General features: G+C 43.3%; 2 protein-coding genes across 2 annotated transcripts; one reads left to right on the top strand and one right to left on the bottom strand.

The window, feature by feature from the left end:
- Positions 1 to 17,874: 17,874 nt before the first annotated feature.
- LOC125518208 lies at positions 17,875 to 64,987 on the bottom strand. Its single transcript, XM_048683128.1, has 7 exons — positions 64,638 to 64,987; positions 28,949 to 29,402; positions 28,616 to 28,750; positions 28,416 to 28,532; positions 27,634 to 27,695; positions 27,321 to 27,393; positions 17,875 to 17,934 (listed from the first exon to the last, which is right to left on the bottom strand). The coding sequence occupies exons 1-7, from the start codon at positions 64,985 to 64,987 to the stop codon at positions 17,875 to 17,877; spliced, it is 1,251 nt and encodes a 416-aa protein (XP_048539085.1).
- Positions 64,988 to 65,075: 88 nt separating this feature from the next.
- Positions 65,076 to 67,099, top strand: LOC125518027 (chaperone protein ClpB1-like). The gene is made up of 6 exons (XM_048682989.1): positions 65,076 to 65,490; positions 65,589 to 65,689; positions 65,809 to 66,146; positions 66,225 to 66,495; positions 66,571 to 66,768; positions 66,899 to 67,099. Exons 1-6 carry the CDS (start codon positions 65,076 to 65,078, stop codon positions 67,097 to 67,099), a joined length of 1,524 nt encoding a protein of 507 aa, XP_048538946.1.
- The last annotated feature ends 4,990 nt before the right edge of the window (positions 67,100 to 72,089 follow it).

Genomic DNA, 72,089 nt, shown 5'->3' with positions numbered 1-72,089 from the left:
AGATTCTTTGTGCCCATAACCAAAGAAGCTGGAATTTGGCCTACTGGAGGCACGCTACGGCCATCAGGTGAAGCACATACACCAAGCATATGCCACCTCCCTGAATGTCTCATGCAATCATACCATGAACAAACTTTGAGCCTCTTTTATCTCAGCCTTATCTCTGAACATAGGTGTACCTCGGCTTTGTGTCTTACTGGTTAGCACAAAGAAATCACACTTTATTTCTCAGATCACTGCATGCAACGTCATATATAGGAATCAATCAAAAAGCACCATCTAAAAACCAAAGCAAAACATTGTAGATTGGTTAATAACTTTATTTCACCAGTCCTAGCTGGCACGTATACTCTTCTAAAGCCTGGAGAAGATTAGCAAGCTAAGAGTCAAAGCGACCGTGAGTAGGAGATGGGATTGAGGAGAGCGTGCAACTACACGCACGGAAAGGGCGCATTTCCAGCTTGAGAGTTGGGGCTCGGCACTTCCCGCAGATCAAGTCAACAATACATGCAACTAGTCGGCGCATCTCACTTGGGGATCCATTGGAAGCGGCAGAAGCACCATGCACATAGGAGGCTGAGGTGTTCGCTCCGGCGAAACCGACACCGACAATGTGATCCAATCAGCGCCAACAATGTGATCCGGTCGCCGGAGTTATAGGTATGAATTTGCCTTAGCTGGACATGAAAGATGGCTGATTTGTTTCCTTGAACCTCTGCTGCTCCGCCTCCACCTGATCCCTGCGCCTCCTCTGTCTACAGGTCTTTGCCACAAGACGAGCTTCATAAAATGTGGATTAGTCCTCTCTCTCCTCATTTAACTCCTCTCCTTTAACACATGCGAATTCTGGATTGGAGGGTTTGGAGGATAATAAATGCTTATTAACTTGATTTTAGTCTCTTTAGTATTTGGATCCAAGCATGGATGACGCTAGCAAGTTTTAGTCCAACTACTTTTAGTCATGAGACTAAAATGTATCCAAGCACCCTTTAGGAGTAGTGAATATGTATGCATGCATGCAAGCAATAAATTTGCGGCACAATACATACATTCGTCCAGCAACATTGTATATTTTTTCACACGAATCATCTTGTTTTGTCGTTTGCCGGCTTATTACTGGAGAATGACGTATCATCGAGCAACCTCGTTCGCTGGCAAGTTCCACCGATAAGGTCTCGAGCTGCTCTCCGTTCTCTTCCTTTCGCCTCTAATAAACTGGTTCGGTGGAACAAACGAAAGTTCTTTTTTAGCCTTGTATAGCATCAGAGGTAGAATGGTCTTTTCACCTTACACTTAACACCGTTTGTGGCCAAACTAGACATAAATGTCATATAGGGAGCAGACTTTACATTTGGGGTCAAATAGGGAAGAATGTTTTTTGAAACTAAATAGGGAAGCAAACTTTAAGAAAGGGCCAAACTTAGATCGCGCAAGAGCGACCAAGCGTTCCCCTCCAGCGCTCGATCCAGTATTTGGGCTGGCCCATTTATGGTGTATTCCACAACAGCTTTGGGAAGCTTCTAAAACCTTCACTGAACCATTTTTATTTTTTTTATTCTTCGGGTTTTGAATTATTTTTCTTTTAATTTATCTCTTTTTTTACATTTCATTTATTTATTAGTCTTTGCAAACATATTTCAAATATGTCATTATGTTTCGAATTCATGAACATATTTTAGAAATCATGATCGTTTTTGAAATTCATTAATATGTTCTACAAATTGGCGAACATTTTTTAGATCGTGAAAATTTTCTGAATGTGCGATCGTTTTTCCAAATTCAAGGTCATTTTTTCAAACTCGTGAAAAGTTTTTGACTAGATGTTTTTTTAAATCACAGACATTCTTTTGTTTTGATCAACATAGTTTTCGAAATGCTTGAACATTTTTTGAATTGATGACTTTCTTCTAAATCATCGAATATCTTAGCCGATAAAGTTTTTTCAAAATTTCGGAACAATTTTTGAAACATTTAAACATTTTTTAGTTTTCAGGAACGTTTTAAAGAAAATTCATGAACATTATTCGAATTCACGATTTTTTTAACTATTGATTTTTTAATACACTAATATTGTTCAAAACCATTATTATTTTCATATTCAAAAGTTTTGTTGAAAATCACGAATATTTTTGAATGTGTGAACATTTTATGATATCTCAAACGTTTTTCAAAATCATGAACAAATATTTTTTTAGAGCTTACTGAATTCATGATCATTTCGTAATTTCTTTAATATGCTTTTATTCGCAATTATTTAGATGCTTGGAACATTTTTGACATCCTAAATTAAAAAGAGTAGTGGCGTCCACCCACGAGTTCTTTCCGTGTCTTCCAGCGGGCGTTGAAATGTCTCGCTTCACACGAGTCTGGTCGATCTCTTGCCGAAGCGAACTTGCGAGTGGGTTCCATGGTTCGAACCCTGGTGGCTTCGTTAGGATATGCTGCTAGCCATCCCAACAAGCGCTTGGGATGTGTTGTAGTAACATATCAAGGAAACATGAACATCCTGTCAATCAAGCTTTACATACAATTTTTTTTAAAAACAATTAACCAAGCATTTGAAAAAAATGTTAAATGCGTACAGAGAAAATGTTTCTCATGTATCCACGAAATTTACACAGAAGAAATACAAATGTGTATGAAAAAGTTGATCATGTATTTAAAAAATGTTAATCAAGCATTTGAAAAAAATTGTTAATCTTGTATTTCAAAAATGTTGATGAAGTATTTAAAAATGTCAAATGTGTATAAAAATGTTGATCATGTATTAAAAGAATGTTAGCCTTGTAATTGAAAAATGTCAAACAAGCATTTAAAATGTTAAATGTGTAAAGAAAAGATGTTGACAATGTATTAAAAAATAATATTAATCTTGTATTTGAAAAATCTTAATGAAGCATTCGAAAAATGTTAAATGTGTATAAAAAAATGTTGTCCACATATTAAAAAGATGTTAATCTTGTATTGGAAAATATCAAATCATGCATTTGAAAATGTTAAATGTGTACCAAAAAAATGTTGACATATATTAAAAAATTAATCTTGTATTTGAAAAATGCTATATTACGCATTTTAAAATGTTAAATGTGTATAAAAAATGGTGACCATGTATTTAGAAAATATCAATCTTGTATTTCAAAAATGTTAACAGTGTATAGAAAAAATGTTGACCATGTATAAAAAAAAGCTACTCTTTTATTTTAGAAGTGTTAATAAATCATTTGAAAAATGCTAAATGTGTATAGAAAAAATGTTGACCATGTAATAAAAATATATTTAGTATTTGAAAATAAAAATGTGTATGAAGAAAATGTTGACCGTGTATTAGAAAATTGTTAATTTTTCTTCAAAAAATGTTAAATGTATATTACAAAAATGTATTAGATATATACCCAATACATACAATGTGTATGGAAAAACATAGACAATGAAATGTTAAATGTGTATTAAAAATGTTTAACATGTATATAAAAACTATTTCTTACATGAATGATGTTGATCGTGTACTGAACATATTAACATGTGTTGAAGAAAAAAGAAAAACAATGCAAAAAAAAAATGAGAAACCAAACGAAAAAAAAGAAAACAAGAACAAAGAAAAAGAAAACAAAACCAAAGAAATCAATGTAAAAGAATGTAAATTGTAAAAATCAAGAAAAAACCAAAGATGCCGAATATAAAGAAAGGAGAAAACGAGAAGGGGACAAATTAAACGAAAGAAAAACAAAGGCAAAATAAAGAAACAAAAAAACAGTGAAAATAGAGAGAGAAAAGAAAGAAAACCAATGAAAAAAATCATTTGCCTTAAGTAGATCGTGCCTTCTGTTTTAGCATGAAGCCGATCGTGCGCTGATGGTTGGCTGCACAAACTTTTTGCCAGGAGAATCGAGTTTGAACTCTATGAACTCCCTCTTTTTTTTTTCTGCTTTTATCTTGTTTTAGGTATATACGTAATGGGTCAACCAGTTGCAGGACGACGAGCTTATTCCCTTCAGGGAGCCAGCCTAGATATCGTTTAAAGTGAGATATAGCTCCCGTGCCTTCCAGGGCCCTGCTCGCCATGGAAAGTCCCCTATACGCCACCCGTTTGTGTCAAAAAGAGCTTCGTTGAAGCCAGGGCGGTTGGGTCGGCCCACTATTCCCCCAATCATTTTTTATATTTCGAAGGATAGAACCCACTTTGTAGCAAACTGGTACTGTAGCAGCTGGTACTCATTTTGAAAATACGGTTATATACGGTAGACTATTTTAAAATACACACTAACCATTTTTTTAATGTCTGTTGAAGATTTTGTGTAATATATGCAAAGAATATCAAATTCATAACGAATATTTGTAGTATTTCGTTCTAAAATTATTAATATATGATGAAAATTTTGTAATATCGCGAACATTTTCTTAATAGTAAATGAACATCTGTTTAATACAAAAAAGGTGAAAATAAAACAAAGGAAAAGGAAAAGTAAAAACAGAAAAAAGAACCAGAAAAGAAAAAAAGAAGAAACATAAACAGGAAAAAGAAAGAAACAGCAAAACCGAACCGTGGGCCGGTCCCAACTGATCCATAGCCGCTGAGGGCGGCAAATAGGTTTGACAATCGCCAAGGCATTTCTTAAATGGTGTGTGTGGCAATGTTATAGGTGGGACCTCCTATTTTGCGCAGTGCACGCTGGCAAAGGAGCCAACACACGGGAGCTCCTATACGAGCTTTATGCGCCGGTTCAGGCTCGCTAGCCGCACCTGATGGGCCGGCCCATGACATCGGGTGTAACGAAAATGAATATATAGCGGCAAAACACCCTAAGATCTTGCTCTGCGAGGAATCAACCTCGCCCAGTGTAGGTTGCCTAACCACTAGAACAACTAGCGCTAGTGAAAGATTCCAGCTCGAACTGTTTAAAATTAACTATAGTCGCGCTATTTATTGCTCATAGATTTTAGAATTTTTTTATTATTTGGAAAAAATGTGCTCAAAATTTGAGTTCAAAGATTTCAAAATAAAAATCACGAATTAAAAAAAATTAATGTAATAAAAAAGTTTCACAAATAAGAAAAATGGTCTTCAATTTTCAAATGTTCACAATTTTGAAATAAATTTATCGATTTTCAAAAAAGTTCATTCATTTTGAATGAGTTTATCAATTTTTGAAAAAAAGTTCAATGATTCTGAAAAATGTCATCAATTCTGCAAAACTTTCACAAATTTTATAAAAATATTCCTCAATTCTGAAAAAGGTTCGTCAAAATTGAAGAAAAGTTCATCTAAATTCAAAAATATGTTCATCAATTGGAAGAAAACTTCATGTATTTGAAAAAAATTCATCAAACCCGAATGAACAAAAATGAAAAAAGAAAAAAAATGAAACACAAAAACAAAATATGGAAAAATAAAAAATGAACGGTTGTAACTTACCAGATCCTGCCCCGCAGAGGGGTGGTTACACCCGCCTACCTCCATGAAGGGACCTTCAATTTTTTCCTTTTCACTTTTTTTTATTTTTAAAAATACATCAGGATTTGTCTCAAAAAATAATAATTCCGGATTTCAAAAAACCAGCAAATTGTGAAATGTTCGGGAATTCCAAAATTGTTCATGATTTTGAAAAATGTTCTGGAAATGATAAATGTTCAAGGATTCAAAAAAATGTTCAACGAATCAAAAAAGTTTATTCAATTATTCTCAGAATTTATTTAAATATTTTTTATTCCGATGAACAAATTTTATGAGCATTTTAATAATGACGAACATTTGTTTGTCTTTTGATGAACAAATTTTGAATTTGATGACTATTTTTTCAACTTTATGTACAAAATTTTATTGAAGAATAATTTTCGAAAATAGATGAATATATTTATAATTTATGAACAATTTGTAAATCTATGAACAATTTTCCAAATTGATGGACATTTTCAAAATTTTGATTAACAGATCTTGAATTTGATGATCATATTTTTTACATTGTTGATCAATTTTTGAAATCGATGAAAAACATTCGTTCTCTAATTTGAAAAACAAATTCACAATTTTGTTGGAAAGGAAAAAAGAAGAAATAAATAAAAATAAAAAGGTAAACATAAAAATGGAAGAATAAATACAAAAAATAAAATAAAAAACGTAAAAATAGTAAAAGTGAAATAAACGAAATAAGAAAACTGAGAAATGAGTAAGCTTTAGGTTGCTGGCCGGCGCTCTACGCACCATATAGGAGCCAACCCTGATGAGGAACGTTGCAGGATCATTTCACAACAACCGCACAGTATTTTGTCGGATTAAAAACACAGGAAAAAAGTTACATGTGCCAGGCCAGCGCGGGGGTTCAGGCGAAAAATGCATAGTAACGGGCGCCTGAGGCGTATCATTTTGGGCCTGCCCATGTGCAGGGCGGCACGCCACCTTTTTCTTAACTTTCTTTTTCCAGCATTCGAGATTTGAAAACGTTTCCAGATTTCCAACAAATGTGATTTTCCAATAATGTCTGCATATTAAAAAAAATGAGCAAATAGTTGTCATTTTTAAAATGGACTCATAAATTTGAAAATTGTTCCCAAATTCAAACAATATTTGTCAATTTAAAAAATGTTCATGAGTTTCAAAACATGTTCTTAATTTCAGATACATATATCGAATTTGTAAAATAAGTTGGGACACTATAGAAATGGTCACAATTTCGTAAAATTGTAGCGAATTAGAAAATTATTCATGATTTTAAAAAATGTTTAATAATTCTAATTCTGATTTCCAAAAAAAAGGTTGCGGTTTCCAAATATTATCACAAAATGAAAAAACAAATTGTGAAATAAAAAAGAAATAAAATTGAAAATAGAAAGGAAAGAAGAAATGAACATGAAAAAAGAAAAAGAAAAAGAAGAACCTTTCCAAAATCGATGGATAAAAACCAACATGGTAGGTCCATAGAGAGAACATGCTCACGAGAGGGGTATGCAAGAGGTCGCTATTCGGGGACCTGCACGTATTATAGGACTGACCGTTCTAGGCCTATACTTGGCGTACACCCTCCCTCTCTAGTAACGCACCGCCTTGTTGTCTTTTCTGCGTTGTCTATATTTTGTTTCTGTACTTTTTATTCTTCTTGAATGCCTGAACTTTTTACAAATCGACTTTTTTTTCGAAAATTGATGAACTGTTCAGATTTTTTATTCTTCTTTAAAATTGGGAAACTTTTTCCAAATTCGTTGAAGTTTTTTCAAAATAAACAGCTCCTATTCAAATTGGATGATTTTTTTAATAATTAATTAAGTTTTTTCAAATTTGACGAACTTTTTGCTAACTCGATTAATTTGTACAAATTGACAAACTATTTTTTTTCAAACACAAGAACATTTTGAAGTTTGATTTTTTTTCGAAATTCGTGAACATTTTTTAAGTTGAGGTCTTTTGAAGTTTTGTGAGTTTTTTTCATATTTATTTCAAAAGTCGATGGTTATAGTCAACCACAATCCGGTCAAAATGCAATCGAACGACCGGGCGCGAAACAGGTCAAGCGATCGAGCGCTCGCCTTTCTACATGGACGCGCCTGTTCCTGCAAGTGGCGCTTAAGGCGCCACATAGGAGGTCCTGGTTGCGAAATAGGAGCTCCCCACACACTCCCGATTGCTCTGGCGCTCGTGCGATCTCTTCAACTGAAGGCACTCGCGATCTATACGTGTGTATCAATCTATTTTTTTATTTTGGACATTTTTATTGAAAACAAATGTCAAAATTTTTAAAAATCATTCATTTGGAAAAATTTCATGAACTTGAGACATGTTGACAGGTTTGAAAAAAGTTCATGATTTTGAATTTTGTTTTGTGAACTCGAACGAAGTTAATGAATTTGAAAAATTCTTGAGTTTAAAAATGTTTTTGAATTTAAAAAAGTTCATTAATTTTCCAAATCTGTGTGAATTTTCAAAAAGCTCATGTTTAAAAAAAATCATGAACTTGATTTTTTAGTGAATTTGGAAAAGGCTTATGACCTCGAAATGTTTTATGAATTTGGGAAAAACACAAAATTAGAACAAGTGCACAAATTTGAAATAATTTTTGAAAATATTTCACCTCTCGGTACTCATGCTCAAACACCACTCTGGGATATTCTGAAGACAAGAAATAATAATCACTAAGCACTACTGCAGCAACACCCGCTGCGTGCAAGTCATTATTCATGGCTTCAATGACTTAACTGTCGTCCAAGCAAATAATCAATCTATTGAATCCAATTGAGTCGGCAAATAGCAGTTCGTACTTCAGAGCTATCGGTTATGCAAAATCGACATATGCTGCTGAAAATTTGGTGTTTCTAGCAGCAACAAATCTACCTTATTATCCCTGATTATGACACCTGTAGTCCCAGAGATTGCCCTCGTCGAAAGAAGCATCAACGTTGACTTTAACAAAATCTTTTGTTGGAGGAGCCCAACTACCTTTTCTCTCATTTGGCCGAGGACTGGCGGCTACCATGTAATTTGTTGCAACTGTTCGGATTGCCATTGCAGATCATTCCGGTGTCTGAACACGCTCATCATTAATTGCATACCCTTTGCTCATCCAACCTTACATATGTTCTCCTTCCACTTCTCCTTTCTCTTTTATTTTTTATTTTGTGCTATTGGTCTCTGATTTTTCCCACTATTTTTTTTCTGAAATCGTATCAACTGCCCCCCCCCCCCCCCCCCACACACACACAATGCACGCCTTGGTGCGTGCGGTGCCCATCCCCGCGCCGTGGCCCAGCATGTAAGACTTCAACCGATCTGCAAGCGCATGGCAAAGTAAAACAAAAATTGTTCCCAAAGCAAAGCACAGTGGTTGCCCAAGACAACATATTCACATCAAGTTCACTACAAAGCTCGTCCTTTCCCATACTATGAACATGACATAACTGCCATGCGCCACTGCTGCTACCAGACAATTAACATTTCAGTATTCTTGAGGTATCTATCTATATCCGCAGTAACAGTGTTTACTCAGCGCCAATAATATCAAAAGCGAAGACCATTATGCCGATTACAACTGCAACAAAGAACAGTGTTTTAATCAAATAAAGAATCACTTGTATACTATACCAAAGCCGTCAATATGAACAATTTCAGAATTGAGCGAGTGGACCGACGCCTTAGTTATTAATGTATAGAATCCTTATATGTGTTTGGGGTAAATTTATAACTGTCTGGCTGAATTAGTCTTGTTACAGAGCCATATATCCTCCCAAGTAGGATAAAGCATCAACAAAAAGAGAGAGAATTACCTACATGATTATCCATTCCTGACTGTCCAACCTGAACCTATTTGCTCCACTAAACAGATAGTGCAGTCATCTTTAGGACAGATTGTGAATGCTTTCATTTTTTGGTTTCATCCTGTGCGCAACTTCGTTCGGTACCGTCGTATGGGCATGGTTTTCCTACAAAAAACATAGCCATAAGAGAGATTATATAATCATGTAGATATGATAGTGTAGAGAAGGACCCAGCACCAGTTCAGACTTTTAGGGAACAGGACAAAAGGCAATGATAAAAAACAATTGCAAGGGCAAAATTCCTCCTATGGAAGGTACATGTGCCTAAGGTAGTTTCTACAATTTTCTAAAGCTGACAACATAGAAAAGGGTCAGCCACCACTTGTATGTTACCGCTGAATAAATCTAAAAGTTTATAATATAAAAGGATCAGGCACCTTTTCACACGTCAGTTTGGTCATATTAACCGGTATTAATGCAAAGAGTGTAGATATTGCAAACCAAATGGAAAATTAGATCGCGAGACCGAACCTGCTGCCGGACGGCGGCGAGGATACCGGCGTCCACCCAACCAATCTTGCTACGAATCTTCTCCATCAGTGGCGCTGGACCCCAACAACGACACCTCTACCAACGCGCTGAAAAACACAAACAATGCTAAATCCCTCAACAGCAACGCTTGAAAAGAGAGCATTTCAATTACATGAGACAAAAAACGAGTATTTAACCAAAAACTACCACATTTGCCGGAAACGTGACAGAAAACTACCACTCTACGTTTTTGTGCGAAAAACTACCAAATTTTTCCTAAGCCGTGGCAAAAAACTACCAACTCGCGAAATCGCTCGCTTCGCCCGCGCTAACCCCTATTCTGACCGGTTGGGCCCTCCAACAGTTGCCACGCGGGCTAACTGACGCCCGGCGCGCGCTGACGGCCGTTAACGGCGCGTCCCCTGTCGGAACGGCCGCTGTCGGTCGGGTGCGGGTCAAGATCTGACCCTTTCCCCTCTCGCTGCACTCTCTCCGTCCTCTCCCTCTCTCTGAACTAGGTGGCGGCGGCGGCAGCGACGATGGCGGCGGTGGTTCCGGAGGGGAGCGTCGGCGATATGGGTGGTGGCGGCGGCGGCGGCACAAGTTTGGACGCTGCGGGCTCAGTCGACAATTGGTTGGGGAGCACCAGCTTCTCGACGCAGGCCGGCTCGCAGCAGCAGGAGGCACAGCTCGCCCAGTCATCGCCAATGGGTTGCAGGTATGGAAATATCATCTGCTAGGTTAGCTGCTTCAATCTGCCAAATAGGTTAGCTGCTCATGAATTAGTTAGCTGCTTCAATCTGGCAAATTAGTAAGATGTGTTTGTTAGAGCTTGTTGGACATGTGTAGTAAACTGTATTGCACTTGTAGCTCTGTCATTTTCAATTGAATTCATGAGCACCTATTTCTGCAGTTTTGCTGACAAGAAGTGGGAGATATGGTTTCATTTAGAAGGAAGAAACCCTGTGAAAAGGGTTATATATGAGTCAGATATATCTTTTGTTACTCTACAATCACTCATTGCTAGTGAAGGGTATGGGCAGAGTGATTACATGTACTATGTGAAGGAGGAGGAAATTGGATCTGAAAGAGTAAAGTATTTAAGTAATGAATCTAGTGTTCATGAAATGTTGGAGTTTTTTTTAATCATGTCAATGTTGTGAACATAAGGGTTGTGAGAGATGTTGAACCTGCAATAAGCACACAGGCTATTCAGAATTACATGAACACTCAAGAGAGTTGCTGTGTGCAAAAGGTTGTGGAGCAATCTGAGCTTCAGAATAAGATAGATGATACAAAGGCTTAGCTTGAGAGGAGCAGGATTCAAAGAGAGGCAGATTTGAACCACTTTGAAGGAGACACTGAAGTGTCTGAATTTTGTTCTGATGATTCAGTTCATTCGGATGGTAGTGCTGAAGTTGTTCAACAAATGGAAATAGAGTGTGCCTCTGAAAAGGAAACAACATTGCAAAGTACTGCTATTGTGAAACATGTGAAGAACCCTGGGCCAACTAGCAGATGTCACAATGAGGTAGAGAAAAAACGTTTTGAAGATTGGTTTCCTGAAGCAGATGAGTTTTGTTTTGCTGGTGATCCAGGCATAAGTGATGAGGAAGAAGAAGATGAAGTTGAACTACCACACATCATGAAGAAGGCAAAGACAAAGAGTAGTAAGAAAAAGATGAAGGAAAGAGTATATTCTGACCCTTCAATTCCCAATTCACATTTACTCTTGTGCAAGAGCTTATGTTTTGATTCTGTTTACCAGTTTAGAGAAGCATTAAGAGATTTTCATATAAGGACTTTGAGGTCTTTTCACTACCACAGGAACACTCCAACAAGAATTATTGTTTGGTGTTCACAGAGAGAGCATGGATGTGAATTTTACATGTGTGCCTCCAGGATAGCTCATGAAAGAACATTTTGCATTAAGAAGTGTAACATGGAGCACACTTGTCCAGCATCAGCAGAGAACACAAAAGTTACTACTAAGTGGCTTTCCAAAGCAGTTGAGCCTTCTCTTAGAGCAGATCCTAGAGCACCTGTGGATTCACTTATTAAAAACAGCAAAGTCAAGTTTTCAGTTGATGTATCAAAGAGTGTGGCCTATAGGGCAAGGAGGAAGGCTATTAAGGTTGTACAAGGTGACCAGAAGGAGCAGTACTATAGACTGAGGGACTATCTACAAGCAGTTCTTGACACAAACCTTGGTAGCAGGTGTGTAGTTACAACATTTGAGGACCCAGAAAACCCTGCCCCAACTCCTAGATTTAAGTACATGTTCTACTGCTTGCATGCATCAAAGCAAGGATTTCTTAATGGTTGCAGGCCCTTTATAGGTAAATATATAACTGCATTTTGTTGAAAATATCTTGTTGTAATTTTTTGGTAGCTAATTTGGGTATGGATGCAGGGCTTGATGCTTGCTTCATCAAGCTAACCACTGGACAACAAATTCTTGCAGCCACAGGAAGAGATGGCAATAACAACATCTACCCCATAGCCTTTGGTGTGGTTGATAAGGAAGATTCAGAAAGTTGGACATGGTTCTTAACCCAGCTAAGATGTTGCATTGGAAGTGGAAGCAAATTTGGAACCTACACCATTATTTCTGACAGGCAAAAGGTATGCAACCTATCTTAGCCAGTAGTTCAGATAAATATAGTTATTACTGGCTTTATTTGTTTTTGTTCATGACCATGGTTATTAATTTACAATCAGGGTCTTCTTAAGGCTATAAATGAGGTGTTCCCTGATTCCCCTCAGAGATACTGCCTCAGGCACATCTATGCAAATTTTCAGTCAGCTGGTTTCAGAGGAGCAGAACTAAAAAAGCTAGTAGATAAGGCTAGCTACTCATTCACCAAACATGGCCATGAATTAGCAATGGCAGAGCTTAAAGCAGAGTGTGAGGATGCCTGGAAGTGGCTTTCAAAAATTCCAAAGGAGACTTGGTGTAGGTCTTCAATGGATTACAATTGCAAAACTGATCTTGTTGTGAACAACCTGAGTGAGGTTTTCAACAAAATGATCCTTGATGTTAGGGCCAAACCAATTAGAACTATGTTTGAAGGAATAAGGACTAAGCAAATGATCAAAAGGCAGAAGACCAGGGAAAAAACAGAGAACAGCAGGTGGATGATCACACCCAACTATTCAGAGAAACTAGAGGAGAATAAGAAGTATGCCAAATTTTGTGAGGCACATAAGGCTGGTCCTGACATTTGGCAAGTGTCTAGTAAGGAAAATCAGTACTGTGTCAACCTAGCTACTAACTCATGTGACTGCAGGAGGTGGGACATGACAGGTGTGACATGCAGTCATGCAATAGCAGCAATGAGCAAGATTCACATGCACCCAGAGGACTATGTGCATGAATTTTTCAAAAAACCATTATATATTGAAGCATACAAAGACATAGTGTACCCTGTCCCTGGTCCTGGATTCTGGCCTGACACCCATACTCAGGATATTGAGCCACCAGTGTTCAAAGAAAAAGCAGGGAAGAAACAAACAGCTAGGAGAAAGGGCCAGTTTGAGGTGCCTGCACCAAAAGACACAAGCAGGATGGGAACAATTACATGCAGCAATTGTGGTCTACAGGGCCATAGATTTACTTACTGTGGGAAAGCTCTAAACCCAAGTCTTCAGATGAGAAAGAACTTACACCAGGTCATTTAAAAATGTTGCATTCTTTGTTTAGTTAATAGTTGTTTAATTATGTACTAACTATCTTAATTCTGTCATGCAGGAGAATAGAGAAATTTTTAGGGGTTCCTCTAGTGCTAGTCACCCACCTCCAGAACCACCACATCAACACCAAACTTCACAGAGGCCAGCCTCATCTGCTCCACCTCCTAAAGCAGTGAGGAACAAAAAAAAACAGCAGCAGATAAGAGAGCTTCAGCATCAACTGTTTCTGCAGGAGCAGCCAGGTCTTCACCAGCACCTCCAACAGGATCAGCATCAACAAGAGCTCCAAGAGGATCAACATCAACAAGAACATTCAATGCACCAAGAGCATCCACTGCAGAACCAGGGATATTAGCAGGCAAGAGGAAGAGGAAACCCCCTAGCAAGTTTGCATTATATTTTAGTGCTAGTTGAAACCATTGAAACTCTGCTACTAGACTGCTTAAATTTGTGGCAATGTGTTCTGCTACTTAGTTTGATTGTATGGTACTAAGTTTGTGCTCTTTTACTAGACTGCTTAAATTCAGACATGTGAACTTGTGTGCAATGTGCAATGTTGAATGTATGGGTTAAGTTTGTTTTATTTGTTTTACTTTGACATTTGTGCAGTTTAGGTGCATGTTTTAATTTGTTTTTTTGTTTTACTTTGCCCTTTCTACAGTTCAGAAGTGACTGCCAAATTCATTTTAGAAAAAAAATATGCACAAAAAATGTCTGGCCTGGGCTCGAACCCAGGACCAGTTGGTTGTAACCATGCGTTCAATACCAATGGGCTAGTGCTAGTGATTTGTTTGCATAGCATCGGCCAAACTTATTATATGTTGCCCACCACGTCGTCTGTTCAGCGTGCGCTGCAGCCGCCATCGTGGTGAGCGTGCGTTGAGTAAACCCAGCCGTTTTGGATTCTACGACTTTATTACGTGTCCACCCACCACGCTCTCTGCTCACTCGCCCACTCGCCGCTCGCACCGCCCACTCCGCTTCCCCCTCTCTCCTGTCGAAATCGCCGCCGACAACCACCGCCACCGCCGTCGCCATGGACTGGCAGCTGGCCATCGAAGCTCTCGCCAGCAACAACCAGGAGATGTGCGCGCAGTACAGGGAGATCGCGCGCTGGTTCCCCAGTCTAGCGATGATGAGGAACCACGCCCGCGGCCTCGTGAAGGTGATGACAGCTGCTGAAAAGCAGCGCGCCTTCCCTGCCGGCCGCACCATCCCGCCGCCGTCCCTTCTGCTGTGGGCGATGCGCGAGGTGCAGCGCTCCCCCGACCCCAGGCAACGCGCCCGATGGTGGATGTACCGCTCATCCACCACGCCACCGGCCGCCGCGGACCACGTCACCGACGCCGTCTTCGCGCTCCCAGCCCCAATCAACAACGCCTACTGGGAGAGGCGCAATCCATGGGTCCTTGGGCCCTCTGACAACTCCGACGGCGAGTCTTCAGACGACGAGTTCTCTGACGACGAGTCCAGTGAATATGATGATGAGGAGTCATCTGACGAATCTGACGACGAGGTGGATGAGGTCGTCGTCCTCTCCGACGACGAGCCTGAAGTGCAGCTGCTGGCTCCCGTCCTCAACGCCGTGGAGGGGGACAGGAACCTCCCAATCCACGTGGATGCGCTGCCGGAGGTCGATCTCCCAGACGGCGTCGTGGTGAAGCAAGAACAAGATGGCGGCGAGGAAGATGTGGTGGAGCCGGCGCCGGGAAAGAAGAAGAGGGTGGCCGTGACTGCAGTGCGCCGCTCCCAGTGCCTGAAGATGCTGAAGAAGGAGGAGTGAAGTGCTGCCTTCAGTTAGTTCAGTGCAAAAAAATTCAGTTTCGTCAGTCCTGAACTTTCATAAGTTCAGTAAGTTCCTAGGTTCAGTTTCGTCAGCACTATCTACTTGCTATCTATGTTAGGCACTATCTACTACTAGTTGCTATCTATGTCAGACTATGAATGGTAGTACTATCTATCTATGTCAGATTATCTATATATGTTAGTTGCTACTTGCTACATATGTTACTTGCTGCTTTCTACTTCCAACTATGTCACTACTGTCAGTTATCCACACATGATATATGCAGAGTAAAACAGACTCATCATAGATAAAACATTCTTACTTAATTAACTTAGCATGAGTACTCACTTAGCATAGTAGGTCTTAACATAAAAGTCATTACATCATAGATAAAACCAACTAGTTCTTAAACCATAAGAGTACCTCCCTCCCTCATACCATTCTGAAAGCACATAAAACTTTCCCAAAATACACACCTAACATGCATGACATTCCAAGGCCAGCTATATATATAGGCCTACTAATTACTTAACCCACACACCAAGCACTTCACTCATTCATAATTGCCTTGATCCTCTCCAGCTTATCTTTGCTGGCATGCCCAACATTGACCAGATCAGCAATCAGATACTCCAGCTTCTTCTTCTCTTTCTTAAGTAGGTCCCTGTCCCCCTCCACTTCCTTCATGGCCTTCCTAATGTTCTGAATGATATCTTCTTGGCTTTGAAGAATGCACCTTTGCTCCTTGGCAAGCTTCATCTTTTCCATACTTATCTCAATCTTTGCTTGATCCTCAAATTGTTTCTTCTTTGCATTTAGATCATTGATTGCCTGACTGGTATAGTCCATGTCATGAGACATCTTGCCATCTTGATAGTCAAAAAGCTTGGATACATCTTCCACCAACTGGCTGTAGTTGTTTGACAGGAAATCAATTTCCTTCTGTAGCTTGGCCACCTCTTTCTCATGGGCTTGTTTGTCCTTCACCCTCCCCAAGTTCTGCTCATGGTACATGTCCCAAATCCTTGTTAGGCACCTTTGTAGAATCTCTGGCCAAGGACCATCCACCCACTCCACAACCCCACAGTTCACACCTACATCCTACAGAAGCAATTATTTATAATTAAGCACAAATCACTTAGTAACAAACTAAGTACAGATAACCAAAGTTCACACCTACATCAATATGCTCTCTGAATTATGCAAACATAATTCTTTCATAGTAAGCACACAACACCTGACTTGGCATCAGAGATAAATTCAGTTAACAACTATATTAAGCAGTAAATATAAATTCACTTAACTCTGTTCTTTTTCAGTTAACAGCTATATTCAGTAAACACCTAACTAATACATTTAGTTCACAATACACTAAAGATCTCTGCAATGTTGATCATCTCAGTCATGTATTGAATTCAGTTAACTAAAGATCTACTTTCACATATAGCTTCCATATGTATGGCACTTTCAAGTTTCAGTTCTAAACTACAACACACATCTCTGCACATCACACATCTCTGCACTACATGCTGCACCACACATCTCCAGCAGCAAAACACATCACACATCTCCACCAGCAAAACAAGTTAGCGTTCAAGATTTAATACCTGCTGCATAGGACAACCCAGGAATCGCCTCCCAGTCAAAGCACCTTCAAAAGCCACCATCTTGTTCGGCCTCTGATGATGCATCATGCACGTCGGCTCAGATTCAGTGTAAGAACCACAAAAAAATGGTTCCACCACAGTGTCAGGGGTTTCCTGCAAAAGAAACTTCGAATCAAACCAAAAGCAACTTGGAATCTCCAACTTGGATGAACTAACCCTAACCCTAACTCTGTTCCACCATTATGCACTTACAAAGAGCTGAGGATCCATTGAAACCATGTTGATGTCCTCGTCCGAGCTCTCCTCGTCATTCCAGGATGGCATCCTCAACTTCTACCGGCAGCAATGGCCGCGGCGGCGACAGCGATAGGCTAACCTAGCTCACAGCACCAGGGAGAGGGGAGAGGATGATGATGAGGATGAGTGAGAGCGAGCGAGGAGGAAGAGAATGAGCGAGTGGCTGAGCTCGCTCGCTCTCACTTATCAGCCGACCGACAGTCGCCGTTCCGACAGCAGACGCGCCGTTAACGGCCGTCAACGCGCGCCGGCCGCCCGTTAGCCCGCGTGGCAACTGTTCGCGGGCCCAACCGGTCAGAAACGGGGTTAGCGCGGGCGAAGCGAGCGTTTTCGCGAGTTGGTAGTTTTTTGCCACGGTTTAGGAAAAATTTGGTAGTTTTTCGCACAAAAACGTAGAGTGGTAGTTTTTCGTCACGTTTCCGGCAAATGTGGTAGTTTTTGGTTAAATACTCACAAAAAACAGATGGAGCTAGTTTAAATTTCAGAAATAGTTTTGCAGCAACGTGGAGTCATGCACAACACTGTCAATTCTAAGATGCCTTATGGTTTCGAGAGATTAATGCACTTTGATCAAACATAGACAATATTGCAAGTCAGAACATGAGGTGATGATTGCTCAAAACATAACCAGAAGGTTTACTGTGGAAGGAGGAGCAAGACAGACATATGCTGAATAAATGAATCTGGCATGTCATACATTACACAACAATATGTAATAACTCATGCTGCCTGGTTAATCACACTGTCAATGTAAGGTACAGAATAAAAGCCAACACCACACTGAAAATCAGTCAAAGCAAAGCACACTGAAGTACCACAAATAGTCAGCTCATATGCATCTGCTAAATAGCTTACTACCACATGAAATCTATACAACACATCATGCATTCTTCAGTTAATGCACCACTTCACTTCATAGGTGCAAATAATGCAATGCCAAGCCTTTTTTCTAAGGCCTAGGTGATGATGAGTAAGGTCAAGCATGACACATCGAGTAGATCCTTTCTAAGGCCATCGCTGTGTCCTTCACTTAAACCATACTAAGATCTATATTACATTAGAAATCAAAACCTCAACCTTCGCTAGCTTAACAAACCACACAAAGTTCAACTGAGGAGCAGAGCAATTTAGGAAACCAAATGACACAGGCTAGGAAGGACCAATAAGGAGCTACATGATGGATTTCCTCTTCTCTTTTTTTTTTCTGCAATCTCATCCCTCGATTTCCTCTGCATTGAACAACAATGTCCTAACCTACTGGTACGCAGTGCCGGGTCCCAACGTGTGTGTTGTGGGCCAACCTTAGCATGTTTAACCGCATCTTTTTTTTCCCTTTGTGATATATGATTCCAAACTGTCTTTGATTAGGACTATGCTTGACTATATCAGTGAAGAAGGTTCACCTTACAGAAAATCTCATGGCATAAAAAACACATAACTGACCTTAGTGTCAAGCAGAAGAAGCAGAATAGCTACATAACACTGGATCCAACACTTAACTGGTACATGATGTGAAGGAACTTTTAGTGCACTGTCATAGGAGAAATACCGCAAGAGAAACACAGAACCGACTTTACTGCCCACTGCACTAATTCGGAACACCCTCATAGAGGCATCCAAGCTAAGTACAATACTTAAGAAAAGCTTCTGATAAACCAAAAGGGCCTCAATTTCTTCTTGTGGCTGAAGGATCAAGCATTCTGGTCATAGAGAAAGTCTTCAGCATCGAAGCGGCTTGCACTGTAGTTGTCCTCCATATAATTAGATGATCAATAACCAGGGAACTCGTCACACTCAGAGCAGTCAGATACCACATCATATGGATAGATACCTATGGTCTGGATCGCATCAGTTGCCATCAAAGAAATGTGGGTGAGGTTCTCAGCTTCTTGACTGACACCGTAGAAACGCAGGCCACATCACTCACAATAGGAGAAGAACTTGAAGGCAGACAGTTGAGTACAACTTTGCCGATACGATTTCCAGAACCGTGTATATGATCAGCGGATAAACCCCATCCTTTGTGGGCCGTTTCATCTCGTTATTCATATTTTTACTTGCAGGCAATAAAAGGATAGAAGAATGAGCACAATAAACTGTTTGCGGTGACTTAACCATGCACATGACTACTCTATGATTTAGCGGTGACTTAATCATGGAAAAAAGTATGGTGCGATAACCCGGGTGGCTCTGTGACACAAATTAGACAGTATAAAAAATATATCCATATGACTGCGACAGGGAAAACATACTGGCACAACACAATGGTGTAATTGAAGTGGCGATAGGCAACCCATAAGGCACTGCATATCAGACAGGCTAATCTATTTTCCACTGGTATGATAGAGCATTTAGATGATGGCTGATAACAGTATGGTATTGTAGACATGTTTTTTAGTCAGATCAAATGTGTTATGTAGAAAAGAGTGCTCTAGCTAGAAATAAAGTGTCAAGCCACCTTCTCTTCAGCATAAACAAAATAGAAACCCTAGTTCTGTGTATTCTACATGATCACGGTACTTAGATAGATTCAGAGCAGCAAGCTATACATGATCTACCTTGCTTGCCGGGGATACGGTCGAACGGAGATTAATAGACCTTCTAGCAGATACATATTATCATGTCGAATTAACTTCTTGCTTCACAAACCAGTCTAATCTTGTAATTCTCACAATCAAATCTGCAACCATAATAGAGCAAACCTGCCTCTGAATCTCACCTGGGAGTAAAGCTCAGGGATGACATGTCCGTGCCGACTGCCACCTGGACTTTGTTGCAGGAATTGATTTGCGCAGATTTATTGACTAACCTGATGCAAACAAAGTAAGAAACAATGCAATACTCCTGCACAGTAAGTGCAGCAATGCATCATTGGGTCGCTGAGTACGGTTGTGCAAGTAATACGTACACTACAGAATTGATTGTACACCATATGGAGTGCCTGTCAAGCTGGCCACCCGCACACGTCGCTGCCATCTCAAGTGCACGCTGATGTCTAACTCCAGTAGATGTCACTCTCGCTGGCTGCAAGGGTGCCGCACCAGCATGGCCACAACCATGGAGCTGCCCAGGAAATGCGCGGAAGGCGATGGTGGAGGCAAGCAGAGGCGCGGGAGTCTGCATTGGCCAACAACTCCATGGTCGTTGAGGCTTCTACAGCAGCCACCGTCTGAAGGAAATATGCCCTAGAGGCAATAATAAAGTTGTTATTTATATTTCCTTATATCATGATAAATGTTTATTATTCATGCTAGAATTGTATTAATCGGAAACTTAGTACATGTGTGAATACATAGACAAACAGAGTGTCACTAGTATGCCTCTACTTGACTAGCTCGTTGATCAAAGATGGTTATGTTTCCTAACCATAGACATGAGTTGTCATTTGATTAACAGGATCACATCATTAGGAGAGTGATGTGATTGACTTGACCCATTCCGTTAGCTTAGCATTTGATCGTTTAGTATGTTGCTATTGCTTTCTTCATGACCTATACATATTTCTATGACTATGAGATTATGTAACTCCCGTTTACCGGAGGAACACTTTGTGTGCTACCAAACATCACAACGTAACTAGGTGATTATAAAAGTGCTCTACAGGTGTCTCCGAAGGTACTTGTTGGGTTGGCATATTTCGAGATTAGGATTTGTCACTCCGATTGTCGGAGAGGTATCTCTGGGCCCACTCGGTAATGCACATCACTATAAGCCTTGCAAACATTGTAAGTAATGAGTTAGTTGCGGGATGATGTATTACAGAACGAGTAAAGAGACTTGCCGGTAACGCGATTAAACTAGGTATTAAGATACTGACGATCGAATATCGGGCAAGTAACATACCGATGACAAAGGGAACAACGTATGTTGTTATGCGGTTCGACCGATAAAGATCTTCGTAGAATATGTAGGAGCCAATATGGGCATCCAGGTTCCGCTATTGGTTATTGACCAGAGAAGTGTCTCGGTCATGTCTACATAGTTCTCGAACCCGTAGGGTCCGCACGCTTAACGTTCGTTGACGATATAGTATTTATGAGTTATGTATGTTGGTAACCGATTGTTGTTCGGAGTCCCGGATGAGATCACGGACATAAGGAGGAGCTCCGGAATGTTCCAGAGGTAAAGATTCATATATTGGATGATTTGGTTAGGCCAAGGGGTCAGGCCCACGAGGCTATAAGTCGGTGCAAAAGGAGTTTTGCAGAGGCCATGGGGCCAAACGCCGGAGACCCTGGCGTCTAGCCCATGGTGTCTGGGCCAAACGCCAAGGATTGTGGCGTTTGGTCCTGGAGTCCGAGTGGGACTCTTGCGTTTCGGGCAAAACCGACTTTGAGGAGGCTTTTGCTCCAAGTTTCGACCCCAGGGCTCAACATATAAATAGAGGGGCAATGCTAGCACCAAAGACACATCAAGAAACACCAAGCCGTGTGCCGGCTACCCCGTCCCCTCTAGTTTATCCTCCGTCATAGTTTTCATAGTGCTTAGGCGAACAGGGCCGGTCCTGAGATTTTGGGGGCCCGGGGCGAACATAAAACTCAAGGCCCTTTCATATAAAATAGCATAGCAGTAATAATTGATATATATGTATGAAATGTAACCAATAAACCTGTACATTCATCTAAAAAATAATTTTTATGTCAAATTTTTTTTGCTACCCGACACATATACTTTTTAAACTTCATATGAAAGCTTGAACAATGCAAAGCTATATATGCATGAATGCATATACAAAGATAAATTACTTAATTATCGTAGATTCTCGTTTCTAAAGTCCTCGCAGTACACTTAAAATGCTAATATAGGACAATTGACCGGCGCTACATGCATGGAACAGGGGGAAATGCCAGGGCAAGAATTATGGGGTTCTTCTAGACCTGTGTTTGTGAATCTTACGAGATGCATCATGATCAAGTGGCGGAGCAAATTAAATCGAGCCACGCAGTGCAATAGACCAGCAACCGTGAACTCATTATAAATCTAGTTAGTACAAGGAGAGTGATAAACTGTAGATATCACAAACCTTGGATCGGTCAGATCTCGGTGATAACACAATATGGATTTTTATCTGGGTCCGGCAGGAGGAGCTCCGCGACGTGCGTGTGCGTCCAGCGCTTGGAGACCAGAGAGCGAAGCGGAGTTGGTCGGCCTGCTGCACCCCGGCGGCGGTTCGTCAGACGGCAGCACCTCGCCTCGCGTCCGGGGGCCTGGGACAGGGATCGTGAGGACTCGCCATCAGAAGGAAACTCACGGCTGCAGAAATTTCTCGCGATCTCATGGACTCCCTGCGTGGCTGCTAGGCCGTTGCGGCTAATACAAGTCCTAATAGATCATGTCTAATACGATATGTTCTACCTGACGGGGGCCCCTGGAGCTTGGGGGCCCGGGGCTGTCGCCCCCCTGCCCCCCCAGGGCCGGCCCTGTAGGCGAAGCCCTGCGGAGATTGTTATTCACCAACACCGTCACCACGCCGTCGTGCTACCGAAACTCATCTACTACTTCACGCCTCTTGCTGGATCGAGAAGGCGAGGACGTCATCGAGCTGAACGTGTGCTGAACGCGGAGGTGCCGTACGCTCGGTAGTTGATCGGGACGGATTGTGAAGGTGTACGACTACATCAACCGCGTTGATAAACGCTTCCTCTTACGGTCTACGAGGGTACGTAGACAACACTCTCCCCTCTCGTTGCTATGCATCACCATGATCCTGCGTGTGCGTAGGAATTTTTTTGAAATTACCACGTTCCCAACAGTGGCATCCGAGCCAGGTTTATGCGTAGATGTTATATGCATGAGTTGAACACAAATGAGTTGTGGGCGATACAAGTCATACTGCTTATCAGCATGTCATACTTTGGTTCGGCGGTATTGTTGGATGAAGCGGCCCGGACCAACATTACGCGTACGCTTACGCGAGACTAGTTCTACCGACATGCTTTGCACATAGGTGGCTGGCGAGTGTCAGTTTCTCCAACTTTAGTTGAACCGAGTGTGGCTACGCCCGGTCCTTGAGAAGGTTAAAACAACACTAACTTGACGAACTATCGTTGTGGTTTTGATGCGTAGGTAAGAACGGTTCTTGCTCAGCCCATAGCTGCCATGTAAAACTTGCAACAACAAAGTAGAGGACGTCTAACTTGTTTTTGCAGGGCATGTTGTGATGTGATATGGTCAAGACATGATGCTATATTTTATTGTATGAGATGATCATGTTTTGTAACCGAGTTATCGGCAACTGGCAGGAGCCATATGGTTGTCGCTTTATTGTATGCAATGCAATTGCCCTGTAATGCTTTACTTTATCACTAAGCAGTAGTGATAGTCGTAGAAGCATAAGTTGGCGAGACGACAATGATGCTACGATGGAGATCAAAGTGTCGCGCCGGTGACGATGGTGATCATGACGGTGCTTCGGAGATGGAGATCACAAGCACAAGATGATGATGGCCATATCATATCACTTATATTGATTGCATGCGATGTTCATTTTTTATGCATCTTATCTTGCTTTGTTTGACGGTAGCATTATAAGATGATCTCTCACTAAATTTCAAGGTATAAGTGTTCTCCCTGAGTATACACTGTTGCGAAAGTTCTTCATGCTGAGACACCACGTGATGATCAGGTGTGATAGGCTCTACGTTCAAATACAATGGGTGCAAAACAGTTGCACACGCGGAATACTCAGGTTAAACTTGACGAGCCTAGCATATGCAGATATGGCCTCGGAACACCGAGACCGAAAGGTCGAGCGTGAATCATATAGTAGATATGATCAACATAGTGATGTTCACTATTGAAAACTACTCCATCCCACGTGATGATCGGACATGGTTTAGTTGATATGGATCAGGTGATCACTTAGATGATTAGAGGGATGTCTATCTAAGTGGGAGTTCTTAAGTAATATGATTAATTGAACTTTAATTTATCATGAATTTAGTCCTGGTAGTATTAGCATATCTATGTTGTAGATCAATAGCTCGCGTTTAGCTCCCATGTTTTTATTTCTGATATGTTCCTAGAGAAAACTAAGTTGAAAGATGTTAGTAGAAATTATGCGAACTGGGTTCGTGATCTGAGGTTTATCCTCATTGCTGCACAGAAGAATTATGTCGTTGATGCACCGCTAGGTGACAGACCTATTACAAGAGCAAATGCAGACGTTATGAACGTTTGGCAAGCTCGATATGATGACTACTTGATAGTTTAGTGCACCATGCTTAACGGCTTAGAATCAGGACTTCAAAGATGTTTTGAACGTCATGGACCATATGAGATGTTCCAGGAGTTGAAGTTAATATTTCAAGCAAATACCCGAGTTGAGAGATATGAAGTCTCCAACAAGTTCTATAGCTAAAAGATGGAGGAGAATAGCTCAAGCAGTGAGCATGTGCTCAGATTGTCTGAGTACTACAATCGCTTGAATCAAGTGGGAGTTAATCTTCCAGATAAGATAGTGATTACAGAATTCTCTAGTCACCATCACCAACACTACAAGAAATATGTCAACTTATGACCACCACTATTGGTCACTGAATGGTCACAAATTTCCATTTATGACCTTTTTGTGACCAAAAACAGAAGGTCAAAGGCTGGGCGTCGTAAACTGACTATAGCGACCTTTCTTCTAGAATGGTCGCAAACGTTTATGACCAAAATATGTCCACTATGGCGTTTTGGTCACTAGCAACCTCTCCAGGCCACGTAGGCATCCAGCGTGGCAAGCTGATGTGGCACAAGATTCAGCCCGGTCCGATTAGGTGTTTTACATGGGCCTAGCCCAACAATTCGGCCTTTTTAATATTTATTTTTTTGTTAATTTTCGCTAGCTACATGGGCCTGGCCCAACACTTCGATTCTCTAGACTGATGTCTTTTGTTGTACATTTCTTTTTTGGGCCTGGACCATATTTTCTAGGCCCCGGCCTTTCAACGGTCCATTTCTTATCAAATTTCAGCCTTTGTTCCAACCAATATATTTTAGGCCTTTTTTCAAAGCCCGAATAGATTTGGTCCACTAGGCATTTTGGCCATTTTTCTTTTGGGCTATCTATTTCTTTTTCTGGCCACTTTTAGTCAAGAAATGAATTTCAAGTGAATAAAAAGTAATATTCTGAGTTCAGCAAGCAAGTATACATCAAGTTTAGCGAGCAAATATACATCAAATTCCCAGCATGTTCAGCAGTACATCAAATTTCTCAAGAATATTAGCATTACAAATTCAGTAATATATAAAGCAAGTTGTTGATTGGGGCTTCGGGCTTCTTCGAATGTCTTCAGCCCAGAACTCCTATAAATGAGAGGAATAGTCACATGTTTATAGTCTTAATATAAGCAATATTTGCTAACAACAAAACAGAACAATTAATCTAAGAACCATGCAAGAACCTAGGTGTCCAAATCAGATTATGCAACATCGATTGACACTAAAGACATAAATAGTCACCAGATGGGCATCAAATCATCACAATAGTTTCTCGACAGATGATAAAAAAAGAACATAATGTAGATGGCAGTGAGTTAAGCAAGAACCACAATAACAGAAACATGTTGTCAGTGGACTGGATGGTAACACAAACATCTACTCTGCCCTGCTATAACAAACATGTACTTGACTCCTTACATACACCAGTGCAAGTGTTTTTCACATGTTACTACTTGATTCGACTTTATACATATAAATATACATGACAATAAACTTGCATAAAGAGGCGTCTAGTCTAGCATCAGACTAACTTACTGGTGTGCACTACTGTTGTCATCATGATAAATTGATATGCAGGGGAGAAGCAACAAATCAGTTCCAAATTGGTGTGCACTACTGTTGTCATCATGATAAATTGATATGCACTACTGTCGTTGCTGCTGTTAAACAAATCACTACTGCTACTCCTGAGAGCAATTCCTACTCCAGCACAGAAAGTTTACTCCTAGGAGTATACTGGAAAAGTTTACTCCAGCAGACAAAGAGAAGAGAAGAGAGAAGAGAAAGAAAAACTTAACAGCAGTAACCAAGTCCTATACTACTGCAACCAGTACTGATGCAAGCTTAACAGCAGCAGCAAGTGCTATACTACTGCTGTCTAGAGTACACTTAAATGAAATAATTCATTTATTTTTAAAAGTACTGATGCAAGCAATAGACTACACAAAACCTTCATTAAAGGAGTACTCCAATTCATCTTTAAAACAGTTTATGCAAGCATTAAAGGAATAGTTTCAGTTATTTTTAATTAACTAGGAAAGTTTTAGCTAATTTTATTAAAGGATTAGTTAATTTTAATTAAAAGAAGAGAAGAGAATAGCAGAGCAAGCAATGCTACTGCTCCAAGCTAATCTGACTGCAAATCAGAAATTACTGCAAGCAGCTCCATGAAAAGAAGTACTCCAAGCAGGCTACTCCAAGCAGTACAAATTTAATTAATGGAAAAGATTCACCTAGCAAGGTTTATTTGACATGGAGTAGTTTAATCGCTGCTCCAAAACAAGCAAACATGCTACTTATGCATGACAATATGTGTCAAAGATTTTCTGCAAGAAGTTACTCCTAATGCTACTGATGCAAAACTACTCCTAATGGACTGCTACAGCTATACTGCAAGAAGTTACAACTATACTCCATGTACTTCTGTCCAGAAGTTTTCCAATTCATCTTTAAAAAAATGTTCAAGCACTGACTGAAAAAGGAATGCAAAAAGAGATGCAGTACCCAGCTCTACTCCAGTGGAGAGCATCCGCCCAAAAGAAAACAAAGATAATGGCTGAAAAAATTACTCCAGTTTACACTCCTCTTTTAGCAGTACAAATTATAGCTAATGCAACATGATGGGAGCTGATGTCCAGGAGTATTTGCAAATGATATAGCATCATGGAGTAGGATAACATGTTTTAGCAGTACAGGTTATAGAGTAAGCAAGCAAGCAAGCAATCATGGGAGATAATGCTGCCAGTTAATATCAACACATGACAAGACAAAAAGCATGGCATCAACACAAGCATCAACAGCATACTAACACCTAAACTGATACTAAATTGATGGAGTCCCATCCATCCATGAGAGAAGAAAGTGCCTTTGGTTGATAAAGAGAAGAGAACACTTCCACTTGCTGGGATCAAGGTCATGGTGCCCTTGCAAAGCTGGTACACCATGATCTACATGCATACCAGCAAGTTCACCAACAATGAATCAGTCAAAATATGCGTGAGGTGCGCGTTGGCGCTCCCGGCCTTCATGTACCTGCCAAAAGACCCATTCAGAATTCAGATCACACCTACACACGGCGAACCATTCAAATTCGAACCAACTCAAAGCAGAGCATGCCTTGTGAAATATTTGTTTCCTAGAGGAGATATTAGTTTTGAACCTCACAATGTACAAAGATCACACCTACACTCATTGATTTCAAATGTACAAAGATCAGTTTAGAACATGAAGAGTCACATCATGGGCATGACTACAGAAACACACATCGCATACATCAAACTGTGAGTCCAGGCAAACAATTCAGGGAATGAAGATGTAACCACGATCAGGCCAACCTTTAAATTACTGGGCAACTATCATAATCATCTATCAACTACGGTAGGAGCCGGCATAAGCAAAACTATAGCAACGATTCTGGATAAAATATGCAGTGATTCTCTGTATTTTCAATCATAAGGTGGCATCCTAACTTAAATTGACAAGCCATCCTAACTTAATTGACAAGCCATCCATTCCTAAGGATCTAATTTGAGAATCTGACATAGAACAATCTCAGAAACAGGGGACTACAGGTGTTTATGTCCCTTGCCATAGTTCATTTGGGTAGCAGTTGTACATGTGGTATGTGCTTATGATTTGGGTAGCACATTTCTCTCATGCACAAAGTTGTACCAGTGTTGTTATTAATCTATAAGGTTATTACTGTTCTGAACACGCCACATTGCAGTGCTAGGGTATTTTGCTATGTTTTTGGTATGCCTATCACTACTGCATAAATAAACAAATAAATAGTAAGGTGTCTTGCATGCATAGAAAATGAGGATCCTAGTTTTACTTTTACCAATGGAGAAGATTCAGAGGTACCACAGCTTGGAGTTCAGCTCCGCAAACTTCTCACGGCTGCGTGCAATAAGAAAAAATCAAGAAGATTATCTATCTGTAGTTGCAGTGCAAGAAAAGAATCATATCATCTTCAGTAGCTGCAGTGATGCAGGAGATTGATCATCTGAGAATTTGTGATTAGATTCAGAAAAAGGAAGTTCATGAAGATGGACCTGAAGCGGAGATGCCGGCACAGACCCGTAGCGGGCCTCCGTGTACGGCGGCTGCAGCCTCAGGTTGTCCACGAACATGGAGCTGACCCTCATCAGGGATCTTCCCAGCGTGAGGTCCTGTCATATGATTCCAACAGCATGCAAACTTAGAAAAGTTCACGTGCAGGTAATGAACAAAGCGACGGGTGGGCGGAGTGTACCTCCGGCGAGCACAGCTGGAAGAACTTTGCTCGAGTGACCAGCGGCCCGAACAGCATGGAAGTAGGTCGCTTGCCCTCGGGATCTTGAGGCTTGAACTCCTTGTCCATCCAGTCCAGCGTTCTCCCCTCCATGAACTGTTTTAGAGGAAAACATATTAGATCGCCAGCAAACATTCAGTAGTAAGAAAAGTACTCCTACAAAGTTCAGCAATAAGCTGGTGGCGGTCAGGGGTTTTCTATTTCCGCGTCCGAATCTAGACTTCAAGACAAGAAAAGGACGCCAGCACGCTCCCGGTAGTCAAGAAATACTACCATTCCATGCTCATGGTGTACCTTTTCAAGCACGTACGACGGCGGCGACCTATGGTCCAGCATGAAGGCGGCAACGAACACCGCAGCGGCGATCTTCTCCGGGAACAGCTCGCAGGCGAGGGCGACGTTCACGCCGCCGAGGCTGTGGCCGACGAGCACCACCTTCTCGCCGGGCGGGAGGGACTCCAGGAGGTCCAACAGCGGCTTGGTGTAGTCGCGGAACGTCGGCACCTCGCGTAGCGGCCTGGGGTCGACGCCCGACGCCGCCAGGTCAGGCGTGCTGACGCGGTGCCCGGCCAACCTGAGCCGCGTCGCCACCTTGAACGAGGACCAGCCGCCGAGGCATGCGCCGCTACGGACCTGAGGGTTTCGGGCTCCTCCCCTCCTGCCATGGCCGCGGCGCGGGAGTCGCCGGAGAGGAGCGGCGCCATGGGAGATGCTGGAGTGGATCCTCCCCTCGGCGGCATGCCCGCTGCTGGGTGATGGAGGGAAAGAAGGAGAGGGTGAGGGTGGTGGTCGCCAGCGGCGGGGTGATGGAGGGAGGGCGGATCTGTCTGCTGCTGGAGTGGATCCGCGACCATGGAGGGCAGGTCACCGGGGCTGAACGGCGGCGGGGGCGGTGTGTGTGGAATCGATGGAGGGAGATGGTTTAGGTTGGGGCGGCGGCAGTTGTGGGGAAGGAGGGGGCGGCGACGGGGGGGGCATCATCGTCGATCTGGATCGGGCAGAGAGGGAGAGGCAGGCGGCGGCGGGTGAGGAGGAAGGGTTGCCGTGTGGGAGAGGACTGGATCGGGAGGGGGCGGCGGCAGCGCGGAGATGGGAGGACGGGTGCGACGGGGGGATCGATCTGAGCTAGGGTTTGGGCTGCGGGTGGGGGATCTCTTTTTGTTTTCTTTTTTCTTTTTTCTGTAGAAAGATGGATGGATGGATGTGGGATGCAGAGATGGATGGATGGATGGATCGACGCCATGTCATCAATCCGTGGGAAGTGTTCTGATTGGTTCGGAAAATCAATGGTTTAAAATAATTTTGAAGTACTAAAAATAGAGGGATTTTGTAAAGTAGCTATCAAAAATAATTTTCAAAAGGGCACCACACAAATTTTCACTAGATTTAGACCACATTTTATGGATAAGGACCAATTTGTATGCATTTCTGATCTTTCTAGCTATTTTTAATCATTTTCCGAGTGGCAAAAATGGTTTTTTTTGTGAAGAACCTATCAAATATTTGTTGCAAAATTGGACTCCATCAATTTTATAAAATACTACTGCATATTTAATATACAATTTACCAAATGATTTGGTGTCAAAAGATTTGATCCACCTCTCGTGAAAAAAACAAATTTCCGCCGGTTCAGCTGGAAACGGGTCAAATTTGAACTGCAGCTGCCTCATAGTTTAATATTTATTTTTTCCAAAAATCATTTCTAGTTACATAAGTATCTTTTTAATCAGAGAAACACCAAAAAAATTCCAATATTCAACCACTAGCTAGGAACGGTCATTCTTGCCGTTTTGACCGCATTTTGAAACGGGCATAAAAAATTCAAAAAAAATCAAAAAATTGGGAAACCTTCGCATTGTGTCATCATATGTGGCCAAGTTCCTAGGAAAAATAACAAACTTGTAATACGGCAATTATTTTAAAAAAGTGTTCTCAGAAACGAGCTATCATGTGTGGAGATCAATGGCTTTCAAGCCAAATGATCAATCTTATGGCCACATTCATGGCATAGTTTGTTCAAATGATCTCATATTGTGCACAAGAGTGCATATTGGAATGGCAAACAATGTTGCCTAATGAAGCTTTCATTTTCGTTGGACGAAAAAACCATTTTCCATTTTCCGAGTGCCCGAAAGAAGGGTTTTTTGTGAAGGAACTACCAAATAATTGTTGCAAAATTGGACCAAATCATTTTTATAAAATACTAGGCCATATTTATTGCACAATTGACAAAATGGTTGGGTGTAAAATTTTTTGATCCACCTCTCGTGAAAAAGACAAATTTCCGCCGATTCAGTTGGAAGCGGGTCAAATTTGAACTGCAGCTGCCTCATAGTTTAATATTTATTTTTTCCAAAAATCATTTCTAGTTACATAAGTATCTTTTTAATCAGAGAAACACCAAAAAAATTCCAATATTCAACCACTAGCTAGGAACGGTCATTCTTGCCGTTTTGACCGCATTTTGAAACGGGCATAAAAAATTCAAAAAAAATCAAAAAATTGGGAAACCTTCGCATTGTGTCATCATATGTGGCCAAGTTCCTAGGAAAAATAACAAACTTGTAATACGGCAATTATTTTAAAAAAGTGTTCTCAGAAACGAGCTATCATGTGTGGAGATCAATGGCTTTCAAGCCAAATGATCAATCTTATGGCCACATTCATGGCATAGTTTGTTCAAATAATCTCATATTGTGCACAAGGGTGCATATTGGAATGGCAAACAATGTTGCCTAAGGAAGTTTTCATTTTCGTTGGACGAAAAAACCATTTTCCATTTTTTGAGTGCCCGAAAGGAGGTTTTTTTGTGAAGGAACTACCAAATAATTTTTGCAAAATTGGACTGAATCATTTTTATAAAATACTAGGCCATATTTAATGCACAATTGACAAAATGGTTGGGTGTAAAATTTTTTGATTCACCTCTCGTGAAAAAGACAAATTTCCGCCGATTCAGTTGGAAGCGGGTCAAATTTGAACTGCAGCTGCCTCATAGTTTGCTATTTATTTTTTCCAAAAATCATTTCTAGTTACATAAGGACCTATTTAATCATAAATACATGGTTTGGTGGCGATACGTCGAGGTTTGGGCGGTGGCCGAGGGCCCCAACTCTAGAGCGCGTAAACTCGCATGCCGTCGCGTGGTCACCGCGTGACCGTAATGTTGCCATGTGTTCTGGGCGTCTTAGGCATGTCTAGTGGGTTGGTCACTCCCCAGGTTGGTGCTAGGAAGAAAATTACAACATAAGATTCTCACGAGAAGACCGATCGATGCTCAAACATGAATTAGCAGCCAAGTGTTTGATTAGCGGTACGGGAAATGCACATGGCCAATGGGCGTGAGTTTTGGCTGAGGATGATCATCTACTAAGGAGAATGTCTTCACAAATTTTTAGCTCAAAAGGAGGATCCTAGGTGGTACTTGCTTTGCAAAATACCACGCTGGACAAAAATATGAATGTTGAAGCTGGGCTCAAAATAATGAATTGATTGAGCTGAAATTTTATGGAGGATGGTTATTTGGTCATAGGAAAGCATTGTAGAAAATTGATACCATTTGGACATGCCAAAGTAGTACTTCCTTCACAATGCTCTTCTATGGACAGAAACTTGGGAAAACTAGTGAGAGAGATTGGATGAATGAAATGAGCTCAAAATTGGTGTAGGTAAGTTACTTAGGTATGGTCATGCGCTGGTCAATTTTCAGATCATTTGGGTAAGCCTAGCTAGTACTTACTTCACAAAGCTTCTCTCGAGGTAGAAACTTTGGAAATTTCCCAAGAAAGACTTACTAGGAAAATTGACCTGAATATTATCATGTGGCAATGATTTGGGTATGGAAGAGTGCCCGAAAAGTTTGAGGGTAATAGGAGGGGTCTATATAATACTTGCTTTGCAACGTGCCAATTTGGCCATAAAATATAAATTGAACCTGGGCTCACATAGATTATTTTACTGAGCTGAAATTTGGAGGAGGGTGATAATTTGGACATATGAAGGAACTGTATAAATTTCATGTCATTTAGAGATATAAAAAAGGTACTTCCTTCACAATGCTTCTAGGTGGACAAAAACTTTGGAAATTTGCCGAAGAAGATTTGCTAGGAAAATGGAGCTGAATTTTGTCATGCGGTAATGATTTGGATAGGAAAGAGTGCCCAAAAATTCCGAGGGCAATCAAGAATATATAAATAGCACTTCCTTCATAAAGTGTTGTTGTGAACAGAATAGGAAAATGAATATTGTTGAATTAGTTTTGAACTAGGCAAGGAAGGATTTTTACATATTTGATGAAGATATGCCCCAAAGAATTTATGAGATTTTTTTGGGAATTTTGGGAATGATAGAAATATAGGTTGCTTCACAACCTAGGGCAAAAACTGCCACATGGACATGACACATAGGCAAAACTGATGAGATGGCGCCTAGTCATCACAACCAACCACAATCTACAAGGCTATGACCATCTATATTGGTCATTAACAAATAGAAATAAGGTAGCGGACTAGCACTGTTTGCTTTGTGACCATTTCGTGTAAGGAAATTACGACCTTTCTGACCAAAATGGTCGCAATGGTTTAGGGTTTGGAGCCCCCTGAACAGCTTTTGACCATTTGGTCTAAAATGGTCATAAATTTATGACCAATTCTTCAAGGGTCACTGACAGAAGGTCATAAGTTGACATATTTCTTGTAGTGCAAGTTAGTAGAACTTCGTGATGAACTATAGTATACAAGGGATGACGAAAACGATTCCCGAGCTTTTCATGATGATGAAATCGATGAAGGTAGAAATAAAGAAAGAGCATCAAGTGTTGATGGTTGTCAAAACCACTAGTTTCAAGTAAAAGGGCAAAGGGAAAAGGGGAACTTCAAGAAGAACGACAAGCATGTTGCTGCTCAAGTGAAGAAGCCCAAGTCTGGACCTAAGCCTGAGACTAAGTGCTTCTATTGTAAAGGGACTGGTCACTGGAAGCGGAACTGCCCCAAGTATTTGGCGGATAAGAAGGATGGCAAAGTGAACAAAGGTATATTTGATATACATGTTATTGATGTGTACCTTACTAATGTTTATAGCAACCCCTCAGTATTTGATACTAGTTCAGTTGCTAAGATTAGTAACTCGAAACGGGAGTTGCAGAATGAACAGAAACTAGTTAAGGGCAAGGTGACGATGTGTGTTGGAAGTAGTTCCAAGATTGATAAGATCATCATCGCACACTCCCTATACTTTCGGGATTAGTGTTGAACCTAAATAAGTGTTATTTAGTGTTTGCGTTGAGCATGAATATGATTTGATCATGTTTATTGCAATACAGTTATTCATTTAAGTTAGAGAATAATTGTTGTTCTGTTTACATGAATAAAACCTTATATGATTACACACCCAATGAAAATGGTTCTTTGGATCTCGATCATAGTGATACACATATTCATAATATTGAAACCAAAAGATGCAAAGTTAATAATGATAGTGCAACTTATTTGTGGCACTGCCGTTTATGTCATATTGGTGTAAAGCGCATGAAGAAACTCCATGATGATGGGCTTTTGGAATCACTTGATTATGAATCACTTGATGCTTGTGAACCATGACTCATGGGCAAGATGACTAAGACTCCGTTCTCCGAAACAATGGAGCGAGCAACTGACTTGTTGGAAATAATACATACTGATGTATGCGGTCCGATGAGTGTTGAGGCTCGCGGCGGGTATCGTTATTTTCTGACCTTCACAGATGATTTGAGCAGATATGGGTATATCTACTTGATGAAACATAAGTCTGAAACATTTGAAAAGTTCAAAGAATTTCAGAGTGAAGTGGAAAATCATCGTGACAAGAAAATAAAGTTTCTATGATCTGATCGCAGAGACAAATATTTGAGTTACGAGTTTGGTCTTCAATTAAAACAATGTGGAATAAGTTTCACAAATTTGTGCCACCTGGAACACCACAGCATAATGGTGTGTCTGAACGTCATAACCGTACTTTATTGGATATAGTGCAATCTATGATGTTTCTTACCGATTTACCACTATAGTTTTGGGGTTATGCATTAGAGACAACTGCATTCATGTTAAAAAGGGCATCATCTAAATCCGTTGAGACGACACCGTATGAACTGTGGTTTGGCAAGAAACCAAAGTTGCCGTTTCTTAAAATTTGGGGTTGCGATGCTTATAAGAAAAAGTTTCATCCTGATAAGCTCAAACCCAAATCGGATAAATGTGTCTTCATAGAATACCCAAAGGAGACAGTTGGATACACCTTCTATCACAGATCCAAAGGCAAGATATTCGTTGCTAAGAATGGATCATTTCTAGAGAAGGAGTTTCTCTCGAAATAAGTGAGTGGGGGGAAAGTAGAACTTGATGAGGTAACTGTACCTGCTCCCTTATTGGAAAGTAGTTTATCACAGAAATCTGTTCATGTGACTACTACACCAATTAGTGAGGAAGCTAATGATGATGATCATGTAACTTCAGATCAAGTTACTACCGAACCTCGTAGGTAAACCAGAGTGAGATCCGCACCAGAGTGGTACGGTAATCCTATTCTGGAAGTCATGTTACTAGACCATGACGAACCTGCGAACTATGAGGAAGCGATGATGAGCCCAGATTCCGCGAAATGGCTTGAGGCCATGAAATCTGAGATGGGATCCATGTATGAGAACAAAGTGTGGACTTTGGTTGACTTGCCCGATGATCGGCAAGCCATAGAAAAAAATGGATCTTCAAGAGGAAGACATACGCTGATAGTAGTGTTACTATCTACAAAGCTAGACTTGTCGAAAAAAGGTTTTTGACAAAGTTCAAGGTGTTGACTACGATGAGATTTTCTCACTCGTAGCGATGCTTAAGTCTGTCCGAATCATGTTAGCAAATTGCCACATTTTATGAAATATGGCAAATGGATGTTAAAAATACATTCCTTAATGGATTTCTTAAAGAAGAGTTGTATATGATGCAACCAGAAGGTTTTGTCGATCCTAAAGGTGCTAACAAAACGTGCAAGCTCTAGCAATCCATTTATGGACTGGTGCAAGCATCTCGGAGTTGGAATATACGCTTTGATGAGTTGATCAAAGCATATAGTTTTATACAGACTTGCGGTGAATCTTGTATTTACAAGAAAGTGAGTGGGAGCACTACAACATTTTCTGATAAATATATGTGAATGACATATTGTTGATTAGAAATAATGTAGAATTTTCTAGAAAGCATAAAGGAGTATTTGAAAAGAGTTTTTCAAACAAAGACCTCGGTGAAGCTGCTTACATATTGAGCATTAAGATCTATAGAGATAGATCAAGACGCTTGATAAGTTTTTTGAATGAGTACATACCTTGACAAGATTTTGAAATAGTTCAAAATGGAATAGTCAAAGAAAGAGTTCTTGCCTGTGTTACAAGGTGTGAAATTGAGTAAGACTCAAAGCCCAACCACGGCAGAAGATAGAAAGAGAATGAAAGTCATTCCCTATGCCTCAGCCATAGGTTCTATAAAGTATGCCATGCTGTGTACCAGATCTATTGTATACCCTACACTGAGTTTGGCAAGGGAGTACAATAGTGATCTAGGAGTAGATCACTGGACAACGGTCAGAATTATCCTTAGTGGAATAAGGATATGTTTCTTGATTATGGAGGTGACAAAAGGTTCATCGTAAAAGGGTTACTTTGATGCAAGTTTGGACACTGATCCAGATGACTCTAAGTCTCAATCTGGATACATATTGAAAGTGGAAGCTATTAGCTAGAGTATCTCCGTGCAGAGCATTGTAGACATAGAAATTTGCAAAATACTTACGGATCTGAATGTGACAGACCCATTGACTAAAATTATCTCACAAGCAAAACATGATCACACCTTAGTACTCTTTGGGTGTTAATCACATTGCGATGTGAACTAGATTACTGACTCTAGTAAACCCTTTGGGTGTTGGTCACATATCGATGTGAACTATGGGTGTTAACCACATAAAGATGTGAACTATTGATGTTAAATCACATGGCGATGTGAACTAGATTATTGACTCTAGTGCAAGTGGGAGACTGAAGGAAATATGCCCTAGAGGCAATAATAAAGTTGTTATTTATATTTCCTTATATCATGATAAATGTTTATTATTCATGCTAGAATTGTATTAACAGGAAACTTAGTACATGTGTGAATACATAGACAGACAGAGTGTCACTAGTATGCCTCTACTTGACTAGCTCGTTGATCAAAGATGGTTATGTTTCCTAACCATAGACATGAGTTGTCATTTGATTAATGGGATCACATAATTAGGAGAATGATGTGATTGACTTGAACCATTCCGTTAGCTTAGCATTTCCAACAGTCTCCCACTTGCACTAGAGTCAATAATCTAGTTCACATCACTATGTGATTGCAATGAATCCAACACCCATGGGGTTTGTTCATATCTTGCTTGTGAGAGAGGTTTATTAGTCAATGAGTCTGAACCTTTCAGATCCATGTGTGCTTTACAAATCTCTATGTCATCTTGTAGATGCAGCTACCACGCGCTACTTGGAGCTATTCCAAATAACTGTTCTACTATACGAATCCAGTTTACTACTCAGAGTCATCCGGATTAGTGTCAAAGTTTGCATCGACGTAACCCTTTACGACGAACTCTTTTACCACCTCCATAATCGAGAAAATTCCTTAGTCCACTAGTTACTAAGGATAAGTTCGACCGCTATCGTGTGATCCATCCCTGGATCACTCTTGTACCCCTTGACTGACTCATGGAAAGGCACACTTCAGGTGCGGTACACAGCATAGCATACTGTAGAGCCTACGTCTAAAGCATAGGGGATGACCTTCATCCTTTCTCTCTCTTCTGCCGTGGTTAGGTCTTGAGTCTTACTCAATATTCACACCTTGTAACACAACTAAGAACTCCTTCTTTGCTGATCTATTTTGAACTCCTTCAAAATCTTGTCACGGTATGTATTCATTCGAAAGTACTATTAAGCGTTTTTATCTATCCTTATAGATCTTGATGCTCAATGTTCAAGTAGCTTAATCCAGATTTTCCATTGAAAAACACTTTCAAATAACCCTGCATGCTTTCCAGAAATTCTACATCATTTCTGATCAACAATATGTTAACAACATATACTCATCAAAAATTCTATAGTGCTCCCACTCACTTCTTTGGAAATACAAGTTTCTCATAAACTTTGTATAAACCCAAAATCTTTGATTATCTCATCAAAGCGTACATTCCAACTCCGAGATGCCTACTCCAGTCCTTAGAAGGATTGCTGGAGCTTTGCATACTTGTCAGCATCTTTCAGGATTGACAAAACCTTCTGGTTGTATCACATACAACCTTTCCTCAAGAAAAATGTTGAGGAAACAATGTTTTTTCATCCTATCTACAAGATTTCATAAATAATGCAGTAACTGCTAACATAATTCCAACAGACTCTTAACATCGCTACGAATGAGAAAGTCTCATCGTAGTCAACTCCTTGAACTTGTCGGGAAACATCTTAACGACAAGTTGAGCTTTCTTAATGGTGACACTTACCATCATTGTATGTCTTCCTTTTAAAATCCATCTGCACCCAACAGCCTTACGACCATCAATTGGTTCTTTCAAAGTCTATACTTTCTTTTATACATGGATCCTCTCTCGGATTTTATGGCCTCGAGCCATTCCTCGGAATCTGGGCCCACCATCACTTCTCCATAGCTCGTAGGTTCATTGTTGTCTAGCAACATGACTTCCAAGACAGGATTATGTACCACTCTGAAGTAGTATGCATCCTTGTCGACCTATGAGGTTTGGTAGTGACTTGATCTGAAGTTTCATGATCACTATCATAAGCTTCCACTTCAATTGGTGTAGGTGCCACAGGAACAACTTCCTGTGCCCTGCTACACACTAGTTGAAGTGACGGTTCAATAACCTCATCAAGTCTCCACCATCCTCCCACTCAATTCTTTCAAGAGAAACTTTTCCTCGAGAAAGGACCCGTTTCTAGAAACAATCACTTTTGCTTCCGGATCTGAAATAGGAGGTATACTCAACTATTTTTGGGTATTCTATGAAGATGCATTTATCCGCTTTGGGTTCGAGCTTATCAGCCTGAAACTTTTTCACATAAGCATCGCAGCCCCAAACTTTTAAGAAATGTCAGCTTAGGTTTCTCTAAACCATAGTTCATACGGTGTCGTCTCAACGGAATTGTGTGGTGCCCTATTTAAAGTGAGTGCGGTTGTCTCTAATGCCTAACCCATAAACGATAGTGGTAATTCGATAAGAGACATCATGGTATGCACCATATCCAATAGGGTGCAGTTGTGATGTTTGGACACACCATCACACTATGGTGGTCTAGGCGGTATTAGTTGTGAAACAATTTCCACAATGTCTTAATTGTGTGTGAAACTCGTAACTCAGATATTCATCTCTATGATCATATCATAGACATTTTATCATCTTGTCACGACGATCTTCAACTTCACTCTGAAATTACTTAAACCTTTCAATAATTAAGACTTGTGTTTCATCAATTAGATATACTCAGCATCTACTCAAATCATCTGTGAAGTAAGAACATAATGATATCCACTGCGTGCCTCAGCACTCATTGGACTGCACACATCAAAATGTATTACTTCCAACAAGTTGCTTTCTTGTTCCATCTTACTGAAAACAAGGCCTTTCAGTCATCTTGCCCATGTGGTATCATTTGCATGTCTTGAGTGATTCAAAATCAAGTGAGTCCAAACGATCCATCTACATGGAGTTTCTTCATGCATATCTACCAATAGACATGGTTCGCATGTCTCAATCTTTTCAAAAACGAGTGAGTCCAAAGATCCATCAACATGGAGCTTCTTCATGCGTTTTATACCAACATGACTCAAATGGCAGTGCCACAAGTACGTGGTACTATCATTACTATCTTATATCTTTTGGCATGAACATGTGTATCACTACGATCGAGATTCAATAAACCATTCATTTTAGGTGCAAGACCATTGAAGGTATTATTCAAATAAACAGAGTAACCATTATTCTCCTTAAATGAATAACCGTGTGGCGATAAACATAATCCAATCATGTCTATGCTCAACGCAAACACCAAATAACAATTATTTTGGTTTAACATCAATCCCGATGGTAGAGGGAGCGTGCGATGTTTGATCACATCAACCTTGGAAACACTTCCAACACATATCGTCATCTCACCTTTAGCTAGTCTCTGCACCCTTTTATTTCGAGTTACTAACGCTTAGCAACCGAACCGGTATTTATTACCCTGGTGCTACTAGGAGTACTAGGAAAGTACACAATAATATGACGTATATACAAAATACTTCTGTCGACCTTGCCAGCCTTCTCATCTACCAAGTATCTAGGGTAGTTCTGCTTCAGTGACCGTTCCCCTCATTATAGAAGCACTTAGTCTCGGGTTTGGTTCAACCTTGGGTTTCTTCACTAGAGCAGCAACTGATTTGCCGTCTCATGAAGTATCCCTTCTTTCCCTTGCCCTTCTTGAAACTAGTGGTTTAACCATCAACAATTGATGCTCCTACTTGATTTCTACTTTCGCGGTGTCAAACATCGCGAGTTGCTCAAGGATCATCATGTCTATCCCTGATATGTTATAGTTCATCACGAAGCTCCAATAGCTTGGTGGTAGTGACTATGGAGAACCATCACTATCTCATCTGGAAGATTAACTCCCACTCGATTCAAGCGATTGCAGTACTCAGACAATCTGAGCACATGCTCAACGATTGAGTTTTTTTCTCCCTTAGTTTACAGGCTTAAGAAACTTGTCAGAGGTCTCATACCTCTTGACGTGGGCACTAGTCTGAAATTCCAATTTCAGTCTTTGCAACATCTCATATGTTCTGCGACGTTTCAAAAACGTCTTTGGTGCCACAATTCTAAACCGTTAGTATTACGTACTGAACTATCACGTAGTCATCAAAACGTGTATGTCAGATGTCTCCCAACATCTACAGACGATGCTCGAGGTTCAACACACTGAGTGGTGCATTAAGAACATAACCCTTCTATGCAGCAATGAGGACAATCCTCAGTTCACGGACCCAGTCCGCATAATTGCTACTGTCAACTCTCAACTAAATTTTCTCTAGGAACATATCTAAAATAGTAGAACCAAAGCGTGAGCTACGACATAATTTGCAAAGACCTTTTGACTATGTTCATGATAATTAAGTTCATCTAATCAAATTATTCAATGAACTCCCACTTAGATAGACATCCCTCTAGTCATCTAAGTGATACATGATCCGAGTCAACTAGGCCGTGTCCGATCATCACGTGAGACGGACTAGTCATCATCGGTGAACATCTTCATGTTGATCGTATCCACTATACGACTCATGTTCGACTTTTCGGTCTTCCGTGTTCCGAGGCCATGTTTGTACATGCTAGGCTCGTCAAGTTAACCTAAGTGTATTGCATGTGTAAATCTGGCTTACACCCGTTGTATGCGAACGTTAGAACCTATCACACCCGATCATCACGTGGTGCTTCGGAACAACAGACCTTAGCAACGGTGCACAGTTAGGGGGAACACTTTCTTGAAATTATTGCGAGGGATCATCTTATTTATGCTACCGTCGTTCTAAGCAAATAAGATGTAAACATGACAAACATCACATGCAAATCATAAAGTGACATGATATGGCCAATATCATCTTGCGCCTTTGATCTCCATCTTCGAGGCGTGGCATGAACACCATCGTCACCGGCATGACACCATGATCTCCATCATCGTGTCTTCATGAAGTTGCCTCGCCAACTATTACTTCTACTACTATGGCTAACGGTTAGCAATAAAGTAAAGTAATTACATGGCGTTTTCATTGACACGCAGGTCATAAATAAATTAAGACAACTCCTATGGCTCCTGCCGGTTGTCATACTCATCGACATGCAAGTCGTGATTCCTATTACAAGAACATGATCAATCTCATACATCACATATATAATTCATCACATCCTTTTGGCCATATCACATCACATAGCATACCCTGCAAAAACAAGTTAGACGTCCTTTAATTGTTGTTGCATGTTTTACGTGGCTATGGGTTTCTAGCAAGAATGTTTCTTACCTACACAAAACCACAATGGTGATATGCCAATTACTATTTACCCTTCATAAGGACCCTTTTCATCGAATCCGATCCGACTAAAGTGGGAGAGACAGACACCCGCCAGCCACCTTATGCATCAAGTGCATGTCAGTCGGTGGAACCTGTCTCACGTAAGTGTACGTGTAAGGTCGGTCCGGGCCGGTTCATCCCATAATGCCGCCGAATCAAGATAAGACTAGTAATGGTAAGCAAATTGAACAAATCATCGCCCACAACTACTTTGTGTTCTACTCGTGCATAGAATCTACGCATAGACCTAGCTCATGATGCCACTGTTGGGGATCGTAGCAGAAATTTAAAATTTTCTACGCATCACCAAGATCAATCTATGGAGTAATCTAGCAACGAGGGGAAGGGGAGTGTATCTACCACTACTAGGGAAAAGCCTATACACAGAATTTTACCAGTAGCGCTGTACAAAATCAAGCGCTGCTGCTACTTAGTAGCAGCGCGCGTAAATAAACCGAGCTACTGCTATGACTTTAGCAGTAGCGTGTACTAGCGAAAAGCGCTGCTGCTACGTTTGAACTGGGCGCACATGGCTAGCCCAACCTAGCAGTAGCGCGTATAATGGCCCAGCGCTACTACTAATCTCCTTAGCTGCAGCGTGTATTCCAAAACGCGCTCTAGCTAATGTAGCAGTAGCGCCCTTTCTGGAATGCGCTACTGGTACTTCTGACTTAACCACGTGGTTCGTCCTTCCCCACGACCACTTCATCCCCCAAATCAACTCCACTCTCGCCGCCGCCGTCGCCCCTCGGCCGCCGCGCGCTCCCCCCACGCCGCCCCGACCCCAGATTCAACGCCGGCCCCGCCCCCGACCTCAACGCCGCCCGGGACGCCGCCCCCGACCCCGGCCTCAACGCCGCCCCGGACGCCGCCCCCGCCCCCCGACCTCAACGCCGCCCCGGAGCCCCGACCACGACCTCGACGCCGCCTGCCCCTCCCTCGTCGCAGGCACCCGAGGTGAGCACGCCTGCTCCTCCCTCTCCCCTACCTCTGCCTAGGGTTTCTACCTCCATCAAAATAGTTAGGGTCGAAACGAATCGGATGTGGATGCGGCTCAAATGAGTTAGGGTTCATGTAAGGGTGGAAACGAATCAAATTTCTAAGATAAATCATAAAACGAGTAAAATTTGACCACTCATTTCACTTTATAGTTGGATAATTGGAATATCCGCTACCACTTTCCACCCCTATAGGTTCATCAAATTAGATGGTAATTAGGGCAGTAGTTCTTAGGTACTAATTAGTTAGTAAGAACTAGGTACTAATTAGGTACTAGAATATTTTTATTTATAGTAAGTTTATTTTTAGTAAGAACTAGTTGAATTAATAGAACTAGTTAGTAAGAACTTGTTGCTATTATTTTAGTTAAAGCAATTTTCCCGCATCGACGTGGACGATGCCTATCCCGCATCCTCGTCGTTGAGTCGGCGGAGGACGACACCTGCTTGACCAGATGGGCCATGTTGTAACACCCTCGATGCGACTATATCTCCCACGTGTCGAGGCACGACTTAGAGGCATAATCGCATTGAAGGCATATGTCACAAGTGAGGTAATCTTCACACAACCCATGTAATATCATAAGGGAAAGAGATACATAGTTGGCTTACAATCGCCACTTCACACAATTACATGAATAAGGCATTACATCAATCAGATACAATCACGGCCCGACTACGGAGCCAAAATGAAAGAAGAACCCCAAAAGCGACAAAGGTCCCCGATCGACCCCAACTGGGCCCCACTACTGATCAACTAGAACGAAACAACATAAAGGACAAGATCTTCATCGAGCTCCTCCTGAGCTTGGTTGCGTCATCTGCACGGACTCATCGGCACCTGCAAACTGGTTTTGGAAGTATTTGTGAGCCACGGGGACTCAGCAATCTCGCACCCTCGCGATCAAGACTATTTAAGCTTATGGGTAAGGTAAAGGTATGAGGTGGAGCTGCATCAAGCGACTAGCATATATGGTGGCTAACATACGCAAATGAGAGCGAGAAGAGAAGGCAAAGCACGGTCGATAAAAGTATGATCAAGAAGTGATCCTGGACTACCTACGTCAAGCATAACTCCAACAACCGTGTTCACTTCCCGGACTCCGCCGGAAAGAGACCATCACGGTTACACACGCGGTTGATTCATTTTAATTAAGGTCAAGTTCAGGTTTTCTACAACTGGACGTTAACAAATTCCCATCTGCCCATAACCGCGGGCACGGTTTTCGAAAGTTCAATCCCTGCAGGGGGGTCCCAACTTAGCCCATCACAAGCTCTCACGGTCAACGAAGGAATAGACCTCCACCCGAGACATTCCGATCAGGCTCGGTATCCCGGTACAACAAGACATTTCGACAGGGTAAAACTAAACCAGCAATACCGCCCGATGTGCCGACATCCTGATGGGAGCTGCACATATCTCGTTCTCAGGGCAACACCGGATGAGACATCCTACGAGTAAAACCAGCCCTCAAGTTTCCCCGAGGTGGCCCCGCAGTCTACTCAGTTCGGACCAACACTTAGACAAGCACTGGCCCGGAGGGGGGGGGTTAAAATAAAGATGACCCTCGGGATGCGCGACTCCCAAGGGAAAAAGGCTAGGTGGCAAATGGTAAAACCAATGTTGGGCATTGCTGGAAAAGCTTTACTCAAGGCGAACTGTCAAGGGGTTCCCATTATAGCCCAACCGCGTAAGGGACGCAAAATCCGGGAACATAACACCGATATGACGGAAACTAGGGCGGCAAGAGTGGAACAAAACACCAGGCATAAGGCCGATCCTTCCACCCTTTACCAAGTATATAGATGCATTAATTAAATAAGATATATAGTGATATCCCAACAAGTAAACATGTTCCAACAAGGAACAACATCTCCATGTTCCAACATGGAACAAACTTCAATCTTCACCTGCAACTAACAACGCTATAAGAGGGGCTTGAGCAAAGCGGTAACATAGCCAATCAACGGTTTGCTAGGACATGGTGGGTTAGAGGTTTGACATGGCAATTGGGAGGCTGACAAGCAAAAGGTAGGCATCAAAGCATTGGCATAGCAAGAGCGAGCAAACTAGCATAGCAAAGATAGTAGTGATTTCAAGGGTATGATCATCTTGCCTGAAATCCCGCAAGGAAGAAGAACAAGTCCATGAAGAAGACAAACGGACGTGGACGAACGGGTCCTCACAAACTCGACGTTAACGGAACCAACCCGAAGAAGCAACACCGGAAAGAAGCAAACAATCACGGTAAACAACCATCACATAATCATGGCATGATGCACAACAAGTATGATGCATGTCCGGTTTAAGTATGCATGTCATGGCAAAGTGCACAAGCAATCCTACAAATTAAGTGGAGCTCAATATGCATCGGGATGCATATTGACAAAACACCACATCAATTATTTAGTTCTCTCTTGTTTATGTACCCAACAATATTAAATGTTATTAAACAGGGCAAGAGGGTGAAGCAAATGAAAACTACCTATCTAGTCAAGGTTAAATGAGGCCGGAAGCAACGAACAACAATTCCGGAAAGTCCCCATGAGCATATTATAGATTTGGTACTGTTCTGTCCTAAACACAATTTTAGAGTTGTTAAACATGCAAGATGATGCCACCATGTTAAACTAGGCAAAATTCTACCCCATTTACATATAAAGTTTATTAAAATTGGAGTTACGGTTATTTAGTTATGAATCAAATCATTTTAACATGGCGTAGGAGCAAATTAATGCAAACAACATTTTAAACATTTTAAACATAGGTGAAAGTTGGATAGTATTAATCTACACAAAATTCTGAGCAAGTTTCATATATAAATCATTTTAATCCGATGCACCATTTGTGAGTTAGTAAATGCATGATCTAGGGGGACTAAACTGCAAAACTGGCTGACTCAGGATAATAGACAAAATCGCAACAGGAAAAAAAACATGCATCGGGACGAAACTGGGCAGCCCAACAGGCACAGGGGAGAAGGGGCGCTGGGATGTGGGTGGCTCACCCATGGGCCTGGCCCGGTAGCAGGAGCGGCCTGGCAGGGGGCACGCTGGCGCGCGGAGAGAGGGCAGGCCGAGGCGGCGCTGGGCCTTGGCGCGGTGCTGGGCCGGGTGGAGCTGGGCCGGATCGGGCGAAGGGGAGGCGGTCCGCGCGAGAGGGATCTCGTCCCCGACCTCCCGCCGAGGCCGAGGCGAGCCATGGTGGCGGCGGCAGGAACCGGTGGTGGCCTGAGGCGGCGGGGCGAGGCGGTACCGGCAGGAATGGACAGATCCGGGACTGGGGAAGCCGGATCCGGTGTCGAGGGTGGTCGACGGCGCTCGGGGATGCGGGATCCGGCGGGGTGGATCTGGCAGCAATGGCCTCACCTGCGAGAGAGAGAACGAGAGGTGAGCGCTGGGAGGAGAAGAAAGAGAGAAGAGAAAGGGACGGCGGAGCTCTGGCCTCAGGTGGAGGTCGCCGGCGGCAGCACTCCGGTGGCCGGAAGAAGGAGGCGAAGCGCGAGGCGGCGCGGGGCTCCAGCGGGAGGAGGCATACGAGCGGCTGCGGGCGAGCGTGCTCGGGAGCACAGCGGCAGGGCGATTCGGGCCCGAGCGGCCTGGAGCGGGCCTCCCATGGGCTCTGAGGGCCGCGGCGAAGTGGGGCGCAGGGGAGGACACGCGGCGATGCGGGAGTGGGTGCAGGGGCAGCGCGGCTGACGTGGCGGCGGCGGCGGGTGGCTTTGGCGGCGACAAGTGGCGGCGGGGTGCTGGTTGGGCGCTGAAAGCGAGGAAGGAGGGGGGTTGGCTGCGGCAGGAGGTAGGGGAGGGGGTCTAGGTTGCCCAAAATGGACTAGGGGTGTCCTTATATAGCAAATTTTGCTAGGGTTTGGGGGTTAGGAGGGGTTTTTCGAGCCGTTCGATCGCGATCGGACGACCCGGAGCGGAGGGGGTTAGATAGGTGGGCTAGTGGGCTGTGAAGAGAGGTTGGGCTGAGATGAGAGGTGAGGAGTGCAGCCCGGCAACTGTTTCCGGAGACCGAAAACGTCCGACGTTTTGACCGACTATAATGTCGCTATAGTTATCCGTTGGGGCATCAAACGATCTCCGAATGCAATGAAACTTGACAGGCGGTCTATCTACACTATAATAAGACCACACGTCAAATCTCATCCCATCCCAAGAACATTTTCCGGCCATTTATAAAATAATATTTCGGACGTGCCGCGGGCGCGTGCAAGTGTGTCTGGGCTCAGAACGGACAACGAAAGGAACAAGGAGACCCGGACGGATGCAAGTTTTGAAAACATGATGATGCAATGCACATGATGACATGATATGAGAAGCATGACACGCTAGCAATGACAACGCAACAACAGCGAATAACTGCACGACACCTGGCACATCGGTCTCGGGGCGTTACAACACTCCACCACTACGAGAGGATCTCGTCCCGAGAGCTAGAATGGCACCGGAGGAACAACGGAAGAGAAAAAGAAGAGGTAAACCAAACTGCTTCTTTGGCAAACGAGTGAAACCAAGAACCTTGCGAGGTTAAACAAATTCAAGAAAAGAATACAACGAAGGTGAGCCAAGTCGGAAACACTCCGTTAGAAAAGAGGGACAAAGAGCATTGCGAAAAACCTTGAGGTTGGATTGCAAGATATATATTGAAAACACTCCGGTTAAAGAAGGGGATCAAGGAAGACCAAATTCGGGCAGCGCTCCGGTTGAAACGGAAGGCAAAAACTAGATAAAATGAAAAGAACTTGAGCAAAAGGGCACGACACTCCGGTTTAATGGATAGGCATGAAAGAACACGATCCTGACAAAGCAAGAAGATGGGTAGAAGAGAGCAACATCACCATGCCTCCGGAACAAACGAATAGAAGATAGATAGTTGAGACAGGGGAATGGAGAAGAAAATGCCAACTTCTGCCATAAAATTGCTTGAGAAGGCATCCTTAGGAGAAGGGTCGAACGGAGTTGTTGTGAAAACCCACAACGAAAAAATAAGTTTGTAGTGGGCTTATGGAAAACATCTCAAAATTATGAGATGAAATTCTGCCACTAACAGAAACCGATAGATTGGATTGATATCAAACAAGGAGATGAGAAACTTAATTCACCGGGAGGATAATAGGAGAACTTGGGTCAATTATAAGCACCATAATTAACAACAATCCTTAGGGAAAGTTTTTAGATGAAAAATAACCCAAGATAACTCCAATGACGAGATTGATGGATTTAAAATGTCTCATACTTGATAACTTGTGAAACATGAAAACATGAACTCAAATTATCAAGAATGACATAATACCAGCTCCAATGATACGGCTGAAAGAAATGCACTCCAGATTGCAAGATGAATAATGCTTGAGCTCCTCTGAAAAAATGCTGATGAACACTTCAAGAAGGAAATTGAATCCTTGATGAGCCAACATGTAGAACTCCATGAAAAACTCCGGTAAACAAAAGGATGATCAAACGGAAAGAAAGGGTAGTTGAAAACACAAGGTGGAACCTTGTACAGATTTAGATAGATCTCCGTGATAATTAGAGCTTGGAACTTCGGGAAGAAAAGATAAGATGAACAATTGAGATCAAGGATTTGATGAGCCTCCGGAATAGGAAATTAATCATTTGGATGGAACAAGAATAAGAATTATGTTATGCGTATCCTTCAACAATTTAATTGCTGACAAGCAACGGATTTGGCATACTACTTATCCTCATAGAAAGATTAAGATAGCTATAGCGCAAATTTAAGAAGGTTTTCAACGAACCACCGGTAGGATTGGAACAACAAATGAATTGATATGATGAACAAGGAAGTGAGATCTTGAAAGAACCACCATAAGAATTAAGATGAACGAAGAAAAGATAAAGGAACAACGGGAAGAATAAGCAAATGAATGAAGAAGCTTGAGAGAAATTTAGATACATGAGAACGAAGAGATCACGAGCCGATTAAAGATCACTTGAACGAAGCATCGGTAAGATCGGAGAATGATAAGTGAAAGCTGACAATGAATAAACCTGACTTGATGGACTCCGGATAACAAACTGACAAGACTCTTAAATTGCTCCGAAAGGGTGAAAAGAATTCTCACAATCAGAACAATTATGAGAGGATGGCAACCAGCTAGAACCCTGAATCTTGAAGAGAATGGAGCAAGATTAAAGAGAAACTCTTCTTCGGTCTTCAAATGATGAGAATGACGACGAGAAACACTACCAATAATTATTTAGGCACTCTGGAAGAATCAAAAGCGCAGAGGTTGAGGCAACGATGAAAAGAATTTGAAAGATCTTGGAGAAATACATTTGACAAATGATAATCATTCTTATGTCAAACTTCGAAAAGAATTTGATTATAACTCTGGAAATAAGAAGAGTCAGGTAAGATCCTGGGAAAAGACCTGTGGGTTAGGGCCCACTCAAGAGAAAACACCGTTAGAATGATTAAAAGAGAGATTTCACCGGTTGAATTAAATGACTTGAATAAGATAGGACCTCGAAATAGCTTGAATGGATGCAAAGTGAAAACACAAATCTTCGAAATATCTTCATCACTCCGGAACAATTAAATAGCGAGAAGTGAATGAATATGAGGTGCACCGGCATGAGAAGGTATTTGAAACGAGGAAATGATATGATCAACACATGTCCGGGACTGGGCTCCACCGGGGTGGTACTGGGAGGCGCTACCTACCGGGGGGCGCAGGTTGGTGAGGAGCCAGCCTGTCGTTGACCCGAACCTTCTTTGGTGGCGGTCGCGTGGGCCAATGACGGTCCAGAGGCTCGAGGACTCCGCGGAGGTGGTGCGTCACCGTGTCAGTGAGGAGGACGCGCACGTCCGTCGCTACTTGTTTGCGTTGGAGCACAGGTTCTCCAATACCTGGCAGGTTCTCCAGGGATCTCACTGGAGCTATGATCCCATGATGGTTCCTTCTCTGTGGGTGTCCACCGCCCGCGCCGATACCCGTCGTGTGCTAGGGTTTTAGTTGTACTAGTGATGTTATATGTATGACACTATTCGGGATGTATTAGTGATAATATTCGACGATGTACGTGTGGGAACGTTGCAGAAAACAAAAAATTTCCTACAATTTCACCAAGATCTATCTATGAGTTCATCTAGCAACGAGTGATCGGATGCATCTACATACCTCGTAGATCGCGAGCGGAAGCGTTCAATGAACGGGGATGAGGGAGTCGTACTCGACGTGATCCAAATCACCGGAGATCCTAGCGCCGAACGGACGGCACCTCCGCGTTCAACACACGTACGGTCAGCGTGACGTCTCCTCCTTCTTGATATAGCAAGGGGAAGGAGAGGTTGAGGAAGATGGCTCCAGCAGCAGCACGACGGCGTGGTGGTGATGGAGCTGCAGTACTCCGGCAGGGCTTCGCCAAGCTCTATGGAGGAGGAGGAGGTGTTGGAGAGGGAGAGGGAGGCACAAAGGCATAGGTTAGAGGCCCTCCCTCCCCCCACTATATATAGGGAGCCTAGGGGGGGCGGCGGCCCTAGGAGCTGCAATCTCCTAGGGGGGCGGCGGCCAAGGGGTGGGGGGCTTGCCCCCCAAGCAAGGGGCGCCCCCCTTTAGGGTTTCCCCACCCTAGGCGCATGGTCCCTAGGGGGAAGTGGCGCCCCAGCCCACTTTGGGCTGGATCCCTTCCCACTTCAGCCCATGGGGCCCTCCGGGATAGGTGGCCCCACCCGGTGGACCCCCGGGACCCTTCCGGTGGTCCCGATACAATACCGGTGACCCCGAAACTTGTCCCGATGGCCGAAATAGCACTTCCTATATATAATTCTTTACCTCCGGACCATTCCGGAACTCCTCGTGACGTCCGGGATCTCATCCGGGACTCCGAACAACATTCGGGTTACTGCATATACATATCCCTACATCCCTAGCGTCACCGAACCTTAAGTGTGTAGACCCTACGGGTTCGGGAGACATGTAGACATGACCGAGATTGCTCTCCGGTCAATAACCAACAGCGGGATCTGGATACCCATGTTGGCTCCCACATGCTCCTCGATGATTCTCATCGGATGAACCATGATGTCGAGGATTCAAGCAACCCTGTATACAATTCCCTTTGTCAATCGGTATGTTACTTGCCCGAGATTCGATCGTCGGTATCCCAATACCTCGTTCAATCTCGTTACCGGCAAGTCACTTACTCGTACCGTAATGCATGATCCCGTGACCAGACACTTGGTCACTTTGAGCTCATAATGATGATGCATTACCGAGTGGGCCCAGTGATACCTCTCCGTCATACGGAGTGACAAATCCCAGTCTTGATCTGTGTCAACCCAATAGACACTTTCGGAGATACCCGTAGTATACCTTTATAGTCACCCAGTTATGTTGTGACGTTTGGTATACCCAAAGAACTCCTACGGTATCCGGGAGTTACACGATCTCATGGTCTAAGCAAAAGATACTTGACATTGGAAAACTCTAGCAAACGAACTATACGATCTTGTGCTATGTTTAGGATTGGGTCTTGTCCATCACATCATTCTCCTAATGATGTGATCTCGTTATCAATGACATCCAATGTCCATAGTCAGGAAACCATGACTATCTGTTGATCAACGAGCTAGTCAACTAGAGGCTTACTAGGGACATGTTGGTGTCTATTTATTCACACATGTATTACGATTTCCGGATAACACAATTATAGCATGAATAAAAGACAATTATCATGAACAAGGAAATATAATAATAATGCTTTTATTATTGCCTCTAGGGCATATTTCCAACAGTCTCCCACTTGCACTAGAGTCAATAATCTAGTTACATTGTGATGAATCGAACACCCATGGAATTCTGGTGTTGATCATGTTTTGCTCTAGGGAGAGGTTTAGTCAACGGATCCGCTACATTCAGGTCCGTATGTACTTTACAAATATCTATGTCTCCATCTTGAACATTTTCACGAATGGAGTTGAAGCGACGCTTGATGTGCCTGGTCTTCTTGTGAAACCTGGGCTCCTTGGCAAGTGCAATAGCTCCAGTGTTGTCACAGAAGAGTTTGATTGGCCCCGACACATTGGGTATGACTCCTAGGTCGGTGATGAACTCCTTCACCCAAATTTCTTCATGTGCTGCCTCCGAGGCTGCCACGTACTCCGCTTCACATGTAGATCCCGCCACGACGCTCTGCTTGCAACTCCACCAGCTTACTGCCCCACCATTCAAAATATACACGTATCCGGTTTGTGACTTAGAGTCATCCAGATTTGTGTCGAAGCTAGCATTGACGTAACCCTTTACGACGAGCTCTTCGTCACCTCCATAAACGAGAAACATTTCCTTAGTCCTTTTCAGGTACTTCAGGATATTCTTGACCGCTGTCCAGTGTTCCTTGCCGGGATTACTTTGGTACCTACCTACCAAACTTACGGCAAGGTTTACATCAGGTCTGGTACACAGCATGGCATACATAATAGAACCTATGGCTGAGGCATAGGGGATGACACTCATCTCTTCTATATCTTCTGCCGTGGTCGGACATTGAGCTGAGCTCAATTTCACACCTTGCATCACAGGCAAGAACCCCTTCTTAGACTGATCCATATTGAGCTTCTTCAATATCTTATCAAGGTATGTGCTTTGTGAAAGACCTATGAGGCGTCTTGATCTATCTCTATAGATCTTGATGCCTAATATATATGCAGCTTCTCCAAGGTCCTTCATTGAAAAACTCTTATTCAAGTAGGCCTTAATGCTGTCCAAGAGTTCTATATCATTTCCCATCAAAAGTATGTCGTCTACATATAATATGAGAAATGCTACAGAGCTCCCACTCACTTTCTTGTAAACGCAGGCTTCTCCATAAGTCTGCGTAAACCCAAACGCTTTGATCATCTCATCAAAGCGAATGTTCCAACTCCGAGATGCTTGCACCAGCCCATAAATCGAGCGTTGGAGCTTGCACACCTTGTCAGCATTCTTAGGATCGACAAAACCTTCCGGCTGCATCATATACAATTCTTCCTTAAGGAAACCATTAAGGAATGTCGTTTTGACGTCCATTTGCCATATCTCATAATCATAGAATGCGGCAATAGCTAACATGATTCAGACGGACTTTAGCTTCACTACCGGTGAGAAAGTCTCATCGTAGTCAACCCCTTGAACTTGTCGATAAACCTTAGCGACAAGCCGAGCTTTATAGATGGTCACATTACCATCCGCGTCTGTCTTCTTCTTAAAGATCCATTTATTTTCTATGGCTCGCCGCTCAACGGGCAAGTCAGTCAAAGTCCATACTTCGTTTTCATACATGGATCCTATCTCAGATTTCATGGCTTCCAGCCATTTGTCGGAATCCGGGCCCGCCATCGCTTCTTCATAGTTCGAAGGTTCACCGTTGTCTAACAACATGATTTCCAAGACAGGGTTGCCGTACCACTCTGGTGCGGAACGTGTCCTTGTGGACCTACAAATTTCAGTAGGAGCTTGATCAGAAGTATCTTAATCATCATCATTAACTTCCTCTCTAGTCGATGCAGGCACCTCAGGAACATTTTCTTGAGTTGCGCCATTTTCCGGTTCAAGAGATAATACTTCATCAAATTCTACTTTCCTCCCACTTACTTCCTTCGAGAGAAACTCTTTCTCTAGAAAGGATCCATTCTTGGCAACAAAGATCTTGCCTTCGGATCTGAGGTAGAAGGTATACCCAATAGTTTCTTTAGGGTATCCTATGAAGACGCATTTTTCCGACTTGGGTTCAAGCTTTTCAGGTTGAAGTTTCTTGACATAAGCATCGCATCCCCAAACTTTTAGAAACGACAGCTTAGGTTTCTTCCCAAACCATAATTCATACGGTGTCGTCTCAACGGATTTCGAGGAGCTCTATTTAAAGTGAATGCGGCAGTCTCTAAAGCATAGCCCCAAAATGAAAGCGGTAAATCGGTAAGAGACATCATAGATCGCACCATATCTAACAGAGTGCGATTACGATGTTCGGACACACCATTACGCTGAGGTGTTCCAGGCGGCGTCAGTTGTGAAACTATTCCACATTTTCTTAAGTGTGTGCCAAATTCGTGACTCAAGTATTCTCCTCCACGATCTGATCGCAAGAACTTGATTTTTCTGTCACGTTGATTCTCAACCTCACTCTGAAATTCCTTGAACTTTTCAAAGGTCTCAGACTTGTGTTTCATTAAATAGATATACCCATATCTACTCAAGTCATCAGTGAGGGTGAGAACATAACGATAGCCACCGCGAGCCTCAACACTCATTGGACCGCACACATCAGTATGTATGATTTCCAATAAGTTGGTTGCTCGCTCCATTGTTCCTGAGAATGGAGTCTTGGTCATTTTACCCATGAGGCATGGTTCGCACGTGTCAAATGATTCGTAATCAAGAGACTCTAAAAGTCCATCTGCATGGAGCTTTTTCATGCGTTTGACACCTATGTGACCAAGGCGGCAGTGCCACAAGTATGTGGGACTATCATTATCAACCTTATATCTTTTGGTATTCACACTATGAATATGTGTAGCATTACACTCGAGATTCATTAAGAATAAACCATTCACCATCGGAGCATGACCATAAAACATATCTCTCATATAAATAGAACAACCATTATTCTCAGATTTAAATGAGTAGCCATCTCGTATTAAACGAGATCCTGATACAATGTTCATGCTCAAACTTGGCACTAAATAACAATTATTGAGGTTCAAAACTAATCCCGTAGGTAAATGTAGAGGTAGCGTGCCGACGGCGATGACATCGACCTTGGAACCATTCCCGACGCGCATCGTCACCTCGTCCTTCGCCAGTCTTCGCTTATTCCGCAGCTCCTGCTTTGAGTTACAAATGTGAGCAACTGCACCGGTATCAAATACCCAGGAGCTACTACGAGTACTGGTAAGGTACACATCAATTACATGTATATCATATATACCTTTCGTTTTGCCGGCCTTCTTGTCCGCTAAGTATTTGGGGCAGTTCCGCTTCCAGTGACCACTTTCCTTGCAATAAAAGCACTCAGTCTCGGGCTTGGGTCCATTCTTTGGCTTCTTCCCGGCAGCTTGCTTGCCGGGCGCGGCAACTCCCTTGCCGTCCTTCTTGAAGGTTTTCTTACCCTTGCCTTTCTTGAACTTAGTGGTTTTATTCACCATCAACACTTGATGTTCCTTTTTGACTTCTACCTCTGCTGATTTCAACATTGCAAATACTTCAGGAATGGTCTTTTCCATCCCCTGCATATTGAAGTTCATCACAAAGCTCTTGTAGATCGGTGGAAGCGACTGAAGCATTCTGTCAATGACCGCGTCATCCGGGAGATTAACTCCCAGCTGAGTCAAGCGGTTATGCAACCCAGACATAGTGAGTATGTGCTCACTGACAGAACTGTTTTCCTCCATCTTACAGCTGAAGAACTTGTCGGAGACTTGATATCTCTCGACCCGGGCATGAGCTTGGAAAACCATTTTCAGCTCTTCGAACATCTCATATGCTCCGTGTCTCTCAAAACGTTTTTGGAGCCCCGGTTCTAAGCTGTAAAGCATGCCGCACTGAACGAGGGAGTAGTCATCCGTACGTGCCTGCCAAGCGTTCATAACGTCTTGTTCTGCAGGGAGAACAGGTGCGTCACCTAGCGGTGCTTGTAGGACATAATCTTTCTTGGCCGCTATGAGGATGATCCTCAGGTTCCGGACCCAGTCCGTGTAGTTGCTGCCATCGTCTTTCAGCTTGGTTTTCTCTAGGAACGCGTTGAAGTTGAGGACTACGTTGGCCATTTGATCTACAAGACATATTGTAAATATTTTAGACTAAGTTCATGATAATTAAGTTCATCTAATCAAATTATTCAATGAACTCCCACTTAGATAGACATCCCTCCAGTCATCTAAGTATAACATGATCCGAGTTAACTAGGCCGTGTCCGATCATCACGTGAGACGGACTAGTCAACATCGGTGAACATCTTCATGTTGATCGTATCTTCTATACGACTCATGCTCGACCTTTCGGTCTTCTATGTTCCGAGGCCATGTCTGTACATGCTAGGCTCGTCAAGTCAACCTAAGTGTTTGCATGTGTAAATCTGTCTTACACCCGTTGTATGTGAACGTTAGAATCTATCACACCCGATCATCACGTGGTGCTTCGAAACAACGAACTGTCGCAATGGTGCACAGTTAGGGGAAACACTTTCTTGAAATTATTATGAGGGATCATCTTATTTACTACCGTCGTTCTAAGTAAACAAGATGGCAAAAACATGATAAACATCACATGCAATCAAATAATAATAGTGACATGATATGGCCAATATCACATAGCTCCTTTGATCTCCATCTTGGGGCTCCATGATCATCTTGTCACCGGCATGACACCATGATCTCCATCATCATGATCTCCATCATCGTGTCTCCATGAAGTTGCTCGCCAACTATTACTTCTACTACTATGGCTAACGCGTTTAGCAATAAAGTAAAGTAATTTACATGGCGTTTCTCAATGACACGCAGGTCATACAAAAAATAAAGACAACTCCTATGGCTCCTGCCGGTTGTCATACTCATCGACATGCAAGTCGTGATTCCTATTACAATAGCATGAACATCTCATACATCACATATATATCATTCATCATTCATCACAACTTTGGCCATATCATATCACAAAGCACTTGCTGCAAAAACAAGTTAGACGTCCTCTAATTGTTGTTGCAAGTTTTACGTGGCTGCCATAGGGTTCTAGCAAGAACGTTTTCTTACCTACGTGAAAGCCACAACGTGATTTGTCAACTTCTATTTACCCTTCATAAGGACCCTTTTCATCGAATCCGCTCCAACTAAAGTGGGAGAGACAGACACCCGCCAGCCACCTTATGCAACTAGTGCATGTTAGTCGGTGGAACCGGTCTCACGTAAGCATACGTGTAAGGTTGGTCCGGGCCGCTTCATCCCACAATACCGCTGAAGCAAAATAAGACTAGTAGCGGCAAGAAAGTTGACAACATCTACGCCCACAACAAATTGTGTTCTACTCGTGCAAAGAGAACTACGCATAGACCTAGCTCATGATGCCACTGTTGGGGAACGTTGCAGAAAACAAAAATTTTCCTACGGTTTCACCAAGATCCATCTATGAGTTCATCTAGCAACGAGTGATCGGATGCATCTACATACCTCGTAGATCGCGACCGGAAGCGTTCAAAGAACGGGGATGAGGGAGTCGTACTCGACGTGATCCAAATCACCGGAGATCCTAGCGCCGAACAGACGGCACCTCCGCGTTCAACACACGTACGGTCAGCGTGAAGTCTCCTCCTTCTTGATCCAGCAAGGGGAAGGAGAGGTTGAGGAAGATGGCTCCAGCAGTAGCACGACGGCGTGGTGGTGATGGAGCTGCAGTACTCTGGCAGGGCTTCGCCAAGCTCTATGGAGGAGGAGGAGGTGTTGGAGAGGGAGAGGGAGGCACCAAAGGCGTAGGTTAGAGGCCCTCCCTCCCCCCACTATATATAGGGAGCCTAGGGGGGCGCCGGCCCTAGGAGATGCAATCTCCTAGGGGGCGGCAGCCAAGGGGTGGGGGGCTTGCCCCCCAAGCAAGGGGGCGCCCCCCCTTTAGGGTTTCCCCACCCTAGGCGCATGGGCCCTAGGGGGAAGTGGCGCCCCAGCCCACTTTGGGCTGGATCCCTTCCCACTTCAGCCCATGGGGCCCTCCAGGATAGGTGGCCCCACCCGGTGGACCCCCGGGACCCTTCTGGTGGTCCCGGTACAATACTGGTGACCCCGAAACTTGTCCCGATGGCCGAAATAGCACTTCCTATATATAATTCTTTACCTCCGGACCATTCCGGAACTCCTCGTGACGTCCGGGATCTCATCCGGGACTCCGAACAACATTCGGGTTACTGCATATACATATCCCTACATCCCTAGCGTCACCGAACCTTAAGTGTGTAGACCCTACGGGTTCGGGAGACATGTAGACATGACCGAGATTGCTCTCCGGTCAACAACCAACAGCGGGATCTGGATACCCATGTTGGCTCCCACATTCTCCTTGATGATCTCATCGGATGAACCACGATGTCGAGGATTCAAGCAACCCTGTATACAATTCCCTTTTGTCAATCGGTATGTTACTTGCCCGAGATTCGATCGTCGGTATCCCAATACCTCGTTCAATCTCGTTACCGGCAAGTCACTTTACTCGTACTGTAATGCATGACCCCGTGACCAGACACTTGGTCACTTTGAGCTCATAATGATGATGCATTACCGAGTGGGCCCAGTGATACCTCTCCGTCATACGGAGTGACAAATCCCAGTCTTGATCCGTGTCAACCGAATAGACACTTTCGGAGATACCCGTAGTATACCTTTATAGTCACCCAGTTACATTGTGACGTTTGGTATACCCAAAGAACTCCTACGGTATCCGGGAGTTACACGATCTCATGGTCTAAGCAAAAGATACTTGACATTGGAATACTCTAGCAAACGAACTATACGATCTTGTACTATGTTTAGGATTGGGTCTTGTCCATCACATCATTCTCCTAATGATGTGATCTCGTTATCAATGACATCCAATGTCCATAGTCAGGAAACCATGACTATCTGTTGATCAACGAGCTAGTCAACTAGAGGCTTACTAGGGACATGTTGGTGTCTATTTATTCACACATGTATTACGATTTCCGGATAACACAATTATAGCATGAATAAAAGACAATTATCATGAACAAGGAAATATAATAATAATGCTTTTATTATTGCCTCTAGGGCATATTTCCAACAGTACGGACGCATGAGATGATTTACTTTTGCTTATTGAATGCATGCTAATTTGAGTCTTATAAGATATTTTGAAATGTATATCTTGGGTTGCTCAATATCCAAGTGGCCGGTCATGTTTGCAGGTTACACCCCCGAGTGGCCTATGTTTTGCCGGAGTGTTGATTCATTTCCGTTTCGGCAAATTTCAGGCGCTCGATATATCCTATTTTAGCAAAGGTCATGCCGGATTTTTCCGTGAATTTTGGCATGACTTTTGCCAGAATATGTAGGAAATATCGAGTGCCCCGGATTTGTGTGTTGAGTATCCTGGTAGTTGTGTTTTATCGATTTTCAATTAATGTTTTAACTATGAACATAGGAAATGTCTGACGACAAAAATGATTTCGGTATTTGCAAATACTGCGAAGACGAGCGCGGCCTGTGCGACGGAATCTTCCTAGATGATGATAGGCGCTTCAGCATCAAGCTGGACGAGAATTTTGAAGTGGATACAGTAATTCACAACGACCAGTCTTTTTTCGTAATTAAGCATGACATCTGCTTCATTTGCTTCAACTTATATATTTTTACTATTCTACTAGCGTATCCCCTGCCATGCAAGAGTTTTTGTATTGTATAAGATAGGTTTCAGTCATACTATGGAGGTAAAGAAAGTTTATTTGAAGACCGAGCATGGTTATATTTTCCACACAAAATTATACAATTCAGACGACTACACCTATTTTGGATGCAAAACATGGCGAGCACTATGCAAGACTTATGCATTTCAGCCTGATATGGTTATCACCTTTGATATTCGTCCGGAAGATGATATTGAAGGTAATACCGACATCTGGGTCGATGTGCAGACGCCTCCAGTTACACCAAAATGTAAGTTTCTCAACCATATTTATGTCTTTGATATTGTTTATTCAAAAATAGTTGACAACTAATTTGTATTGTCATCTTATTTCGGTGCAAGCAAACATGTCCAGCGCTTGGTAGACAGGACCTACTAGTGTTCCGGGGCTGAACTAAACTGCGAGGAGCTAAGTCATTATGTTTCATGGCTTGAGGATCTTGATACCGTCAAGACAAATTTTCTTCCTGGACTTAGAAATCTTAGTACTGAAAACGTGCGACCAATAGTGTTCATCATGAACTATGGTCACATCTATTTAGGAAGGATGGTAAGATTTTTACTATTTGTCCTCAGTGCATCTTTTCCATACATTATTTATGAAGCTAAACTTCATTGCTAAGTATGTGACCATACGATGTTCTTCAACAGGGACTCCCGATGAATGTTGTGCCTTATGGGATCGAGACTAAAGGTACCATGAGTATTATTAGCTTATGGCCAGGATATCCTACATGTTACTTTAGTGCACTCAAGATCAGCGATGAATGCTTAATAGTGCAAGACTGGACCAGATATGTGATGGGGGAGCGCAGACAAGTACTAGGGGGCAGCAAACAGATGTGCTACCCAAAATTAGGAGACAGATTCATCTGCATGCTCCAACTTGATCAAGGAGGAGAGCTACACATGTTTTATGTTGTTTTACCTAAGAGAGAGCAGCAGGAGTGATTAGCTAGAAATGAGTTTGAGGATGATGATGTGCTACACTATCACTTATAAAATAGCTAGTGTTGGTGGTAACGACTGATGATTATTATTAGCTAGTGTTAGTGGTGATTAAATAAATATTGTTGGTGCTAATGATTATGATGATGATTAAATAGCTTGTGCTGGCGGATTAGATTGAAGTGGAGGCAACATGTGGTGCACATCGAAAGTACTACTAGTCCAAACTAGATCAAGTTTAGATTAGTAGTATACTTTTGACATGCACCACATATTGCCTCCACTTGAACCTAATCCACCTTCATTTGACACACTGTTATGGACATAATGATGTAAACCTCATAACTGTATTGTACCAATATTTGTACGATGGCGCATAAATACACTAAAAATAAAAAAAGCAATACTAGTAGCGATGGAAAGAAAACACGCTGCCAGTAGTTACATTAGCAGCAGCGTGGGAGTGAACAAGCGCTGCAGCTATTTGTCCTAGCAGTAGCGCGTGCGGCACGCGTTACTGCTAAGCAATAGCTGTAGCGCCTTATTAGTAGCGCGCCTACCCGCGCTACTAGTGAGCACCGAACCAGCGCTACTGCTAGGGTTTTCCCTAGTAGTGTACATACCCTTGTAGATCGCTAAGCGGAAGCGTTACTAGAACGCGGATGAGGTAGTCGTACTCGTAGCGATTCAGATCGCGGTCGATTCCGATCTAAGCGCCGAACAACGGCGCCTCCGCGTTCAACACACGTGCAGCCCGGTGACGTCTCCCATGCCTTGATCCAGCAAGGAGAGAGGGAGAGGTTGGGGAAGACTCCGTACAGCAATAACACGACAGCGTGGTGGTGGTGGAGGAGCGCGGTACTCCAGCAGGGCTTCGCCAAGCACTACGAGAGACGAGGAGGGAGAGAGGTAGGGCTGCGCCTTGGGAGAGAGAGACTCGTGTGTTGTGCAGCCCCAAAACCTCCACTATATATAGGGGCAAGGGCAAGGGGAGGCGCCCTAGGGTTTCCCCTAGGGGGGCGGCGGCTAGGGCAGATGGGATCTCCCCCTTGGGTGACTTGGCCCCCAAGCCAGGAGGTGGGAACCCTAGATGGGGCGCCCCAAACCCCCTGGTCACATGGGAATAGGTGAGGGGGGCGCACAGTCCCTTAGTGGGCTGGTTTGCCCCCTTCCCTTGGCCCATGAAGCCCCCCAACACTTGCCGGGCTCCCGAAACACCTTTCGGTCATGCTGGTCATCACCCGGTACCTCCGGAACACTTCCGGACTCCAAAACCCTTCGTCCAATATATCAATCTTCACCTTCGGACCATTCCGAAACTCCTCGTGACGTCCGGAATCTCATCCGGGACTCCGAACAACATTCGGTAACCGCGTACATACTTTCCCTATAACCCTAGCGTCATCGAACCTTAAGTGTGTAGACCCTACGGGCTCGGGAATAATGCAGACATGACCGAGACATCTCTCTGGTCAATAACCAACAGCAGGATCTGGATACCCATGTTGGCTCCCACATGTTCCATGATGATCTCATCGGATGAACCATGATGTCAAGGATTCAGTCAATCCCGTATACAATTCCCTTTGTCTACCGGTATAGTACTTGCCCGGGATTCGATCGTGGGTATCTCGATACCTTGTTTAATCTCGTTACCGGCAAGTCTCTTTACTCGTTCTGTAACACATCATCCCGTGATCAACTCCTTGGTCACATTGTGCATATTATGATGATGTCCTACCGAGTGGGCCCAGAGATACCTCTCCGTTTACACGGAGTGACAAATCCCAGTCTCGATTCGTGCCAACCAAACAGACACTTTTGGAGACACCCGTAGTACACCTTTATAGCCACCCAGTTATATTGTGGCGTTTGGTACACCCAAAGCATTCCTTCGGTATCCGGGTGTTGCACAATCTCATGGTCTAAGGAAATGATACTTGACATTAGAAAAGCTTTAGCAGACGAACTATACGATCTTGTGCTAGGCTTAAGATTGGGTCTTGTCCATCACATCATTCTCCTAATGATGTGATCCCGTTATCAATGACATCCAATGTCCATGGTCAGGAAACCATGACCATCTATTGATCAACGAGCTAGTCAACTAGAGGCTTACTAGGGACATGTTGTGGTCTATGTATTCACACATGTATTACGGTTTCCGGTTAATACAATTATAGCATGAACAATAGACAATTATCATGAACAAGGAAATACTATAATAACCATTTTATTATTGCCTCTAGGGCATATTTCCAACAGCCGTCGCCCGGGCCAGGCAAGCTGCCGCCCGCCGCAGTCCGTGACGGGGCTGCCTGACGCTCCGCAGTCGCCGTCGCCCGTGACAGGGCCAGCCATCGCAGTCGCCACCAGATCTGTCACGCCTCCGCACGCGCAAGGGCTCCACACCACCCGTGAGACGCGGGAGAGAGGAGAATCCCCGCCACTGTCATCGGCCACAGGCGCATCTCGGCGGCGGCAGGGTGAGGAAGGTGGATTCGGGAGCGGGGGCGGCTAGGGCTGGTGACCCGCCCGAGTCGCCCAAGCGGGAGTGACGCGGGGGTCGAGAGAGGAGGAGTAAGTTCTTGGTCGTGGGGTCAGGTACACCATGGACTAACCTGTTCGAATATTTATCCTTCAATTGTGACACGCATGCAATTATCTTTTTTTTTAAAGCAGACGACCTTGGTTGGTTCTTTTGAGCCGCACCGAGGCCAATCCTTCCCCACAATAGCAAAATGGGCCTAGACGTACATGCATCAGAAATGATACATGGATGCAGGCCTTCCGCACTCATATATTGGCTACTTCCGACATTTCTGAATATAAGACCTTTTAGAGATTTTAATAGAAACTACATACGGATGTAACGCATTTTAGAGTGTAGATTCATTCATTTTACTTTATATGTACTCTATATTGAAATCTTAAAAACCCTTATGGACAGGTTAAAAGACGCTATGCTACCCCCCGTTCTGAAGGCATCGCGCGCGCAAACCATCGTGGACCGAACGATTTGTTTACTGTGGCTCTGCTTTGGCTGTTGGCAGCCAGCCAACCGTCCGTTTTTTTTACGTTCGTTGTAGCTTTATGAGTGGATGGCAGGTGGACCTCGTTGCCTGTTGCGTCCAGAGAATGAGGTGGGTTTCGCCTCGTTTTGGACAGCTTGTTGCTTGCGCGTTATGAACAACGGAAGAATCAGAGTAGGGTGACCGAGATGCTTTTGGCTGGTGCTGGCAAAACTAAGCAAAGAGTCACCGATTCTTCTTGTAAATAAGAAATAAGTTTCATGGGGCCTATGGATCCTTAGCAATGCATGCAATTGTTGTTCACCGGAAAACACAATTTCCTTTTCTTTTTTTAGAGCTAGGGCATGAAATGGAGTCAGCGAATAAACCTGATTCATTAATAACTCAATTTACAGACACAAAATAAAAGAAAACCATTGCCTTAGCATCTTCTAGACCTTTTCTAGAACGATCAAAAAAAAGGAACATGGGAAGTATTGGGATACTCTACCCTATTTTTTCTTGGGGACAATGAATTCGTCTAGACTCCTGGTAGAGTCTGGAAGACCATGAATAAATTGGAAAGAAGCATAAAGTAATTAGATGTAATTGTTTCACTATTGGGAAAAGGCTTATAAGTGGGGTCACAATAGTGGCGGACATAGCTTGGGCACCGCCAGAACTATTTTGGGAAAGTTCTAGTGGCGGGTGAAAAAGGCGCATGCCACTGCTAAATGCTCAGCAATGGCGGGCAATAGTCGTCACCCGGTGCAAAGTGTCAAGTTTTGAAAAGTGATGGTTTTCCGAGAGTTATGACGTGAAAGTGGTGGTTTTATGCATTTTACTTGTCAATCCCAGAATACCCAGATCATGCGAAACTACCCTATGAAGAATAACACAGAAAGATTGAGAACAACGCCATACTATGCCCTAGTACATCTAAGCTCCGCAACAACGACCTCAAGAGGTAGAACAGTGCAAATCATCGCCGTTGCCTAGTCCACAATGGACAAAGGCTTTCACCCGAAACCCAGACACAAAAGGAACACCACGATGGCGTTCAAGAAGAGAGCGGTGCCCACGAGCGTCGACGTCGGCGGCGGCGACAAAGCACTGAGCTTTCCCTCAGCATCCCTCTCATGCTAGCACGAGGACTTTAGGAGAAGCGCGATAAGTTCAGATCCCTAGATTTGGATCCCACCGCGAGAGATAGAGAGTGCGCTCGAGCTACCCGCCGCTATATCTCTCGTCGCCCACATGAAAGAGACATAGCCACCACTGTCCCGTGATGCCTGCGGGAGAGTCACCCATGCTAGGGGACTACAAAACTCTCAGTCAAATTGCCTACCTAAAAGCGACGCACCGATTTTTTTTTCATACTAATGAATCCAGGGCACCAATAATAAGAGTCCAGGTCGTTTGGAGTCGTGCGCACGTACAGAACCCTATCTGTCTGTGCGTAGGGTGCAATATATCGATCGAATCCAACAGAACAATTCTTCTTCCGCGGCTGCTCTTTCTTCTTCGGCACGTCAAACATGTTGCGGAAGGACGAGGTGGCCGCGATCCTCTCCGGCGCAGCTTTCGTCTGGTCTGCGTGGAAGTTATACAACGTAGACGCCGATCTGTTGCCTCGGTTCCCCTTCAGACTCACCATCTTGGACGCCAACAGTGTTGATCCGGTCATCGGCCGCGACAACGAGATCGACCGCGTCATCTGCATCCTCTGCCGCCGGACCAAGAACTGTGCCGCACTCGTCGGAGCCGCGGGAGTCGGCAAGACCGCCATCGTCGAGGGCCTCGCCCGACGCATCGCCGCCGGGACCGTCCCTGACCTTCTCCTTGGAGCGCGCGTCGCGGTGCTCGATGTCGGGGCGATGATCGCCGGGACCTCGTTGCGCGGCCAGTTCGAGCAGCGCTTGAAGGAGGCCATCAAGCAGGCCGAGGACGAAGGCGGTAAACTGATCCTCTTCATCGACGAGATGCACATGCTTATTGGCGCAGGCGATGGGAGCGGCACCGCCGACGCCGCTAACATCCTCAAGCCGGCGTTAGCCCGAGGCCGCCTCCGTTGCGTCGGTGCTACCACCTCTCAGGAGTACTACAGGTACATTGAGCAGGATGCGGCGCTTGAGCGCCGGTTCCAGAAGGTCGAAGTCGGAGAGCCGAGCATGCAAACCACTCTTGCCATCCTGCAGGGGCTGAAGCAGAAGTACCAAGAGCACCATGGCTTGAAAATCGACGACGAGGCTCTTGTTGCTGCTGTAGAGCTCGCTGCCCGTTATATTACCGGTACGTACGCTCATGAAATCATTGAGAATTGGTTTGATTTACTCTTTTAAATTGGTGCACCTTGAAGAAAATTATGGACCTCTTTTTCTTCGTTCCAGGTCGCAAATTCCCTGATAAAGCAATTGATCTCATGGACGAGGCATGCACTACGGTAAAGTTGCGTGCCAGCAAACAAAGAGAAACAAACGCACCTGGGGAGGTACTGGTTGGTCAAGGCCATGTCACAGAGGTCATTCCTAATCACATGTCTTACCTAGCTTCTACTATTTCATTATTATTATTCTCTTCTTAATTACCATTTTCTAATATTGTTTGAAGATTGTGAGCCGGTGGACTGGAATTCCCATCACTACACTTGATCAAGAGGAGGAGAAACTGACTCATCTAATAGATAGGCTCCATGAGCGAGTTGTTGGTCAGAATGAAGCGGTTAGTTTGGTTGCACAAGCAGTGCTACGTTCTAGGGTTGGCATTGATAAATCTGGTCAACCAATATGTTCTTTCCTCTTTTTGGGCTCGATTGGTGTTGGAAAGACGGAACTTGCTAAAGCTCTTGCCGAGAAGCTATTTAACAATGAAAAAATGTTAGTTTGTTTTGACATGTCTGAATATGCTAAGAGTGGATCTTTGTCGCGTCTCATTGGAGGACCTCGAAGGTTTGACTTGTAAACTTGTTGTAAGTGTTTTTTTACGCTTCATCATCATGTCTCACCTTTTCATTGGACTTCCTAAAGCTATGAAGAAGAGGGACAACTCACCGAGATAGTCAGGCGCCGGCCATATAGTGTTATCCTTTTTAAGGAGATGGATAAGGCAAACCCTTCGATACTCAAGCTTTTTGTTCAACTCCTCAATGATGGTATGTTGGTTGATGGCAAAGGAAGAGACGTAGATTTCAAGAATACAATCATTATTATGAGTTCAAATCTAGGATCAGAGCACCTATCTGCTGAAGTGGGAGGAGAAAACACAATGGAAAGTGCATGTGATCTTCTCATGAAACAGGTATGCGAATCAATCGCAAACGGTCCCTTGTAATGTCCTCAGTGATTGATCATCATACAATACTTGTTTGTGCAGGTTGAGAAACGTTTCAAGCCTGATCTTATGAACAGATTGAGCGAGATTGTGATATTTGAACCGCTTTCACACCATGAACTGACGGAAATTTTGAAAATCCAAATGAAGAGTATTGTCGCTATGATGGCCAAGAAGCTTATTTCTCTATCTGTGGCAGATGCCGCGTTGGAAGTCATTTTGTCAGAATCACACGACAAGGTAAGCACAGCTTCATACCACAATCACCGTACGAGAAAGACATAATATCTATTTTTTAATAGGAAAATATTTATTTGAGTATTTGTTAGTATGACTTGTTAATCCATGCATCCTTCTTGGATGCTCATAGGTGAACGGTGCGAGGCCTATAAAGATGTGGGTACGAAAGCATGTGACGACAATTCTTTCAAATATGTTGATCAATGGAGAAGCATGTAAAGGCTCAACGATTTCCATAGATGCTAGTGACGATAAGAGAGAGTTGAAGTACCGAGTATTGAAGAAGCAGGAGATGGCAGATCCATTAGGCCTGCTCCAAGTTATGCTGTAAACGTCAGTTCAAGAAAAAAAATTAGATGACAAGGAAGATGAACTTGCATATACTTGTAGTTTCGCAAAAGAAAAAGACTTGCATATACTTATATATAGCGGGAGCTGATATATGGGCTGTCAGTGATTTACATAGGTTTATATGTAACATGACTTTGCTATCTTCCGATCGTTCTGAAATATATATAGCATCAGATCCGAACGATCGCTTGCATGCATGCCGATGCTAGCGCGGTAACTTGTTTGCATGGGTGTCTAGGAGTAGCCACAGTTTAATTAGAAGGGCCTAATTACATGCATGTGTAGAGAAAAAAAGTGATGATGTCAGCCTAGATTCTTTTTAAAATTAAAATTTAAAAATGTTGTGTTGGTTAAACCATCGACCCGATTGGGAGATTGTTTTCAGATAAAGGATTTACCACGAGGAGACTTTCAAAAGTAGATCTCATGTTGCTATGTTTCGATGACTTTTTTGCAAAATGTTATCATGCTTGTGCTACGTAAATTATCATCTTTGTGTTATATAAGTTGTCATGTAGCTAATAATGTCATTCTAGATTCTTCTATTTTGAGATTTCAAAATGTTTGTTAGCTCAAACCATATGCTCGATCGAAAAGATGTTTTCACATAAAAAAATCATCGCGGCGAGACCTTCAAAACTAGATCTCGTGTTGGTATGTTTTGATGATTTTTTGGTCAAAAAGTTACCAGCCAGCCTAAAGTATTTCTCCCCTAAGTCAAAGTCATGTTGTTTTGTACGTAAGTAATCAGGTCTGTGGTGCGTAAAATTACCACACTATTATGGACCAACTTACGGGCTGATTGGCGTATATTGGTTGAAAATTAGGCAGTAGGAGAGATACTTTTGGCCATTTGTGGTGGGCAATCTTTAGCTAAAGTTTCTTCTTCTCTTCATATGAATTTTTGAGGCGCCCATGATGCCCTATACCGCGTTGTAAATTTTGAGGTGCATTCCTTAATTAGCTAAAGCTTCTTCTTTCTTGATATAGGGCATCATTCCTCCTGAGATTGCGTATATCCAGTGACTTTGAGTGTTGAATAAAGAACTATATAGTCATACTCCTAAAGCACCTACCACATGATGTATGTGGTAAGCAATCTCAAAACAAACAAAAAGAACTCCTAATAAAGCATCTAAAAAAGTGGGCGTCTAAAACAAGGTGGGAGGAGAGAGTCCGGTAGTTAAGTTTTGTCTCTCAAAGAACATCAGGAGGAGTTTTGTCTCTTCAGAAAAATCCTAAAATCTAAAAAGTGCATATGCACTATTTGGGAGAACCGAGCGGCCAGCTCCTGGCCACTCGCTTCCGCGCGTACGTAGTCCAGGTGCCACCTGGTCTGAATTATATGGACTGGTTTTGGACTGTTGTGGGCCAGGGAATATAATTAGAAGGAAAAGTAGCCCGTGATGTCCATTCTCTCTCTTCGCATGTGACTGATTTAACTACCTTTCACAAAAATTAAAAAAAATCCATACCTTTCAAACCGTGCGTTGGAATTCAGATCCGTTTTCACCGTTGAAATCCTCACGTCGAGGTCTTTGAAACTAGATCCCGCATGGAAAAGTTTCGATGAAATTTTTTTGATGCCAACTTTTATGCTATATGGTGCAACTTTAGTAATGCGTTGTGCAACTTTAGTACTACATGGTGCAACTTTTTTCAAAACAAAATTTTGGAGCTGCGAATCCAACTTCTTATGTGGTTGCAACCTAGCAACCATGACAACCTGATTTGCAACTAGTCTACTGCCCTGGCCAACTACCTAGTAATAGATGTGCAGTGCAACCATCCTCCCTGCTTGTGGACGTCTAGTTTTTCACTATTGGCACACCCTGCCCCACCTCTCTTACTAGCAATGTGTGCAACTTAGTCTGTTGTTCAAGCCAACTGCCTATTTAGTCGATGTGCAACCAATACCCCTTCCTACTTGTGGATATGTAGTTTCAGTTGGCGGGGGCAACTAACGGAGTTGCACATATTCTGCTAGGCAGTTGGCCAGAGAAACATACAAAGTTGCACATCTCACAGACTAGGATAGTTGGATGATGTAAATTTCACATTCATGAGGATAGTGAAAACACGCATATAGACAAGGCGCTAAAAATTCAAATCTTACTAGCAGGGGTGGTTTGGAACGGTGCCAGTAGGAAAAACTACACATCCATGAGGGTACGATGGTAAGTTGCACATCACTGTTAGACAATTGGTCATTGTAGTATCCGAAGTTGCACGTCCACTAGTAGGCAGTTGACCAATGCATCAATTGAAAGCAAATTCACGGGCCGGGGAAAGTTGCACATCAATTACTAGGCAGTTGGCCTGAGCAACAAACGAAGTCGTACATCTCAATGGAAGGGGTAGTTTGGGGGTGGAGGTGACATCAGTGAAAATTGCACTCCCACGGGATAGGCGGAAGGTTGCACATCCACTATTAGTTAGTTGCACATTGACTGCTAGCCAGTTGCACAAAACAGGGGCTAAATTGCACACAAAAAATTCTTCGAAACATATCCATGAGGTATCTAGTTTCGAAGAGCACGTCGCGAGGGTTCAAATGGTGAAAGCGGATTTTAATTCTGATACGTGGTTAGAAAGTTATGACTTTTTAAATTTTGTTAATCACGAATTAAATGGTACAAATCAATCCACACTCATGCAAATCAAAAAGCGAAAGACAGCCGAATGCATGTGTATTATTTTAATATGCATGTTGGTGGGATGTTGTGATCAAGTTGAGACCAGAAAAAATATTTCCCAATCAAGTGAAGGAACAAGTACTTTTCAAAAAAGGCTGGCCGCTACGGAGCGCTAGCCAGCCACCGGCTGCTGGCTAGACGTGTCCCAGAAAAATATCATGGGAAGTTTTTTTTTTGTTTGCGGGATATCATGGGGAGTTTTAACGGCGGTGGTGCTGGATACATTTGTCCCTAGAAGTACTTTCTTTTATTGAAATTTCTTTTTAAGGGAATTTTCTATTGAAATCTCTGTCCGTGAAAGTTAACGCTCACAAGTTGGGTACGGCGCGCGCCGGCCCTAGCTTCTAGCGAAGATCAATGGAGACGCTGCCGGAGGACGTGGTCGCGGAGATCCTGGTGCGCGTGGCGGGCGTCGCCGCGCTCTTCCGCTGCGCCGCGACGTGCAAGCGGTGGCGCCGCCTCATCGCCGACGCCTCTTTCCTCTTCCGCCGCTGGCCGGAGGGCGTGCCCCACCCGTCCTTCCTTCTTGGCTTCCTCGTCACACAACCGCCCCGTGAAGAACGACCAGCAAGAATCATCTCTGGGCCCGCGCCGTCGTTCGCCCTGGCACCATGGTCCCCCCTCGGAGACCGCTACCGCTTACTCCGGCATGGCATCGGCGGCCTCCCCAAGGATGGTAGTTTCCACGCGGTGCCGCTCACCTCGCGTCGTGGCCTTCTTCTCGACCACATCGTCCCACTCGTCCGCCCCAACAATTTGACCGAGAGAAACTTGAGTCTGGCAGTGTTCGATCCGCTTGCCGGCGTAGGAAACCTGCTGCCCCCGCTGAGGTACAATGGGAATTTCACAATGGAAGGATACACCTTCCTAACCGATCTGGATTGCTGCTCCGACAAACGGATGCTCATTTCGTCTATTGAGATTAAACCCGACGTCCTAGTACACATTAGCGTATGTGTCCGAGTGGTACAGCATATATGATACCGAGTAGGATTAGTATTACTAGTACAAGTCGGTTAGCTACTAGGCTGTCCTATGCATATATATATGCTTGTACCCTGCCCCTTGTACCACAACAAAAAGCAATACAAAGAAAAGCCAGGAGCGACACGCCCCTGTGGCTATCACCAAAATCTCCCGATCAGTTTTTTCCGTTCGCTGAAGTTACGTGAGTTCTCGCCGAGCTATCCTGTAGATCGATTACACCAGCAGTATACGTACGTGTTACGCTGACGAAGCTAAGCTAGCTTCGCGTGTACAGACGCAAGGATCAATCCAGCTACCTGTCTGTGTGCTAGCTTAGCACGTACACGAGCGTTATTGTTCCTGGGGTTTCGGACTAGCGTTCAGAAACCAACAATTGGTATCTAGAGCCTTGACGATCTACGATCTACGATGGGGGACAGCGACGCTGAGTCGGTCAAGTCCGGCAACGGCGGTTCCAAGGCGAATAAGAACGGCGACAAGGTGAAGAAGGGCGGCAAGTCAGCGACTAGTGGTGGCGGAACGGGCGGTGCCAACGTACTGGCGCATCGCAACATCCCCATCCAGTACCCGATGCTCACCGACGCCAACTACGGCGTGTGGGCAGTGAAGATGAAGATCATTCTCCGAACCCTACGAGTGTGGCAGGCCATCACGGACGACGGCGTCGACGAGGAGTGCGACGAAGGTGCCATGGCCGCCATAGCCCAGTCTGTGCCAGATTCCGTGCTGATGACATTGGCGGAGTTCGAGACAGCAAGAGAGGCGTGGAACGCACTCAAGGAGATGAGGATCGGAGAAGATCGCGTCACCAAGGCTCGGGCACAAGTGCTGAAGCGCCAATTTCACAAGTTACAGATGGAGGAAACTGAATCGGTGAACGACTATGCCATGCGTCTGACTACTTTGGTGGGAGAGATCCGCGCGCTTGGTGCAAAGCTTGAGGAGACCGAGATTGTGGAGAAGTTTTTCAGCTCAGTGACTGATAAATTCACGTACATCATCGGCACGCTCGAGCAGCTTTACGACATCGACGACATGACCATAACGGAGGCGATCGGACGCTTACGGACATGGGAAGAGAATGCTCGTGGCTGTCGGAAAGGCAAAGGAGGAGGTGGTGACCAACTCATGTACTCACGCGCAGATTGGGAGTCCCCAAGTAGTAAAGGAAGGCGCAACGTTGGCGAAGGCTCAAACAACGCGAAGAGCGGCGGACAAACTGGAAAAGGCAAAGGAAAAGGCAAGCCACAAGGTCGTGGTAAGGCGGACCGATCTAAAGAGCGGAAG

The sequence above is a fragment of the Triticum urartu genome, chromosome 7 (assembly GCF_003073215.2).
Source record: "Triticum urartu cultivar G1812 chromosome 7, Tu2.1, whole genome shotgun sequence".
Taxonomy (NCBI): domain Eukaryota; kingdom Viridiplantae; phylum Streptophyta; class Magnoliopsida; order Poales; family Poaceae; genus Triticum; species Triticum urartu.
This window is presented reverse-complemented; position numbering and strand designations above follow the sequence as displayed.

Excerpts from the sequence above, each read along its gene's own strand:
- LOC125518027 (XM_048682989.1), top strand. The coding sequence starts at position 65,076 with ATGATCGCCGGGACCTCGTTGCGCGGCCAGTTCGAGCAGCGCTTGAAG. Across the intron at positions 66,147-66,224 it reads CTCATTGGAGGACCTCGAAG|CTATGAAGAAGAGGGACAAC; the intron begins GTTTGACTTGTA and ends GACTTCCTAAAG. Across the intron at positions 66,769-66,898 it reads TGTCAGAATCACACGACAAG|GTGAACGGTGCGAGGCCTAT; the intron begins GTAAGCACAGCT and ends GGATGCTCATAG.
- LOC125518208 (XM_048683128.1), bottom strand. The coding sequence starts at position 64,987 with ATGGCGGTCTTGCCGACTCCCGCGGCTCCGACGAGTGCGGCACAGTTC. Across the intron at positions 27,696-28,415 it reads TGCCGGCATCTCCGCTTCAG|GTTGGCCTGATCGTGGTTAC; the intron begins GTCCATCTTCAT and ends AGTAATTTAAAG. Across the intron at positions 27,394-27,633 it reads GCCTGGACTCACAGTTTGAT|GTACATGAAGGCCGGGAGCG; the intron begins GTATGCGATGTG and ends GTCTTTTGGCAG.